This window comes from Macaca thibetana, chromosome X (assembly GCF_024542745.1).
Source record: "Macaca thibetana thibetana isolate TM-01 chromosome X, ASM2454274v1, whole genome shotgun sequence".
In the NCBI taxonomy this organism is placed as follows: domain Eukaryota; kingdom Metazoa; phylum Chordata; class Mammalia; order Primates; family Cercopithecidae; genus Macaca; species Macaca thibetana.
In genome coordinates, this window is record NC_065598.1 from 36,455,516 (window position 1) to 36,527,604 (window position 72,089).

Genomic DNA, 72,089 nt, shown 5'->3' on the forward strand with positions numbered 1-72,089 from the left:
GGAAACTTTCACATCATCTTCAAATAAGGGTGGTGCTAGCCATTAACAGCTAGGAGTGGACCACTTCTTCAGGCTCAGATAATTCAGGGAAATTTAGAAATATAAGAATTTTTAGATGTATTAACACAAATGTCTCTAGGTTAAAAGTTTTTACTTGTAATATTTAATGTTTTGTGTTGAATTACTGCCTGCATCACTACTCTTACACGCTGGAGCCACTACTAAGCAAAATAAAGGCTACTTAATAATATTAAACCCACTTATGCCTAGTGTTCCATCATTGGAACACTCAGCATGTGGGAATTATTTATATCTTACTGCTCAAGGTCATCGGCAAGGTCTGATTGCAAAAATTCAAAAAATTGCAACCTCAGGCATAAATAGGTTAAGTCAGTAATAACAGACTGGTCAATATCATTGGTCAGTAATAACAGACTGACCAATATTCATTCTTGTTGAAATGCCTTTTTCATTTTTGGCACCAAGGTTCTAATGTACTAATAAAAGATTGGAAAAGCTTCCCCTCTTTTGTATAGTATCACTGTTAATATTTTTTCTTAGATCTTTGGTAGAATTCAGGAATAAAACCATCTGGGGCTCGATAATATTGTTGTGGTAGCTGGGGCGATTTTAAATTACTGATGAGGAGATTTTAATTACAGATTCAATCTTTTTAAAAGGTACAGATTTGGGAGGTTTCTATTTATTCTTGTATAAGCTTTGGTAATTTGTTTTTCTCTACGATTTTTAAATTTGGTCTAAATTTTCAAATGCATTTCTAAAAAGAAGCTACTCACAATGTCTTTTTATATGTTTCACTGTCTTCAAGGTTTGTAGTGATGTCCTTGTTTATTTATGACATAGGTAATTTTACCTGCTTTCTCTTTATGATTATTAAATATGCTTAGGGTTTATTAATTTGTATCAGACTTTCCATAAGACCGACTTGTTTTATATTGTATGCTTGTTTTCTATTTAATCAGATTCTATCTCTTTAGTAATTCTGAAATAACAATTTTTCATTACTCTCCAATGTCTATTAAATAATACAATATTTGAGATAGAGTCCTACCTAGTTTGTAATATATTTAAATAACTGTGATAATGTAAGTTTTAATCTATAGTTCATGTGTTTTCAGGTATTCTAATTCTCTGTCTATGCAAGTGAGCAATCGTAGAAGAGTAAGCATCTATCATAAAGTCAGAAAATCTTCAGTTTGGGCTCCAGCTGAATTTTTAGTAGCTATATTAATACCGATAAATTAACGTATTTTAACCTCAGTTTTCTTGCCTGTGAAATGGAAATACAATATATTCATGTTAGGATTTTTGAGATAGTTAAGTGAGAGAATACATCTCAACTCAGACTTTTCTGGGTTCTTGGCAAATATTGGTTCCAATACATTATTTCTTGTTTTCTATTGTAGACATGAAAATTGAAGTGAAGTGAATGGTTCCTACAAGGTAATATTTAAGTCAATAATTAAATGAAAGTAGAATTCAGATTTTCGAACTCATTTTTAGCTAAAATATTCTTACTGAACTGTTACTTATGAAAGAAGAAAAAAGCAATTAGTAATTTTCTGGTTTTTCTCTGAACTTATCACATAGATGCTAGTTTTCACCTTTATATACTTCTTAGAAAACATACATACATTTTTCCTATTTATACATCATTATCCTTCCCATGGGCTTGACGTGTTACATTGAAGTGACATCTTAATATTTACTTCTTGATTTCAGTTATAAAATTATGATTTGTGAAGATCCATACCTTTAAGCAAAACTTGGCTGCCCTGCAAAAAAAATTAAATAATAGTCTCTGATATATAAATATCATCCAAACCAAGTTACAATTTTCTTTGGAAAAACGTAATATTTCCATTTTCTATATTAGTATGCCTCTCTCTTGGTTGCTAGGCATTGTTTTAGCAAGGAACCATTGTGATCCTGAGATAAATTAGAAAGATAGGGGAGGCATAATATCAGCCCTTTGCCAACTGGATTCTACATTTTGTGTTATGAATTCTATAAATGTCTAATTAAATTTTAAATTTCAACACAATATTAAAATATGTAAAAGTGGTAATAGAAACAAAATATGTTAACTCAAATTTTTATAATTAAATTGTAGTGTATTAGATCCTATTAAATCTTATGCTGACATATTAATTCTCCTTTTATATAACTATTATTTTATAACTGTTTTGACTATGATTTTTGAATTTGTAGTTTATTTTAATATAAAAAGGAAAGAATGCAAGAAAGAAAAGAAGAAAGGAAGGAAAGAAGGCAGGCAGGCAGGCAGGCATATAGTCCAGAGTAAAGCAAAGTAGCATGATTATATGGAACAGGATAGTCCCTTAAAGGAAAATAGAAAAGCACCAACCAGAAGAAGTAGGAATGGATGCTGAATATGGAAACATTGCTTACAGCTACTACACACGAGTAACACAGAAAAAAATGGACTTGGGGCTATATACATGGCTTCACAATCACTTTGGTCATCAATAAACCAGGACATTAAGAAGTGTTTGGAAAGATAATACACTTTGAGCAGTAGAGAAGGGGCAACTTTTCAAAATATTTTGCTTTGTGTTATCATCTTCATTATATATGCACTGCCTAAAAAGAGAGATATTAAATATCAGAAGTTGATCTAGAATAGCATTTCTGAAGAATTCTCAGTATATCAGTGCCTAATAAGCCCTATTAAGAGACACAGTGCTGGGGTCACATTACACACCAAATGGGAGGGGAGAGTTGGAGAATCACAAAAGCTTGGTGCCAGAGAAAGACATTGAAGCAAAAACTGCACAGATCGGCCTTCAATCCCTCAGCCTGGAATACATTTTTCATTTATCAATGAAAAAACTAAATTAAACCTATCTATAAAATTGTTAAGCTTCTGATGTAACCTTTATGTTATCATCTATTTTAATCGGTAATAGAGAAGATTATAGTGTTCTACTCTTTAAGGAGATACTTCATCACCAAATAAATACCTTATATCACCTATTAGAGGTAATAGGGCAATAAAAGAACATACTTAAAGATTAGAATCTAATATCCATAAAGGAGCTAGGGAAAATCCTACATTATATTTGAGTTTATGACAACTTTTCAAAATCTTTCACTTCGTGTTATCGTCTTTATTATATATGCATTGCCTAAAAAGAGAGATTTTAGGTCGGGCAGGGTGGCTCATGCCTGTAATCCCAGCACTTTGGGAGGCCAAGGCGGGTGGATCACGAGGTCGGGAGATCGAGACTATCCTGCCTAATACGGTGAAATCCCCTCTCCACTAAAAATACAAAATGTTACCCGGACGTGGTGGCACGCGGGAGGCTGAGGCAAGAGAATCACTTGAAACCAGGAGGCAGAGGTTGCAGTGAGCTGAGATCGGGCCACTGCACGCCAGCCTGGGGGACAGAGCAAGACTCCGACTCAAAAAAAAAAGAGAGAGAGAAAGAGAGAGACATCTTAAATATCAGAAGTTGATCTAGAATAGCATTTCTGAAGAATTCTCAATATATCAGTGATTGTATTTAGCAACAAAGGATATAGTTTCATAAGATTAGAGTTGTTCTCAAAATAATTTTACCCAACCCATTCAAATGAGTTGATAGAGATCCTGAGAGATAAAATGTCTTGGCCAAGGTCGTCCAAACAGCGTATCTCAGAGTTAGAAGGATAACCCACTGCTTTCCTCACACTTTAATGTCTCTGGTGTGTAAGTTTTCTACCTACATGTTTCAGGTTTCCTTACACACATGCACACACTCACACACACACACACACATCAGGAACAAAGGAACTAGCAAAACGAAGACATGTGTATATAATTGAAATCATTTACTTTGAATGATATAATTATTCGTATGAGTATATGACCATGAGCACATTAAGTTGACGTGGAGTTATAGCTATAAAAACAGATAGTACTAATAGGAGATGATATTAGATTTATAAGATGTAATTGCTCTAAAATCTTTATTGTTAGTACTAAGGACTGACAAATCAAGGACAGTGTATAGATGTTTAATACCTTATTTTCATCAAAATCTATAATTAAATCTGATGACTGCATCATGGACAATGTGGAAAAGGTGCTGACAGGAAGAATAACACATCCAGATAACCTACAGACTAAGCAGCCAGATTCCCCAAATCACTGGACCTATCTCAATCTGGAGGAATGGGAATTGTTCATTCAACTGCATTCACAAGTACTGCATATCCTTAAAATAGTTTTTAAAAGACAGCTTGATTCATAGTTACAAGATAAATTACAGGAAAGATATTTGTCAACAATTATCAAGGTTCTGAGATTTTACCCTACTTGCAAGCTAACAAGTTGGCCTACCACATTTTCATGGATTTTGGCAGAGATACAATATCCCTGGGTTAGAGACAAAGATCTTTATTATACACAGCGCAGCAGGCAGCATGAGCTTCATACTTACATTTGTTCTTCTTATCCTGCAAGTCCCATAGAATTGATATGGAGAGGTCCAGTCAATGCTGCTGCACATATGGTGGGCCTGTGTCACAGCTGAGGAGCCTTGCACTTGAAAAACCTGAATCCTTCATAGGGTACTGCTGATAAACATGCCCAATTTTTGCCTCAAGGGAGACGTTATCTTTGTAATCCTGGAGAGCTAACAAATTTATCTTCTGATCAAGGACTGAGAAACTATCTTTATCACACAAGTCTGTTCCTTCACACAGACATCCTTGAAAAGACAGTCCAGAACAAAAGCTCTCAGCACCTCTACTCAAAAGCCATGCAAAAATGTGAGAGATCAGTGGGAAATTATTTCTCAACAGCTGGTTGTATTATCAGCCATTCATGAACTTGCACAAATTGCTCCAAAAGTAATTTCCTCTAATTGAACACCTAACAAACTTTACTGGGACAGCAAATAGAATGTGGCAGCTGGCACTTGCTTTCAGGGGCAAGCATCTAAAAACCCAGAAAAGTTCAATTCTACCTGTTATCTCAAAATCCCACACAAATTTCCTTACAAACCATAAAAAACCTATGTGTTTTATATCTAAAAATTCCTCATTCTGCACTGGTAAGAAAAAGAAAATGAAGAAAAAGAAAAAAAAATTGTGATATAGTCATTTTATGAACTTCTGTTTGCTTTTATGAACTTCCTTCCAGAACTTTTTCTGGCTTCAGTGATGAAGCTGGGATGTGCCACACGAGCTCACACATTGGGCAGCTTTCGGGAGGAGGGAGGTATGTTGTTAACCCATTCTGCATGAGAGATCAGGCGGCACAGGGTCTGAAACCACTATACCAAATACCAATCTCATCAACCACTGTTACTTTTTACTGGGTTGCACCTTGGGTTTACCTAGTTAGAGTTTTTCCCAAGTTCATTTGAAGAAGGTGGTACAGGCAGTAACCTGATGGGCACAGAGCCTTCTCCAAATTGCAAAGAAATCAGACCCCAACCCTGTCAACAACAACCATATCTGCCTCAGTAAGACATTCAACAAATCCACAGTTGGAAGCAAATTCAGAGTTGGAAGTAAGTCTAAATATCCTTATGATAGTAGTTAATAAAGGAATATACAACCTATTTTCTGATTTCTTATGCAAAGGTTAGAATTCTTAATTATTTGCCCTCTATCTAAGGGGCAATTAGAATGTTTGACTCTGTCACTTTCCTACTTATTTATAGAGAATTCATACACAAAAAAGGCCATTTAATATTTGATGATATTTTTAACTCTTAAAAACTCTGTTACTATTATATTAACAAACAAGAAACGATAAATAGCGAGCAGGAATTTTCAAGCTTTTTTCTTTTATAGGTACATGCTTTGACTTCATATTTGTATATGTAGTCTTCAGAATCACAGTGACCTGTTTGCGAGAAATGAATGTTCTTCCTAACTCAAACCATGTTGCTTATAATGTTTTACACATGAAGATGGACTGTATATCATAGTTGCTGAGGAAAGACTAGAGCTAAACTTCATTCAATTTCGTTATGAACTTTCAGAATTTATGTGAATTCTTTGAAGCCTATGTCTTAACTCATTTGAAATTATTCATCTTTCAAATAAGTATTAACTCTTTCCCATGCTTTGTATTACCAATGTGTTGCAGAAGACAGAAATGGAGAAAGTTGGGAACTATGTTGTAAGTCTTTAGTCAAATGATAACATACTCAGGAATAGATTATTGGACTGAAGCATATTTCCTGCTTGATTCCGAACAACTTTTTTGTCTGTTTATTGCCCCTACTTACCAGGATAATCCAAGCTGCCAAATTGGATTTGGGCATGCGGCTTGGATTGACCAATGTCTTGTTGCCAACCCTAGATCTAAATATGCAACTCTAATGGGTTCTTTGCTGCATGCACACAAACAAGTCAATACACCCAGACAATGGTTGCAGCAGAGAAAGAGGTTTAATCACAGAATCACTGAATGAGAAGATGGGAGGAAACCTTAAATCCATGTCCCTGAGGAGTTTGGGGCTAAGGTGTTTAAGGGTTTTGTAATGGGCTAAAGTGTGGTGATCACTGATTGGTTGAAGAGTACAGGGTGAAGTCATGGGTCAGGGAAATGAAGAAGTTGTATTCTCATGCTGATCCGGTTCCTCTGTGGGGCTCTTCAAACTGGTTGTGAGAATTCTAGGCCTAATAAACATCTTAAGCAATCTTTAAACAAAAGCCTTATGATTCTAATGTCAGAGATTCTATCTCTAGGAACAATGGGGATGCAAATCAATTCTCCAAGCCTTATGACCCCAATGTCAGGAATCCTATCTATAGGAATAAATGTAAATGGTCCACATCTAGTGCTGCAGGACTTTTAGCAACAAGGAAGTGGACCAAACTGCAGCCTGATTAATGTTTAATTATAACTATATTTCTGTCCAGAACCCAGCATGCAATTCTTGTCCACCCAGTAGGAACAGTTCCAAATACATTTTGCAGCTAAACACATCGATGATTTTCTCTGTGTGAAAAAGATAAGGAAGTCTCTACGAAAGGGGACAAAGTCCTTTAGGGTAGCAATTAATGGACTCCTCAAAGTCTGTGTTAGAAATCCTGATTTATGGATACTCATAATTTATGGAAATGTCAACCTACTTTCCAAAAGATAACATGAGATAAATGCAAATTAAACTCAAATTCAAATTTCAATGATAACCTATTTGGAAAATTCTTGTGTGATAAACAAGTGTTTTGTTTTGTTTTGTTTTGCTTGTTTCTTCTGTCTTTTGTTTGAATGTATAACTTTAATAGCTGAACTAGTTTAAACTGGGATAGAAATGTGTTCACTCACCTTAGTAGAATTCAGTGCAAATGACTGATATTAGCTGTATTTTCTGTGCCAATAGACAAGTTTACCACTCATAATGTCTATCATTTAGTACTCTTTTTCTGAATATCCCTTTGTTATCACCTCAATTAAAAAGGAGAAAACGGGAAGTGCCATTTATCCATACAAACGCTTGCTTAAAAAGCTTTTTGAGGCATTTTGTTAGTGAGTTGATGATTTGCCCAATGTATCATGATTATTCCATGTAAGAATCCGGATCCTCTCATAGGTAAGGCTGCCTCTAAATCCTGTTCTCTTTCTGCTGTCCTCATATGCCAAACTTTTCTATCTTATTACATAAACTGTCTCTTCCCTTATTATGTTCAGCTGTGGTTTTTTTCTCAAAAAAGAAAAAGTCAAAAGAATATCTTTAAGACACATTGCTTTTGTGTTTGTCTTAAGCCATTTTGTGCTGCTATAGCAAAATATCTGAGAGTATATAATTCATCATGAACAAAAATTTATTTGAGACTTATGGTCCTGGAGGCTGCGGAGTACAGTATCAAAGTACTGGCATGTGGTGAGGGCCTTTATGCTGAGTCATCCCATGGCAGAAGGCGGGAGGTGGAAAAACAAGAGAGGGTGAGAGAGAGAGAGGGTGTTTAAACTCACAACCTGTAGCCTTTTTATAATCTGCATTAATTCATTTATGAGGGTGGAGGCCTCATGATCTAAATGCCTCCCATTAGAATACACTACCCAACACCTTTGTTTTGGGGATTGTGTTAGTGTGTCTGTATTGCTATTAGGTTGGTGCAAAAGTAATTGCGGTTTTTGCCATTAAAAGTAACAGCAAAAACCGCAATTACTTTTGCACAAACCTAATATAAAGACGTACTCAAGGCTGAGAGTAAGTTATTTAATTAAAAAAAGAGGTTTAACTGGCTAAGGTTTACGCAGGCTGTATAAAACAGATGGCACTGGTCTGGGCACAGTAGCTCATGCCTGCAATCCCTGCACTTTGGGAGGCTGGGGCTGGCGGATCACCTGAGGTCAGGAGTTCGAGACCAGCTTGGCCCACTCTACTAAAAATACAAAAATTAGCTGGGCATGCTGGTGGGTGCCTATAATCCCAGCTACCTGGGAGGCTGAGGCAGGAGAATCACTTGAGCCCAGGAGGTGGAGGTTGCAGTGAGCCAAGACCACGCCATTGCACTCCAGCTTGAGTGACTAGGGCAAAACACTGTCTCAAAAAAAAAAAAAAAAAAAAGCAGGGGGGATAGCACTGGCATCTGCTACTAGTGAGTCTTCCTCAGGAAGCTTACAATCATGGTGGAAGGTGAAGTGACAGCAAGTGATGTCACATGGTGAGAGAGTGAGCAAGAGAGAGAGGGAGGAAGTGCCACACTCTTTTAAGAAACCAGATCTCACGTGAACACAGAGCAAGAACTTATTACTGTGAGGAAGGCACCAAAATATTCATAAGGGATCTGCCCCAATGACTCAAATACCTCCTATCAGGCCCGAACTCCAACATTAGGGATTACATTTCAACATGATATTTAGAGGAAACAAACATCCAAAGCATATCAGGGGTTAAATTTCCAACATATGCTTTTTGTGGGACACATTCAAACCGTGGCCGCATTTTTTATTAATTACTTGACATATTTACATCAGCTCTTTACCCTATATCTTTTCCTCAAATTTATCTAGGATGTATAGTTTCAAACCTCAGTGTGCTCAAGTGATAAAAATGAAATGAAGCACTTATTGACTCTTTCCGAAGATCAAAAATGTAAAACTAAATGCATTTGCTTAAAACAGTGCACTAAAATGCTACAGCATAGGGGCAATAACCGGCCTGATGTCAGCAGAGAAAAAAAATGGAAAGGTACGATTTCTTTCAAGTTCAACTTTGATCTCCACTTATCAGCCCACCTTGCTGTACTCTATGCTTGTCTGTCAAATCAAGGGAGCAGAGGAGACATTAGGGAGAATCAATAGGTGTTACAGGGTGTTCCACACAGCACTTGGTGCTTAATTTACTGCAAAGTGAAATATTGACTGCAGGGCCAGAGGAGGATGGCAATATGTGGTTTAAATTAGATTCAAACACTTTTTAGCCCTCAGAATACTATTAATCAGGCTAATATTGAGTAAATATTTATTAAGCACCTACTGAGAAGAGGCCCTAGATGGTTACTGAGTTGACAAGATTAGTCCCCACCCTTGAAGATCTAATGATCTAGCAGAAGAGTAGCCAGAATAATAGGTATAAACACTGATGAGTCTTGTGATGAAAGCTTCTTTCTTTGTGCCCTGGGCTCACACAGTTGAGTTTTATAGATATACCAAGCAAAAAGGGGCAAATCCACGTTAGGAAAATAGTCACTAAATTTGGGGAGGAAATAAGAGTGGCTAATGTAGTCTCCTAAAGAGTTTTCCCTGAGTGTGGAACAGTTCTGATTTCCCTGATTGCCACTTTTATTCTAAAGCTGTGTGTTTCCTAAATTTGCTGCTAACCTAACAGTCACTTTTTGCCCATCCCGATCCACTGGATCAGAATCTGTATGAAATGCATCTGGGAAGCTCCATTATTACCAGGTGACTTTGGTGGTTTTATTGGGATGTTTACAAAACACTGCCGTAGCTCCTCCCTGCAACCCTGCCATTTGAGCTTATCTCTTTCATTGAGCAGCAGGTCTCAAAGTTTCGCTTGCAAAAAATCACCTGAATCTCTACTATTTCTACTTCAAGCCCCTTTAGTTTAATCGATCTTCTCACAGTTTAGAGGCATTCATGTTAACAGTGTTAAGGTTCTTGAGTCCTGTCTTCACAGGCATTAATTGAGTGGGCCTGCGGTGAAGCCCATTAATCCGTATTTTGACAGGCATGGTGGGGTAAGAGATTCTGATGAAGATGATCCTTAGAAGGTACTTTGAGAAATATTGGCTCAAATAGTCTTCACTCCTCTTGAAAAGAAACACATTACACTCTTGTAATGTGTGCAAAAGTAGTATTTAAGAATTGGATTTAATTCCAGGTTATAAATCTAGCAGAATAAAAACTATAGTGAGGACAGGAGTGTTTTTTTTTTTTTCTGTTCTGTTCAATGATGTGTGCCCAATACCTAAGAGAGTGGCTTTTACATAACAGATGCCCCCAAACTAGTTGTTGACTTGATGAATCAACTCAAGGCATAAGGACATTATGTCTGTTACTTTTGCATGCTCCCCATATCCTCTAATGAAGTGTTACAGACAGAAGGAATTTACAAACAAATTTGCAAATAGAGAGCAGGGTGGCAGTGATAGGAGTAGAAGTACCAACTCTGAAACACATTGGACCTTCAGGAAGAACAAAAGAGGGTCAATAAAGGAAAGCAACCACGGATAGCATCACTCCCAACTCCCGCTCTGCTGACCTTACTGGCTGTCTAAGGCTATCCTACCCTTGGTCACTGTATTGGTTTCCTAGGGATGCTGTAACAAAGTATCACAAACTGGGTGGCTTAAACAACACAATTATAGTGTCTTACAGTCAGGTAGGCTAGAACCGAGATTAAGGAGTTGGCAGGATTGCTTTCTTGTCAGAGTTATGAGGAAGAATCTGTTCTGTGCCTCTCTTTCTCTTGGCTTCTGGTGGTTTGCTGGCAATCTGCGGCATTCCTTAGCTTGTAGATTCATCACCCCAATCTCTGCCTTCATCTTTACATGGATTCTTCCTGTGTCTGTCTCTCTGTCTGATTTTCCTTTTTTAAAAAAATAAGGATGGTTGGGTGCGGTGGCTCACGCCTGTAATCCCAGCAATTTGTGAGGCCAAGGTGGGTGGATCACCTGAGGTCAGGAGTTCGAGACCAGCCTTGCCAACATGGCAAAACCCCATCTCTACTGAAAATACAAAAAATTAGCCTAGCGTGGTGGTGCTCACCTGTAATCCTGGCTACTTGGAAGGCTGAGACAGGCAGGAGAATCGCTTGAACATGGAACGGGGATGTTGCAGTGAGCCGAGATGGAGCCACTACACTCCAGCCTGGGCGACAGAGCAAGACTCCAACTCAAAAAAAAAAAAAAAAAAGGACACAATTATGTCAGATTAGAGTACACCTTAATGACTTCATGTTAACTTGAACATCTCCAAAGGCCCTATTTCCAAATAAGGCCACCTTCACAGGCATTTATTACTGATTTGCCCCCGAGGCTTTGTGTTGTCCACTTTGATGAGAGATTACAGTTTTAAAGCTACAGCATGGGAATGCCACAGGGTGAAGTGAGGTGAAGTGCTGATGAGGAAATAAACATAAATCAAGACTAGCTTTCTCCTTGCCTTGCTTTATTTTCTGAACTTTCCTTATGCAGGTGTAGATACATAATTTCATTTTGTCTTTCAACAGGAACGGGGGAGGTGGGGCGAACAGTGGCATCAAATGTGTTGGGGTCACTATCGCCGTCGCCTCTCAGTTCTTTTTTGGCTTTGCCTGGGATTCTGTGTCCCTTCATTCAGCCCTTGATTGTTCACTTGCTCCTGTGTTAGTGAAAGACAGACGCTGGATGTTAATGAAAAAAAAGTCATCCTGTGGTATGCAGCTCTTATGCATTCTGTAAGGGCTGCTGACTTCAAATGTTTCCAAGGCATTAGAAGTGTTTGCTGTGGAGACACCCACCATCTGTTCCTGCCTTCACTCCTGAGTGTGAGAATTGTTATGAGGACAATACAATGGCTCCTCCCAGCTGTTCCTGGATCTTGGTCTAAGTCCTTCGGGAGCTGATATTTTCAGGAACTAGGGTATAGAGATTGTTGAAATAGGATTTTGGTGGAATAAATGAAATACATAGCGATGTGTGTTACAATCACAAGAAATATCTTCCCCAATTATTAGGTGCCACGTGAGAGATGAGAGAGATTGACGGAATGCTATATATTAAACGAATCAGGCTCATGTAACTTTATTTTGATGCTTTCTGAATGTATTTGCTCTAAGATGGAACTGGTGTTGCTTCTAATGGATTTTCCACAACAGTTGCTCTTGGAATATGTAGGATGCCAACATATTTCCCTTTTTAGAAGATGAGTTCTGCACTGTGTGTGTGCCTCTTCAGGAAATAAAGAGCCTCCTGTCAAAACTTACTACAGCATTTCTTTTACATACATGAAAGGATGATTTTGGTGAAACTGGATTTGTAGGTGGCAAAAGGAACAGAGGTAGCTCCAGTTTTAAGAAAACATGCTTGGTCTGCTGTTATTTCACTTTTGATAGCTCCCTTGGGGACACCTCCTTATTTCAGAGCAGTTACACCATTTGTAGAGCACTTGATAATTTACCAGGCACCTTTACACATATGTTCTATTTTGAGCCACATAATAAACTTGAGACCCTGGATTTATTTTCTTCTTTTAAGCAAGCAAAAAGAGGCTTAAAGATTTTAAAGAAATTTTCTAAGACAACACTGCCAGCAAGTGGCAAAGCAGATGCCAAATATATCTTCCAAATCCTGTACTTTTCTTCCCATAAAAGTTTATGATTCTCACAATGAAAGGGGAATAACATCTTGCTTACTCTGCCATTTGGATCCCTAGATGAATCAGGAAGTGTCTCAGGTTGTTTGATTTAAAGGCAGTGGTTTTCAAGCTTGAGTCCTGAAAGCAGAAGCAGCAGCAACATCACCTGGGAGCTTGTTAGAAATGCAGCCTCTCAGGCCCACCTTAAACCTACTAAACCAGAAGACATTGGGGCAAGTTCCGGAAATCTCTTTTCACCTGTCTTCCAGGTGATTTTGATGGATAATATTGCTTGATAAGCTCTGACTTAGAGGAGACAGTCTCACACAGGTCCTGCATTCCTCCCTCCCATTAGCCCGGAAGGCAGCATTTAGTTTGAAAACACTTTCTGATGATAGGTAAGAAGCATTTTCTTGTCATTTAGTTGATTAAGAGGGTTTTTCTCTATGACAGAGAAACAGGGATAAATGCAATGAGTGAGTGGATGGGTGAGAAGAGTGAAGGGAAAATTATAGGCTGTGAGACTGTGTTATTTGGGGAGATTGTTGAGGACCTCACATCTTGGGACTTCTGTGTTGAGAAGATAGAGCAGGGAAGGAAATGCAGAAAGAACTGAATTCTAAATTTCCACTTCCTAATTATGTCCAAGACTAATTCTCTGACAATCATTTTTCCTGAAATGCCACTGGCTTTTAGAATTGATAATTCCATCCTATTGATTCAACCAATCAATCGATATATTCTGCTAAAATTACAAAGAATAGAAAAAATAGAGGGTAAGTCTTATAGTAGAAATCATAAATTTCAAGGAACCAGATCCCTGCTTTAACTCTGGAAGGCACCTGGCTAAAGTGGAAGTAAGACGTGCTTGCTGGATCTGAAGGCTACTGAGTGTGTCCAGGCCAGTTCCTAAGAGGTCTGCCAATGTAGAATTCAAAGAGACTCTGTGGGTTTGGAGTAACTAATAACAGAGTACAAAGCCAAAGTTAATTGCTCCCCATAAAACCCAAGGTACTCAGAGTGAACCTTCTTCATGGATGTTTTCCAGTCATCAGCATATTTCATTAGTATTTGCCATACAATGTAGTGGTAACCAAAACACTTACTGGGTAGAAATCATCAGGATCATCAATTCTGCTCATTTAAAAAATTAATAGAGAAATGCAATGTTTCTACACAGCAGTGAGAGTCCTTTTGCTGTTATTTTGGTCCACATTTTGATCAAAGTTGAAGTTTAGCTGCCAGGAAACTTTTCATCATATAACAAAGAACTCAAGCAAATTTACAAGAAAAAAAACAAACAACCCCATCAAAAAGTGGGCAAAGGATATGAACAGACACTTCTCAAAAGAAGACATTTATGCAGCCAACAGACACATGAAAAAATGATCATCATCACTGGCCATCAGAGAAATGCAAATCAAAACCACAATGAGATCCCATCTCACACCAGTTAGAATGGCCATCATTCAAAAGTCAGGAAACAACAGGTGCTGGAGAGAATGTGGAGAAATAGGAACACTTTTACACTGTTGGTGGGACTGTAAACTAGTTCAACCATTGTTGAAGACAGTGTGGCGATTCCTCAAGGATGAGAACTAGAAATACCATTTGACCCAGCCATCCCATTACTGGGTATATACCCAAAGGATTACAAATCATGCTGCTATAAAGACACATGCACACGTATGTTTATTGCGGCACTATTCACAATAGCAAAGACTTGGAACCAACCCAAATGTACATCAATGACAGACTGGATTAAGAAAATGTGGTACATATACACCATGGAATACTATGCAGTCATAGAGAAGGATGAGTTCATGTCCTTTGTAGGGACATAGATGAAGCTAGAAACCATCATTCTGAGCAAACTATTGCAAGGACAGAAAATCAAACACCACATGTTCTCACTCATAGGTGGGAATGGAACAATGAGAACACTTGGACACAGGGTGGGGAACATCACACACCAGGGCCTGTCATGGGGTAGGGGGAGAGGGGAGGGATAGCATTAGGAGATATATCTAATGTAAATGACGAGTTAATGGGTGCAGCACACCAACATGGCACATATATACATATGTAACAAACCTGCACGTTGTACACATATAACCTAGAACTTCAAGTATAATAAAAAAATGTTTTAAATAATTTAGCCAAATTAAAGTTGATATTTATAACTCATACATTTTCCTGCCATAGTAAAACACAATGCTTTCTTTTCAAATCTCTTGCAAAGATACATCAAGATTAATATCAACTAATGTAATTTCCTAACATATTCTGGGATTCTCTCTCTGAAAAGTACTGATGATTTATTGCATATTTACTAAACAATAAACCTTATGTCTGTCATGTTGTTGCTAAAACTATTTCCCCCCTGATAATTGTGTGAGAGGATAGAAGTATGATTACACTTCTTGTCAGAATTTCCTTGAAAAATGTTTTATGCAAAGGCAACCAAGCTCTTCAGCATAATTTATTCACAGGCCCACAGCCAATGTAGTGCTTAGGGGTATTGCTGGATGCCATTGTGCACTTAACCTCCCTGAAGATGAAAACCCCCTATGGTTGCTCACTCTCAAGACTCCAAGAGCCTCTCTCAGTTTGGAATAATGGCTCTCTGGTATTAAGTTTGTGTGTTTTGAGCTGTTCACACCTTACCTGTGCTTTGAGGTAATATCTTTCCCCTGGAGGCAATGCTGCTTTAATAGTGGAGTCATTCAGAAGAGTAAAGACGTATCCTTTTGTCCCAAGGCTTCCATTATTCATCATATTAAATGGAGAGCACAGAAGTATTCCTATTATATTTGACTACATGTGATAGTGGAATATCAGTTCAAACTCATCTCTACCATCTGCAAGAAATTGAGAGAATTAATTATAAGTAGTCATAATTTAAAGAACAGTTTGGACGTTCCTCAAAAAACTAAAGATTGAGCTACCGTATGATCCAGCCATCCAACTGCTGGGTATATACCCAAAAGAAAGGAAATCAGTACGTTGAAGACATATCTGCACTCCTACATCAACAATTAATTACTGAGCACATCTTGCATACATTTGATTTTTCTAGAAACTAAAACTTAGTGACACTTCAGTCAAAGAGGAGATATAGTTAAAGGCACTTCAAAGCAATTAAAGAATAATCTAGGATAGAAAATGCAGCTGCACTGCAAATCTTACATAATCAATTTAATGGGTAGAAAAGTGCAGCTCCTTTGTTTTCTTTATTTTGTGACTAATCTGGGTCCAAGCTCCACCACCTGCTTCTTCTGTGGTGGAACACACACACGTGCGCACACACACACACACACACGTACATAAACACATTTATTGTATATATGTGTATATGTGTGTGTATGTATATATGTGTACACATAATTTGTTTTAAACCTATCTGATTTAAATAAGTTATGCAGTCATTTTAGGTAATACTGTAAGCCCCATTTGAATTAAACTATTTCAGTCTTTCAGCTCCTTCTGCTCCTGGATTTTCTCCTTAAAACGGAATCCTGCCTAAGCATCTTCACAGAGGCAGAGTGGGTGTATTTTTGAGGTAATGCCCTCTTCCTCTCCTGATATATGGTGCGAATACCCACTTGGCAACAGCCCTTGGTGGAGATCAAGGAAGACGTTGAAATGAATTCAAGGTGCAATTTTCATTAATTACATTAGCATGGAGGATGAATTTAGAAGCACATTTGCTGAACTAGAAAAAGCCAAAGATGGTACCCAAAAATGCTATGAACCTAATTCCAGGATTCCAGGCTACAATGACCAGAATAATACGTCTCTTTTCCCTACAACAAAAGAACCAAACCATGAACTAAACAGCGTGCTCTCTTCTCCTATCTTCTTTCATCTTCTCTCTGTTCTAAATTTATTCAAAGTTTACACCTCCTGACGTCCAATTCAAAAATAGATAGCGGGAAACTAGAAGAGATTGTTTGCATCCAAATATGTTTGATTGCCTAAGAAACAGCAGCGTGAACAGGTACAGACTTTTTTTCTTTTTTTAAAAAAAAGGCATGGGATGTAGTGCACACTGCAGAGTGTAATATTTCATGTACTTCACTCTTCAAAAAAAGAATTGCATCTGCATTACTTTCTACTGTATAGGAACCTGAAATTTAAAGCAGGAGATGACCCAGACTCTCTTGAGCATAGTCTCACTAAGTGTCTTATTTCTCTCACCAAGTATGCCACTTCTGAACATTCCACATTGACCCTGGTGGCATGCATCTCAACCTGATGTTCAGGTTTAAGGTCTCAGAAAGCTTACATTATTAACATCAACATTCAGTTCACTTTGACTGAGTGTGAAGTTGTGGGAACCTGTCTTAAATATTAATGAAAAGGACATTCAAGGAGAAAAACTCAGAGTTCCAAAAACCAAATAAATATAGATTATAATGGGAAAGTTGTAATAAAAATAAAGATTAAGCCTGAAAAGAGTTGGCTAAACTGTAAAAGTATGGAACAGATATAAGTTAAATCAATTTTCATATATTGATTATTTCAGAATTTAAAGGAGAAATAAAACCATGTAAAATACATGTTTTATTTTTCTTAATTTCCATTTATCTAAAAAATAGAATGATAAATAAAATTTCTCTGATAATAAATACATTGAGTTTATATTATAAGATACTGAAGGAATTTCTTAACTGCACATCTACGCATGTATGGAAATTTTATACTAGAATATACTGTAAGTGAAATAAAGTTCTAGTTTCTAGTTGGATGCTGTGGTTAGCTATATATATTACTTTAATCAAGTTGCTTTTCCCCTCTGAGCTAGCTCTAGTGTGGTCATGTGGGAATGGGCTAGCTATCATTACAAATCTCCAATGAGATGGCTTTACTTCTTCATATATGTGAATGATTCTTGTAGTATATATTTTTTCTCAAGTATATGAAAGAAGTTCGTATAGACTTCAAAAGGGCAATCGGGAAATTAAAAAGTTGGCAGTCTGCATCCTAAAATTTTATTTAAAGGGAATTTCTGGACAAGAATCACAGTTCTGAAAAGGTAGGACAATTGTTAGCAAGCCATGAATCTTTCCATTATCTTTATATCTTTCTTATGAGTAGTTATTTAATTGAATTAGGGTAGAGTATATACACAGTAAAATGTTCTAATATGAAATGTAGAGACCAGCCTCATGTTTTTGATATTCACCCTTATTGTTACTAAGAACTGAAAAAAAAGAAAAACAGAAAAACCTCCTAGCATGTAATTATCCAACCAAACTTTGGCACTAAGAGACTTGACAAGGTCTAGCATGGCTTCTAGCAGCCTACGACTGCGTCCCTAGGGTGACCTTTGTCCCCCTTAAATACCTGCCTGATAAAAATCAATGCTGCCAGGAGAATTTAGGTCTTTTCAGTCAAAATAATTATGAAAGTTCAGAAGACACTGGGTTCTGTCCCCTATTGCCATAGTTATTACTGAATAAAATTTGTCTTTACTGCTTTCCCTAGTATCCATCTTTGTTTATCTTTGACGTTATATAAAGCAATATTTTTATGTTGCCGAATAGAATTTCACAGGCCTCTCAACCCCTCTTAGAGCAGTTTCTTTAGAAAGCTTGCATTTAGTTTGAGACCAGCCTGACCAACGTGGAGAAACCCCGTCTCTATTGAAAATACCCCCCCAAAAATTAAAACATAGCTGGGCATGATGGCGCATGCCTGTAATCCCAGCTACTCAGGAGGCTGAAGCAGGAGAATAGCTTGAACCCGGGAGGCGGAGGTTGCAGTGAGCCAAGATTACGCCATTGCACTCCATCCTGGGCAACAAAAGTGAAATTCCGTCTCAAAAAACAAACAAAAAAAAAAAAAAAAAAGAAAGAAAAGGAAAAAAAGAAACCTGGCATTTATAAATTCTTTCTCTAACCCTTTGAGATATGAATCTTTCAGTGTCCAATACTATCCCTTCAAAAGCTGAAAGCTATCTTTTTGAAGGGCAAACCTTCAAGGAGACAACTCTGTCACTCTTGATAACAGTTCTCATGGGAGGATAAGGTCCTAACTTTAGTGGGTGCCTTACTCCAATTTGTACTACTGCCTCCTGTCATCCAAATAGGAGAAACTTGTTTCTCTTCCGGAGAAGCACCAATTAGCACACCAGATAGCTTAGTCACAAGGACCAAACTCCACCTTAACACCCTTCAATGCTTTTCTTTTAGTACACTCCTGCTTTTTGTTTCAGTAGAGTTCAGGTGATACTAGGTTCCTTCCCTATTGCCATAGTAATTACTGAATAAAATATGTCTTTACTGCTTTCCCTAGTATCTAGCTTTGTTTATCTTTGACATTATGTAAAGCAATATTTTTATATTGCTTAATAGAATGTCATTAAAATAATATGCCACCCTTTATTCATTCCACTTTTAATTAGCTTTTAACTAAACCTCTTTATAAAACAGTTTTATACTGGACTAAGGCAATGTAGTTATGCACAACTATTAGATTGCTTTGGTAAATATTGGTAACAGCCAATAGTTAGATATAGAATAAGCTGTCTAACTCCTCCCCCCGGGACCTCAGAACCAAATGGTATGTTACAAGTCATGGATAATATTCTGCTCCACGTGCCACATTCATAGAAAGGTTGGCATAATTTTGTTCTTCTATGCATTTCAATAAATGTTTTGCCTGAAATCTCTATGTAAGGCAAATGTGACACTATTTCAGAATCCTCAAAAAGTGACTGAACACATGAATCAGACATAATCCTGTACTTAGGGTACCACTCTAAACGGTACAGAATCTGGGTTTCTCCAGTCCCCCTGTCCTGATTCGTGCAAAGGCAGAAATATAGACAATATTCTGGCAAATCCACACGTAATTAACAGCAGTCTAGTAAGCAATTACAATTATTCCTTACATTATACTAATTAGCAAACCATCTGGAGATGATCAGAAATAAAGTTAGTTGAAGGACACTTCTGGAGCCTGAATTTCAGAATAAACACTCTGGATGTTAACTAAGTAGGCCCTTTTGTGTATACTCTTGATTAGCGACCTCAAATGTCCACTAATGATATTCAGAGGGTAGACTGAAAAACAGCACACACATATCATATATATATATATCCCAATCCATATTTTAAAGAAAATTGTATATAATATTAAGAATTTTATTTCAAACACTCAAGTCCAACTTGCTCAAACAGAACTAATCCCTATGTTAAAGAGTTAGCCTAAGGAGGCTGCTCTCCTTGACAGATTGGAGGATACCCATGGCTGTTCATTTGACTGACTCTGTCCTAGCTTCTCAGCCCTGGGCCATCTGTGAGGTTTAACTCTCTTTAAAGAATCAAAATTTGGGGGAAAGAGAGCAAAATTTCATCGCTTATTATAGCATACCGTTGAACTCAAGCCCCTGACAGTTAACTGAAAAGAATGAGAACGTTTCTTTTACTCATTAGCTATTGTCACAAGACATATTGTCAAAAAATTTTTATTTCACCAAATCTGAAGTTGGATAGTGCCGTTCACACACCTGGGGGTCAGATGATCTAGGCTGGGCTTGGCTGACTCAACTGTATGCCACATGCCTCATTTGGGACTGAGGCTGAATGTGCAACACCTGGTGAAAACTCTTCTCATAGTGACGCCTGAGGTGGAAAAGGGCAAGCAGAAAAATGTGGGGCCTTTAAGGCCTAGAATTGGAACTCAGCTCTTGGTCAATTTTACCGACAGGCAATAGACCAAAGCAACTCAGCGGGCCAAGCCAAAGTCAAGGGCCTTGGAGAGGCAGTGGGCCCTTGATGAAGCCACTGCAGGGAGGTAGATGAATGGAGGGCTGCAGCACTTAAGCCTGTCATTCAGCATATCAGGCTCCCCACAAACCAAAACATAGTCATACCCCTCACTGAATTAAATATTTCCCTTGTCATTATACCTATCAAAGCAGTATTCACAAAATGATACTAACTCCATGTAGTTAGTGTCAGAATTGTATTGCAGTACATCCACTTGGGGGTCTAAAGAGCACAGGGGATTTACAGCTTTATCCTGGATATAGACAATGAAAAAAGTCTATATTATTATGCAAAATTTATGTATGTAAATAACTCCATTAGCATTAGCAACATCACATGTATAGTAAGATTTATATACTTTTCTGTCTCATATTCAGGAGCAGGGCTACTTTTTATTTATTTATTTTTTATTATTGTACTTGAAGTTCTAGGGTACATGTGCACAACATGCAGGTTTGTTACATATGTATATATGTGCCATGTTGGTGTGCTGCACCCATTAACTCGTCATTTACCTTAGGTATATCTCCTAATGCTATCCCTCCCCCTTACCCCTACCCCATGACAGGCCCTGGTGTGTGATGTTCCCCACACTGTGTCCAAGTGTTCTCATTGTTCCATTCCCACCTATGAGTGAGAACATGTGGTGTTTGGTTTTCTGTCCTTGCAATAGTTTGCTCAGAATGATGGTTTCTAGCTTCATTTATGTCCCTACAGAGGACATGAACTCATCCTTTTTTATGGCTGCATAGTATTCCATGATGTATATGTACCACATTTTCTTAATCCAGTCTGTCATTGATGGACCTTTGGGTTGGTTCCAAGTCTTTGCTATTGTGAATAGTGCCACAATAAATATACGTGTGTATGTGTCTTTATAGCAGCATGATTTATAATCCTTTGGGTATATCCCCAGTAATGGAATGGCTGGGTCAAATGGTATTTCTAGTTCTAGATCCTTGAGGAATCGTCACACTGTCTTCCACAATGGTTGAACTAGTTTACAGTCCCACCAACAGTGTAAAAGTGTTCCTATTTCTCCACATCCTCTCCAGCACCTGTTGTTTCCTGATTTTTTAATGATCACCATTCTAACTGGTATGAGATGGGATCTCATTATGGTTTTGATTTGCATTTCTCTGATGGCCAGTGATGATGAGCATTTTTTCATGTGTCTGTTGGCTGCATAAATGACTTCTTGAAGCACATCCCTTTCTTCCTATTAGGAAACTAAAATTCCTTTGACAAAATTTCCAAAGAAACTCACTTTCCACCTCAATTCTATGTAGTAGCTGATGGCTATAGTTCTTGAGTGCTCAGACATTTCATGCTTAGATGCTAATTTGTTCCATCATAAATCAATTTAAGGTAGACACAGTTAATAAGGAAAACTAGTAAACCTTTCAAACATCTGTCAAGACTCTACTACCTGATACGTGTGGCCTCCAGCTAGTTGAGCATCGCCACATTATCAAGGACAGCATCATGAAGTGAAGGTGTAGATAAGGTACCTAGTGAAAAAACGCTGATGAGATAAAAGCTTATGGGTTTGATGTCTTCAGTAGTCTGCATTAGGGGCCACTTGTGGGCCTAATGAATTGTACTACATTAAACAAATCATGAAGTTTTACCAAGCTTGAAAAGCGATTTTTACATGATTTATAAGAAATGAAAGCAAAGCTGTACCAAAAGGAGTGTGCTACTGATGAAACTCAAAACAGCAACTTTTGATGAACTTAACATAGTTAAGTCTATCCCTGTAATAGAACATGGCTTGTTTCAGGTAAAAGGATACACATCATCCTGGGAGTTTTGCCAAATACAGAGAAATTTTTCTATTTGGCAAACAAAGATTTTCAAAGTGTTCTTGCTTTTTAAAGAAACATTTCCTAAACCAATTTTCCTAAGAATGTCTTCTAAGAGAGTATGAAAAAAAAAAAATACTCCGTGTCTTTATAGACTCTGGGGTGTCAGAAAGTGGAACAGGTGATAGAGATCCATGTAATCTCAGCATTCTTAAAGTTGAAGAAAATGAAATAGAATTTGAATAACCTGATTAACGTCATCATTAACTTGGTGGCAGAGTCAGAAGCAACAGCTGAAACAGGGAATATTCATTCACTGAGCCCTTACTATGTGCTGGCTGTGACCCTATGTGTTTCACATGTATTAACTTCTATAGATGACAAAAACCCTATAAGACAGGTATTATAATTACACCCATAGTATAAATGAGGAAACAGAAGCAGAGTAGTTTGCCAAAGTTTACATTACATGTGAGTGGCACAGCCAAGTTTCACGCCAGACAGTTTGGTTCTAGATCTTATGCTCTGAAAAATTACAACATCCTGCCAGCTCGTTTTATTTCCTACTTTTATTTGTGGAGTTGGTACATTAATTTTTAATCAGAGGTATTGAGATATAATCTGCATACAATGAAATACACCATTTTGTTAACTTTTAAGTTCAGGGGTCCATGTGCAGGATATATGCAGGTTTATTACATAGGTAAATGTGTGTCATGGGGATTTGTTGTACAGATTATTTCATCACCCAGTTATTAAGCCTAGTATCCAGTAGCCATTTTTCCTGCTCCTCTCCCTCCTCTCACCTTCTACCCTCTGATAAGACCCAGTGTACGTCATTCCCCTCTATGTGTCCATGTGTTCTCATCATTTAGCTACCACTTATAAGTGAGAACACACCATATTTGGTTTTCTGTTTCTGCATTAGTTTGCTAAGGATAATAACCTCTAGTTCATCCGTGTCCCTGAAAAGGACATGATCTCATTCTTTTTTTATGGCTGCATAGTATGCCATAGTGTTTATGTACCACATTTTCTTTATCCAGTCTATCATTGTTGGATATTTAAGTTGATTCCTTGTTTTTGCTATTGTAAATCCTGCTGCAATGAACATATGCGTGCATGTGTCTTTATAACAGAACAACTTATATTCTTTTGGGTATATACCCAGTAATGGGATTGCTGGCTTGAATGGTATTTCTTTCTTTAGGTCTTTCAGGAATTGTCACACTGTCTTCCTCAATGGTTGAACTAATTTACATTCCTACCAACAGCGTACAAGTGTTCGCTTTTCCCCACAACCTCACTAGTATCTGTTATTCTTTGACTTTTTAATAATAGCCATTCTGACAAGTGTGAGATAGTATCCCATTGTGCTTTTGATTTGCATTTCTGTAATGATCAGTGATGTGGAGTTATTTTTTAATATGATTGTTGCCTGCACGAATGTCTTCTTTTGAGAAGTGTCTGTTCATGTCCTTTGCCCACTTTTTAATGAGGTTGTTTGCTTTTTCTTTTAAATTAGTTTAAGTCCCTTATAGATGCTGGATATTAGACCTTTGTCCAATACATAGTTTGCAAATATTTTCTCCCATTCTGTAGCCTGTCTGTTTACTCTGTTGATAGTTTATTTTTCTGTGTAGAAGCTCTTTAGCTATTAGATTCCACTTGTCAGTTTTTGCTTTTGTTGCGATTTCTTTTCTCATTTTCATCATGAAATCTTTGTCTCTGCCTACATCCTGAATGCTATTGCTTAGGTCGTCTTTCAGGATTCTATTAGGTTTGGGTTTTACATTTAAGTCTAAAGACAAAAACCACATGACTATCCCAACACATTCAGAAAAAGTTTCAATAAAATTCAACATCCCTTCGTCTTAAAAACTCTCAATAAGGTAGGTGTTGAAGGAACATACCTCAAAATAATAAGAACCATATATGACCAATTCACAGCCAACATCATACTGAATAGGCAAATGCTGGACACATTCCCCTTGAAAGCTAGCATGAGACAAAGATACCCTCTCTCACCATTCCTATTCAGCATAGTATTGGAGGTTCTGGCTGGGGCAATCAGGCAAGAGAAAGAAATAAAAGGCATTCAAATAGGAAGACAGGAAATCAAACTGTCCCTATTTGCAGATGACATGATGCTATATCTAGAAACCCCATTGTCTCAGCTCAAAAGATTGTTAAACTGATAAGCAACTTCAGCAAAGTCTCAGGATACAAAATTGATGTGCAAAAATCTCTAGCGTTCCTATACACCAACAATAGTCAAGCTGAAAGCAAAATCACTAATGAACTCTCATTCACAATTGCCACAAAAAGAATAAAATACCCAGGACAACAGCTAACAAAGGAAGTGAAAGATTTCTACAAGGAGATCTACAAACCACTCCTCAAAGAAATAAGAAATGATGCAAACAAATGGAAAAATATTGCATCCTCATGGATAAGTGGAATCAATATCATGAAAATGGCTATACTGTCCAAAGCAATTTACAGATTCAATGCTATTCCCAGCAAACTACCATTGACATTTTTCACAGAACTAGAGAGAACTATTTCAAAATTCATGCAGAACTAAAAAAAATAGTCCAAATAGCTAAGGCAATCCTAAGCAAAAAGACTAAGGCTGGCGGCATCGTGTTAACTGTCTTCAAACTATACTACAAGGCTACAGTAATCAAAGCAGCATGGTACTGGTACAAGTACAGACACAGACCAGTGGAACAGAGTAGAGAACCCAGAAATAAGACCACACACCTACAACTATCTGATCTTCAACAAACCTGACAAAAACAAGCATGGGGAAAGGCTTACCTTTTCAATAAATGGTCATGAGATAACTGACTAGCTTTATGCAGAAAATTGAAACTGGACCCCTTCCTTTCACCATATACAATAATTAACTCAAGATGTATTAAAAACTTCAATGTAAAACCTCAAACTATGTAAACATCAAATTTAAATGTGCAATTCTAATAATTTTGACAAATATAATACAGTAGTTGTGTAATTACCACCACAATGAAGACAATAAACATTATTATTACTCCCCCCAAGTTATTTTGTGCCTCATCTCAGTCAATCCCCTCACTCTATCCCGGCCACTGGTAATTGATGATTTGTTATTTGTGTGTTTGCATTTCTAAGCATTTTATGTAAACAAAATAATAAATTATATATTTATTTGGGTCTGTCTTCTTTTGATTAATATAATGTTTTCAAGATCCATCCATGTTGTATCAGTAGTACCCTGCCTGTTATTGCTTAGTAGTATACCTTTGTATAGATGAGTCACAATTTTTTTATTCATTTGCCAGTTTTTGGGCATTTGGGTTGTTACTAGGTTTTTACTATTAGGAATAAAGCTGTTATGAATACTTGTGTAAAATTTTTGCATGAACATGTGTTTCCCTTTCTCTTACAGAAATACCTACAAGTCAGATTGCTGAGTTACTTGATAAGTATATTCTTTACTTTCTAAGACAGTGCCAAAGTGTTTTGAAAATAGCTATGCCATTTTGTATTTGCAGCAAAAACATACAGAAGTTTCTATTGCTGACAGGTGGTACTTAAATTTTAGCCATTCTGGTGGATATGTAGTGGCATCTACTATGATTTAAATGTGCATTTCATTAATGATCAATTACATTGAGCATCTTTTCATGTACTTATTGAAATTTTGTATCTTTTGTTTTATGAGATACCTGTTGAAATTTTTATTCACTTTTGAATCAGGATGCTTGTCTTTCAATTATTGAGTGCTTTTGAAAACAAATCAATTTCAGGAAAACTATTTTCAAGTAATATTTTTTTCTGAGTAGGCGTTTGTTGTTGTTGTTGTTGTTGTTGTTGCTGCTGCTGTTGAGACGGAGTCTAGCTCTGTCGCCCAGGCTGGAGTGCAGTGGCGCGATCTCGGCTTACTGCAAGCTCCACCTCCCGGGTTCACATCATTCTCCTGCCTCAGTCTCCGGAGTAGCTGGGACTACAGGTGCCCGCAACCACGCCCGGCTAATTTTTTGTATTTTTAGTAGAGACTGGGTTTCACCATGTTAGCTAAAATGGTCCATCTCCTGACCTCGTGATCCGCCCCCCTCGGCCTCCCAAAGTGCTGGGATTACAGGCGTGAGCCACCGTGCCTGGCCTCTGAGTAGGTTTTTAGTAGATGCCCACTATCAGTTTGAGGAAGTTCTCTTCTACTCTGCTTGCAGAATTTTTTTAAATCACGAATCACTGTTATACTTCTGTCAATCTTTTCTGAATCTATTTAGAAAATCATATATTTTACTTATACCCTGTTAGTATGTCAAAATGTCAAAATCCTTTGATTGATTTTCAAATGTTAAAACAACATTGAATTTCTAATATATACCTCACTTCATCATGATTTATTATTACTTTTGTATCTTCCTGGACTCACTAGATTTTTGCATAAATGTTCATGAGGCAAATTGATTTTTGGTTTAGTTTTTTTTCCTTTAATATAATTGTCTTGTTCTGAGATCAGAGAAATGCTTTCTTCATAAAGTGAGTAAAGAAGGCTTTGCTTATGTTCTATTTTCTAGAATTTATGCAGAATTGTTATTACTTTTATCTTAAATGTTCAGTAGAATTTACCAGTGAAGCTATCTGGGCCTGCAGTTTGCTTTTCAGAGTTTACTATGAATCCAATTTTTTTTTTTTTGAAAATGTAATAATTAATTTTGCAGCTTTGACTTAAATATTCCTTTATAAATCAGAAAATCATATATCAAATGAGAAAATCAGAGGTATACAACCAGGTCAGAATATGAGTCATTTCAAACAAATCTATTAATGAAAAAGACAAGAATGCTGATGGAACACAAAGTTTCTCATTTAACCTAAATGTAAAGCTTCTATTTCAGCTATTTTATAACATTAACTTGTTCTAAAGAAAATTGTTCATTAAATAGAAGTGTCTGATTTTTCTATTGTTATATGTTAGTTTTTTAAAAATAAACTTCATTGGTTATAATTTGCATGCCGTAAAAAGAACTCATTTTAACTATACAGTTTGGTGATTTTTGACAAATGTACATACCCATTTAACGACTACAACAATCAAGATATATAATATTTCCATTACCACAAAAGTTCATCCATGATCCCTTTGTAGTTAATCTACAAACTTTGGCCTCATATAACTCTAATCTACTTTCTGTCAATATTGTTTAGTTTTTTCTCTTCCAAAATTTCACTGTAACTTCCATTTATGTGAAATTTTGGAAGAGAATCCAATATTTTAATATATGAAGTCCTTTTCAAATCATCTATTTCTTCTGGAGTGAGCTTTGGTAGATGGGTCTTTCAAGGAATTTTTCCATTTCAGTCATGTTTACAAATCTTTAGACATGAAGTTGTTTATAATATCCTATTTTTATTCTTTTAATGACTACAGTATCTGGAGTGATCATCTCGCTTTATCGTTGACACCGGTAATTTTTTCTTCTCTTTATATTTGAGTCAATTTAGCATGATATTTTAATCAATTTATAAAGGTTTTCAAATATCATATTTTGTTTTCATTAATCTTTCTGTATTATATGTTACTTTTCTGTTTTGTTTGTTTCAGCTCCTCCTTTTATCATTCTTTTCTTCTCCTTATTTTCATTTTATACTATTCATCTTTCCCAGTCTTTTAAGGTGGAAACCTAGATAATTGAATCAAGCCCCTTTTTTCTAGTATAAATATTTAAAATTATAATTTCCCTCTAAGCATGTCTTTCACTGTAACCCACAAATTTCAATATGTGGTGTATTCACTTTCATCTTTTCAAAATACCGTTTCATTTTTATTGTGATTTATTCTTTTGCAAATGGGTAATTTAGAACTGTAGCATTTAATTTATAATTATTTGTGGATTTCCTATGTATCTTTCTGCTACTGATTTTTTGTATAACTTTTTTGGTAAGATAACATACTTTGTATTATTTCAATCCTTTTACAATCATTAAGATTTGTTTTATTGCATAGCATGTGGTCTAACTTTGTTGTGCTGTGATTGGATAGCGTGTTCTGTATCTGTCAATTTGGTCAAGCTAGTTGGCCATTTTATTCAAGTCTTATATATCCTGCACTATTAGCTATTGTACCATCAACTGCCAGGAATGTTATAGTCTTCAACTATTACCATAGATTTCCCAATTTCCCTTTTCATTTCTATTAGTTTTCGTTTCATGTGTTTTGAAGCTCTCCAATCAGGTGCATAAATATTTAAGATTGTTATATCTTAATAAAATGACTTGATTTTTAATATAATACCTATCTTTACCCCTGGTAATCTGTGTTCTAAAGTCAATTTGGTCTTACAATCACATAGCCACTGCAACTTCCTTTTGATGCTGATACAGCTTCCTATTTTCATGTTTTTCATACTTTTACATTTAACCTGTCTTTACATACGATTTAATGTTCAGAAGCACAATAAGACAACTATAATTAACAATAACACTATACATTTTGAAATAACTGAAAGACTGAAATTAGAATGTTCATAACAGAAATAAATAATAAATGCTTGAGGTAATAGGAAAATACAAGGGTTTTTTTAGACAGCATATAGTTGGTGAAATATATTGTTAAAATTTCTGCTATAATCATTCAGTTATATTTTAAATAGACTAAAATGAGAAAACAATCTTTTATGTTAACCACATTTACCATTTCTGATGTTCTCCTTTACTTCGTTTAGAACCAAATTACTATCAGTTATTTTTTCCTTTAGAAGCATTTGTTTTAATAATTTTCATAGCTCTAGCCTGGTGGTAAAAAGTGTCTCAGCTTTTGTGTAAAAATGTATTTATTATATGTTTGTTTTCAAAAGACATTTTTATTGGATAAATAATCCTATATTGACTTTTTTTTTTCTTTCTTCAGTACTTCTGAGGTACATAGTTAATGGAAAGTATGCTCTCATACTTATCTTTGTTTCTCTGTACATAATGTGAATTTCTCCTCTACCTTTAACTTTTTTCGTTTATACTGAGTCAACAATATGATTGTAATGTGGAGTAGTGTAAGTGTGTATATGCACATTTGTGTGTGTGTGTTTTCAGTTTATTCTGCTTGAGATTTATTGATCTTGGAAATATGGTTTTATTGTTTACATTAAATTTCAAAATTTTTGGCCATTATTTTTTCAGATATCCTTTCCCCTCTTTTCGGGACATCAATTTCAGGGACATTCATTTTCCATTACTTATTATTCAGTCTTAATTCTCTCTGTATTTTATTTTTGATTGTTTGTATTGCTAAGTATTTAAATTAACATCCCTTTTCTTCTCTAGCATCTAAAATGTAGTTAGTTCCATACACTTATTTTTCTTTTTCATATATTGTACTATCATCACTGACAGTTCCGTCTGTGTCATATAAATCTTCCACTTTTCTCCTCATCAGGTTCAGGTTTTTGTCTATATTATTGAGCATACGGTACATAATTATAAAAGCAATTTTAAGGTCCTTTTTGGTCAATTCCATCATCTCCATAATTCATGGGTCTATTTTTTATTGAATGATTATTTCTTCTGGCTATAGGTAATATTTTTTGCTCCTTTCCTGGCAATTTTTGATTGAATGCTAGCCTTTGTTAATTTTACTCTGTTGTGTTCTGGATATTGTATTTCTTTAAATAGTATTGAATTTGTTCTGTCACAGTGAAATTTGGATTCAACTTAATCCTTTCAAGGGCTGGTATTAAGCTTTGTTAAGGCAAGTTCAGAAAAATATTTATTTTAAGGATATTTAGCATTACTATTATGGTGATAATTTTCTGAAAACTCCATTGGATACTCCATGGATTATGAATTCTCTATTCTGGCCAGAGGGATGCAAACTATCCATAGCCTTCTGTGAGATCCTATAATTTTTTGGGTTACTGCTTTCCAATGATTCTGTCTTCATCCTTCTGGAAATTCTCCCTACATATACACAGATCAGCATTCCACCAAATATTCAAGGGGAACTCTGCAAAGTTCAAGGGATGAGTTAACCACCATAGAAAACATGGTTTTGCTTCTTCCTCTTTGGTAGTCTGCTACTGAAATTCTAGCCAGCTCAGCCCCTCTGAACTCACATTTCTGTCTTCTTAACTCAGTGAGATCACTGGAGCCTATTTTAGACCTCTCACTTGTCCTTCACATCACCTATAAACTTCCTATAGGCTAGTTGAAGAAGTCATAGAGCTCACTTTATTTCTATCTTTCTCTCATAGATCCCAATTTTGTACTGCCCATTGACCAATATCTGAAAACACTTGTTTGATATATTTTCTCTAGCTTTCCAGCAATTTAGACTGGGATGACAGTTTCCATGATAATTAATCCACTCATCAGATAATTCTAGTAGCAATGTTCCATATGTTATGTTGTAAACTATGTTTATTTTAATTCCTTACTTACTGTATCACTTTGAAGAGAATGCTAAACTTTAATAAGCCATTTCTGGGACTAGCCACTGGAATAGCAGGGAAGTTCATCCTTATTAAACTGTATAGAATTTTGTTAATATTTGAAGTTCCCAATAAAATCTTGAGTCTAAATCCTGGGTCTTCAGCAAGTTAATAATTATATTTACTCTTAAGTTTCTCATTTTTGAAATAGGCATAAAAATAATGCTTACTTTATAGAACTATTGTGAAAACTAAATAAGATAATATATATAGAGAACTTAACTCAATGCCTAGAATGTTTGGTGCTCAATAAAGAATAGCTTTAGTTTCTATTTATGTAATTTAATGAAATGGATACACAGTAGCTTAGTATGTATAGAGAATATTATAAGAAGAAACATTTAAAGTTTATCATACTGACTCATAATTTTTGGTTATATTATTTCTTGTAGTATGCAACCTAACTATGAGTAAGTCTATTGTTTTATTCCCATGAGGATACCTTTCAACAAACATTTATTCAAAACTTACTATATATGAAACACACTAGTAGGCACGTGGGATAGGCAAATACTGATAATAAATAGGCTATGACATTAAATACCTTACAATCTAACAGTCAACCCTACAATAAAAGTCCTCCTTCATTCACACGAGCATCTAAACTACCTTAAACTGGTCTGGAATAAGATCTCTAATATAATTATTCTTTAAAATATTTAAAATTGTATGGTGTTTTTATTTTCACCTGAATTGTTATTTCTCCTTTTCTACTATCTTTGGATTTGTTTCTCTCCAGGACTATTGTGGCATCCAAAAAGAGGGCTCTATCCTTCCTGCCTATGCGTCTTTGTGCATATTCAAGCTGCCCCTTGCCTCATAGCCTACAGTTTGCCCGTCCCCATTATATAGTGAATATATATTTTACTATAATTTTAAAGAATCTCTGTTCTTTTCATTTGAATTCCTAAATTAAGTTTTTTGCCAATTCCTGCCAAAATTCATTAAAGAAAAATATCTGAGGAAGTCTGTGACAGTTCAAATAGCATATGGTATAGTGACCTAGCTTTTGGTAATAACCCACCCTTATGAGGTGGTACTTAAAACCCATGATGGAGGGAGAAGAGCTAAATAGGCACCATGTTTCTACAGAACAGAAATATGAGCCACTAAACACTAAAGCTGAAGACAAAACACATGTGAAAGCAAACAGGATGAGCACATTATGCTTCTAGTTGACCAAGAACCAATTCCCCAGAGAAACTTCTTACAAAAGTTAGAGAGTGCTTTGTCCGTGTGCTGATTTCCTCTGTCATGCATTCAAGTCCATCCACACTCAGTCCCACTTCCCTGAGATTTGCAAGTTGTTACAGAGGAATTCCTATGTCTTAACGTGTAACAGTATTAATGCATTTGTGTGATGTATTTGTGTGTTTTTCTATGTCTAAAAGGACGTGTTGACCATAACATAACACATGTTGGGAACTAATATGGTGCTTCTGATGTTTAATCACACTTTGACCGCAATTACATATTTTACATATTTGCTACTGTTTTTACTGAATTTGGTCTTACTTTGTCATGCTTTCCTGTACATGGAGCCTGCTCATGAGGCATAGTTCTTCCGTTTTATTCCTTATGACCTAGTGTTCAATGTAATCCTGAAAACTCCACCCTCTGTGACTCCTCACAACATATTCTGACTTCTACACAGACCCCCTGGATACCTTGCATGTTATACACCTTTGGCTTTTATGAATTCGAAATTGCACTGATGCTGTTCTTATAAGAGTATCCCTCTCTGTGTGTTATTTTACCACAGATTTATTCTTTGTAGTCCTGGCTCACAAGATCTTGCATGTCCCTTTCTTCCTAGTTAAACTATTTGTCTATACATTCATAAGAAGACATGCTTAGCATCGAAGATCACCTGCCACTTATAAAATAAAATCCTGACATTCAGTGTAATTATAACATGATTTATTTATGGCAGCAGGTTATTGTCGTCTACTAGCACTATAATGCTATTGCTATACTACTTCTATCATAGTGTGCTCAAAACTGAATGATTGTTTTGAACGTGTCCATAGACTTCCTCGTCTCTGCTTTCCTTTGCTTCAAATGCCCAACCCAGACATCTCTTCATTTACAAAAATGAACCTCATTTATTTCAGTTTTTGCTGTCTCCCTATTCTGGTCCAGGGCACTCTATGGTTTTTAAAATCATGAATACATATATTATTCAAGAAATTAAAGTACAAAGACTGAAACAAAAATAGAATTTCATAGTGTCCTGTATTTTATTTTTAGCATCACTGCCTATAAACACGGAGATATTTCTCATAGCGTGTACCAGTGAAACCATCCTCACAGGGTTAACAAGAATTCTGGACAGAAGCATAGTTATAATTAAGCAGTAATCAAGCTACACTTTGACCTGCTTTCTTGTTGCTAAAAGTTACATAGCACTAGATACTGACCATTTGCATCCTTATTGTTCCTATAGATAAGATTTCTGACATTAGGAGTATGAGAGTGTTTAAGAAGTAATTTGCATTCCCATTGTTTCTATAGACAGGAATCCTGACATTAGAATCATAAGGCTTTTGCTTAAGAATTGCTTAAGATTTTATTCAAGATCCTGAAACAGTTGATGCCAACCAGTTTGAAGTTCCTCACCAAAGAACAGAATCAGCATGAGTATAATTTCTTTATCTCCCTGTTTCATGACTTTACCCTGCACTCTTCAACCAGTCAAGGATTTCCACATTTTGGCACACTCCAAAACTCTAATAACTCTAGCTCCAAACTCTTCAAGAAAATGGCTTTGTGGATTCCTTCCATTTCTTCGTTCAGTGGTCCTAAAATAAACCTCTTTCTCTGTAGCAACCCAGTGTCTCAGAGCATTGATGTGCTGTAGGCATCAGGCAACAGACCTATTATAGTTACACCAGCTTTTACCTAAAGAAGGAAGTCTTACATTTTCCAGACAATCCTGAATCCCTGATATGTCATTGCTCAGTCATTTATAAGTGGCATGACATTAAATGAAGTACCGTGCTTTACAGCGTACACTGTCCCTAGAAAGATGTATTTGAGGGATAATCACTGTCATTACTTTGCCTGGGACAAAAATTGGGGGCCAATATATGAAACAAGAGGGCACATCTCTCCCACATCTATTTTTGGAGACATGCAACTTAAAAGAACAACCAAATGGAATTCTTAAACTTTTTAAACCAGAAGATTTATTATTATCATTCATTTTCCCTTAGAGAAGATACGCAATATGTCTTCTGAGGAAAGGGCTCTGTGATTTGTCCTACTTTGCTTATGTAAGGCAGAAAAAATATCTTTTCCTCACTCATCCCAGGTTTATGTTTGAGGCCTCTGTAAGAAAAGACATATTGGCCCAGCGCTGTGGCTCATGCCCGTAATCCCAGCAGTTTGGGAGGCCGAGGCAGGCAGATTGCTTGAGCCCAGGAGTTTAAGACCAGTCCGGGCAACATGCCTGTACCCCATCTCTAGAAAAAATACAAAAAATTAACCGGTGATGGTGGTACTTGCTTGTGGTTCCAGCTATTTGGGAGGGTGGAGTGGGAGAATCACCTGAGTCCAGGAAATGGAGGTTGCAGTGAGCTGTGATCACGCCACTGCACTACAGCCTGGGCAACCGAGTGAGACTCTGTCTCAAAAAAAAAAAAAAGATTAACAGGAGAAAAGCAACAATATTATTTTACACAAGTTTTACATGATACAGGAAACTTCATAAGCAAAGGAAAATCCATAGAAATGGTTAAATTTGTTTATCTTTAAAAAGATTGAACAAATAGGATTAGACAAGGCTATGATCTAATGATAATAAACTGGGGAAAACTTGGCAAATAAGGCTTGTTTTTCTCAGATTGTCCTTGGCGTGTCTGTGTCTTTGGCTCCTTTCCTTCAGGTACAGGTAGAGCACTTCTCAAATGAAAGTTTTATTATCTTTTTCAGGGTAAAACAGCAGAGAAAGTTGCGAGTGACCTTTCTTCTGCCATTTTTTTTTAAATGCCAAGGGTCATATTTTGGGGTAAAAGGTCCTGAACCTCATCATTTAACATTCAGGACATGTTTTCAGGAAAAGGGAAAAATTTAACATACTATTGGGTATAGGTTTTAGGATTCATTTGGGACTTTCTGCAGGATTGCTTATGACACCATTCATTTAGATCGTGGTTAAATGCCATGTTCTTCTCAAAGCTCTTCTTATTACTTAATAGAGAAGTGATACCACCCTTATTTCAACTCATATCAAAAGGGTTCTTGTAGTACATGACATTCTGTAATGTTCACTCCTTGAAGACAAAACATGTTGCTTATTTCATTGTCACTCCAATATCAGCCAAAACAATGATTTAAACATATTAAGTACTTAAAATTGTGACTTTGGAGTTACAAAATCCTGACTCTGAAACCTGACTGTATTATTTATTATCAGGATACCTATTGTTTCCTCCCCCAACAAGTATTAATGCAGCATCATGCAATGTCAAATTAAAAAGATTAAATGAAATAATGTGAGTGGCTCATAGTCTAGCATATATTAAATGCCCAGCAAAAGTCAGTTTTTTTCTTTCTCAGTTACTGAAAAATTATATCAGCTGATAGCATTTTAATCAGAAGCACTGAATTAATTTACTGTCCCTTTGTTAAAAAGGAACCCAAATACTATTCCCTTCTCTTTGTCCTCCTAAAAGAAAGACCTGTTTTTAGCCACAGTGAACATTTACATATGGGCATTGTGACATTTCATTATTAAAAAGGGAGTCTCCAAGATTTTAGTATGTCAATGCATACATTAAAAAAGAAGAAGTATCTTAAATTAATAAACTACCTTTATACAGTAAGAACCTACAAAAAGAAGAACAAGCTAATTTTTAGTATTGTGAGAGTACAGTCGGTATGAACAGAAACCCATGTCTTCAATTCTGACATGCTAGAGCTAAGTACTAGCCTCTAAGAACACAAAGAAGTTTATTGAATCACGAAACACTTTCACCTTCTTTTGTGTCAGACTCTCATTCATCCTTCAATTCTTTGATAAGTAGCCCTTTCTTCCTAAAAGCCTCCTGTGTTGGTTATTCTTTTTGCTATGCACTAATCCCTAACTCCACCCCACCTTGGCCAATTCTCCACCCTTCTGCCCTGCTCTGGGTCCTGGTTAGCTGACCCACTGAGATTGAATAACCTGGGCTCCCTTGCCTCAAGGGTTTGGCCAATGAAATAAAGTCAGAGGAAAAAGGGAACAGGATGTTTCCTCTCAAGCTCCCTTCCTGCTCTGGGTAATATCTAGTGAATACCTTCTAACTCCAACTTTTACGACAATTAGTAACACTGTTTTCCCTCTTTTTCCTTTCAGACACAAGGGTGGGGGATAATAGTCTCCTGTTCTCTATAGTATCTGCAGTATTTATTGATTCCCTTAATCCCACCTACATCTCTGTAAATGATCCCTTTCTTCAAGGTTTTTATGCCACCTGAGTTGTATTTTATTTCTTGCTAATATTTTGACTGTACACCTTCCCTAAGTTTTTAGATTAGGTTAGTTGCTCCTACTGTGAACCTACATCTCACCCTGTACTTCTACATTGCAGCATTTATGATATATTATTGCAGTTATTAATTTAAACTCTTGATCTTTTCTTCCAGACTTTGTGAAGAGAGGTACACATTCTATATTACGCACTATTTTGTTAGCCAGTTCTCCCCACAAAGTTTAGCATCAGAAAGTAGAAACTGAGAGTTAACAGATGAGTAATTAGTAGGTGGCATAATTATTTCTCTTCAAAATATTTCATAACATAATAAAGATAAGCTCTGGAGGGTGACAATATTTCATCAAAAATAGCTCTATGACAGATCATCAAAGAAAGACCCATGACCCAATTCTTTATTCATGATGCCAGAGAATCAGATCCCTTCTGTCCTGGTTTAGACTCTGGACTGCAAGATAACTCAGGTCTTTTAGCTCTTTCAAAATATTTATAAACTAAAAAATTATTTCCTTGTATAAAATACTTCCAGCCCTGTTAGAGTTGGAGAGCTGACATTGATAAAACACTGGTCAAGTTAATGAATTGAATATTATGATTAGGTGTCTACCAGTATGCAGACCTGTGTGAAGCTCTGTGGTATGATAGAGTATGGACTACTGACGTTGTTGTCTGTTTTTGACCTATATGCTACTAAAAGCCTCATATTATAGGCATGAATCATTTCCTCTGGAAGCCACATTTAAGAGCCCTCCTGGGTTTCCACTATCTCTTAATTTGTACATGAGGAAAATTTGAGGCCTTTCAGAAACCACCTTTGAAAGTCGGGAATATTTTGCCTTTTCAATGGAATATTCTGTTCTGCCTTCTATAATAAAGCTGTGTCTTATTTGCCTTTCAGGGCATGGGATGGTGTTTGGCACCATAGTAGAAACAGGAAAAATTCATAAAATAAATGAAATAAAGAAAAAGTTAAGCAGTAAATACCAGACTTGCCTAACTCAGTCCCCAGAAGCATGTACTTCTTTACAGAGAAAGTAAATGGACATAAAGAAAGGAGCATCCAAATGATGAGGCATATTCCCTGGGAGACAATATATGTCATTCTAAAATACAGAGGTACGTGCAAACCCTCCAGTTGCAGATGCACTGCTCTTTAAAATTATACATTGCATGAATTTGAACAACAGTACTTAAAAATGAATGTAGAAATGGCTAGAGCAGCAAAACATAGTTGCTGAACTTTAAGAGGCAGAATATTTATATGATAAAGACTAAAGCTTCTGCTATGAGTATATCATTTCTGAAAGCCAGAGAAAGTAGTCTTACACGAAGGAGGGTAAGAGGTAGAATTTGAAGACTTTTGTTAACAAAAAGGAGGATGCAAAATCAAGGCAATGAAGTAAGAAGATCCATAATAAATTTGGTTTTGAGTTACTTTAGTCACTGTCGGTAACCACATCCATGATGCATTTATTTTGCATTTATTTGCAAATTCCTATAAATCTATAAGTGCATTAAGTGATGTTGATCATCAAAATATAGCTCAATCTATTCCTTTACTTGCATACCTTTACTCTAATCCCCTTTTGTTGTCTTCATAAACTTGTAAGTAATAAGTCATGTTGGGGATTATTAAGTAGAAAGATATGAAATAGGTGTACTAAGCCAAAATCAAAATCATGGTATTAATTTTCTAACTTCAGAAACTAGGCAACTATAACTTTAAAAATTAATGCCCTATGGATAGTTATCATCCCCATATGGATGATTACTCCCTTTCAGAATGACCACTGATTTGAGGAAAGCCTGGGGCAAGTGTTGGTGATGGTCAAGTCCTTCTTTTTACACTTCCTGTTCTGTAAAAACTAATATACCTTTACTCAGTACTTTTTTTCTTGCCTCAAAGACCTCCTGAATATTTTCCAGATACAAAAATTCCTTCTTCCTTCACTGATTCCATGGCAGTGAAGTAATGATTTTTCCTCCCAATAGCTCACGCTTCTGAAAAGCAGTAATGATGAACACTTTACACTATTGGTGAAATTTGTTTGTTGATGAGTGTAGGCCCTGATGTCGACCTTTAGAATTTCAGTTCTCTGTTTCATCATAAGCAAATTCCATATGCATTTTATTAAACACCCAATTTGTCTCCACATTCGACTAACTAATACAACATACAAATATTGTGTAAACCTCTCTGGTGCTAGAAAAATGCTATCTTATGGAAGTGGTAACTTGATTTGAAATAGTAATTTCATCCTTAAAGAATGTAAAGCTTCTCCACTGTTCAAACAAGGCTGTGGTGAGATGGACAGAAATACAGGAGTGGAAAAGCTTATCAGAGTCTCAGCAGAATCTTAAAAACATCTCAGCTGAAAACATTGCTGGAGTGAAAGGAAAGCAGAAGTACAGGGACTAGAACGAGATCATAGTGGGTAAGGGCAGAAATTCACTTTCTTGGGGAAGTGAAATTCACTTTGCAGGAAGAGGTGAAATCTGCCTGCAAATTAAAAAAAAAAATGTGATTTGAGTTAAGCTTTGTAGAAAGTGATTCTGAAATAGCTGTTACATGGGAGATCCACTGGAAGCAAGGAGACTAAGTTGGAAGCTATTACCAAGACTAAGGAAAGATATGTTATCATGAACCAAATATTACTATGTGGTCAAAATCCAAAGAATCTACCCAGGATGGGAGAAATCAGTGATTGCCAGAGGTCCTGGGGTTCAGCTCTAGAGGAGGGAGAGTCACTGCACAGGTAATTAGCATAGATGTTCAAGTACTGAAGTTTCTAGCAGGCAATGGAGGACCTGCCAGGCTTGAGGAAAAAGAAATGACTAAGTTATAACAATGCTAGTCAGGAATCTATGTTCAAGGTCTTATTTCATTGAATACTAACACTCAACACATCATACAAAGATGACAGCCAATAAATGTTGTTGATGAGCATGACTAAGTTAAAGTTCAAAAGTTTCCATTTTTAGATTGAGAGTGTCAAAAGTAAGAATGATAAGAGAAATTTTAAAAATTGGAAAACTTCATATGGAAGAAAGGAAAAATGTTACCTTGGAATAAGTAAATTTTATGTTTCAGTATTAACAAAGAATGGCATAATTTATATCATATAGTTTTTTTTAATTTTCAAATTATCCTGATTAGTCAAATTTGGACTTCTGGTTGAGAAAAATAAGGCTTCTTAGAAATAAATTAAACTTAAGATGAGCCATAAAAATTAGATTACTATTACTCTTACACATACAATAAAATAATTATACTGAAATTACTATTAGCCAAAGAGAAACTAGGTAAGATATGATAGAAATATAATGGGGCTAGAAAGAGTAAATGAAAGTATTAAACCACGTCCTAATAGGATAACGTGAGCAGTTATGTTTCCTGGAATTTTACTAATAATTTTTGGAAGAAATATTTCTAGTGTTAACTGTTCATTTTAGGATTATATAATCTTCCTCCATTACCTTAAACTTTTGTCAAAGTCTGTTACAAGCAGGAGCCTTTTTAAACTAGCACTTTGGAGGAATGAAAGGAAATTGATGATGTCCAGCATGGGATAAACTAGGTCAAGAAGAAAAGAGCAATTGGAAAAACAGCTGAAAATGCTGCAGAAACAATGCATAGAAGCAAGAGAGACCAAAGGAAGTATGGTTATCTGCAAGGGAACTCTTGGAGATATTAGGGATGCATGGCATAAAGCTGATTCACTGTACACTGGCTACCAACCTGTGTGAGTCTGGTGAGACAGAATATACTCACAACGAGTTACATTATGTAGATTTATTACTTACAGATAGACATCAAGAGACAGAAGAAATTTTGGATCCATTTTGTGAGCTGGTACCTCAAGGCTCAAGAAAGCTCCCAGGGGAGGATGCTCTTTACTGTGCATGTTCTGCTTGCACCATGGCTGAGGGACCTGAAAAAACAGTCCACCATGGGTTATATACCTCTGGGACTGCATAACTCACTTGGCAATGATTTGAAGGGCATTCTGCTTCAAGGGGACAGAGAAGCAAAGCCTAGGCTGTCCCTGGAAGTTCCTTTCTACCTCAAGAAATTACATTCCCTAGGAGGGACACAAACAAGGCCTAGGATGTTTTGGGCAGTTTCTCCCTATTTCAGGATACTGAACTCTCGGCACATTCTACAGTTATTCTTGAGAACTGCAGGCATGAAGAGGAGAAATGGGTCAGTCTAAGGCCACCCAGAAAATGGTCCTGGACATGTTACTTCCCTCAGTAACTGGGATGAGGACCTGAGCCATTGTGTTTGGCTATGAAAGGAAAGCATGAAGGTGACCATACCAAGCTGGAGACTTTGGAGGATACAGCAGACACTTGGGGTACACTTAGATCGGCATTATACAGAAAGAAAATAATTCAAAATTTCCCTTTTAACCAAAGTGAAAATAGACACAGAAAAGTCAAGAGTTTTCTGAATTCACCAAGCTGATGCTAGAGTCAGGTTTCCAAATGCTTATTTTATGGTGTTTTTTGCTACAAAATTCTCATTCTATATCTAAAAGAAAATTTGGAAAACATGCATCAATGTTATAATTTCTAAAATAAGTAAACCCTGATTATTATTTTACTTTATCAAAATGTTTAATTCACTACTCATTCTGACTCTCAATGACTTTTTTCCACATGTGGCTGTGTGTTAAAGCTTAAAAACCAAAACAAGCAAACAAAATGCATGTGATCTAATAATAGAATTTCAGAGAAGCTCTAAATGTATTAATTAAAAATACAGTGTTTCCCTTACAAAATGTACAACGTCAACCATAAAACGAAGATGTACACCTATCGAATACAGAAAAAAATATATACCTTGTCAACCATATGACAGCTCCTGAATGAGGTAATTTTCTATGAATCTACTACTTTAAGAAGTCATGCAATTCTTAAGCAAGATAGCCAACTAGATGCAGCCAGGAAGACCTTCTGTCATCGAGAAAACTGATGATAAAGAAGACTAGCACACACTAAGCAGATTGTCAGAAGGAAGGCAATGAGACTGGATAGAGGAGGGACACAGACTCTGGGTTGAAGAGGGTGGTAGCTGGGAGCCCTACGTGGGGTTGCCAAGCACCAGGACTTGTTCCTGGCCTTCAGCAGCTTTTGGTGAATGAGTGAGTTAAGTAGATGCAGTGTGGCCCACTCTTGGCACAGGTCTCCATAATTCTACCTGCAGTAGACCCCACTACCTCCATAGACACTTGGGCTGGCTGTGTGGAGAGTTGGCAGGGACAGGACTCCAGCCTGCATGGATCCCAGAGTGTTTGGCATGATAATGGCTAAAGTGGAGCACTGCCAGGAATGCCTGTCTCCCAAAGCTTGTTATGCGCCTTTAGGTGGCTTTGGTCTTTGTTGACTCTTGGATTTGACAGAGCTATGTTGCCCATGGGACAGAGCCAGATTGATCTGAGTGGCACCAGTTTTCCATTCTCCCCCAGGGTCCCTGCCTAGCTGCACCCACTTGCAGTGAAGCTTCAAATGCCCAACCAGGGCATAACCCAGCAGCCACTGCCATATAGCTCTTTTTTCAGAAGACCCCACCTAATCCTGAGTTTTGCAGATAGGCCCCTGCCAGCATGCATCTGACCACAGCCACCCACTGCCACTTTGCTGGCACACATGTGTAGATCTTGCCACCACCACCCTACTGCCACAAGCATGTGAATGGACCCTACTGCCACTGGAGCATTCATACAAGCATGGACCCTGCTGACACCACCTCAATGAGCACCTTTGCCAACAACTCCCATAGGAGTGTTGTTGCCAGAAGACCAGGAACATTTCAGCCCATCTAGTGCAGGATGTGCTTAACCTTGAGGAGTCTAAGAACACAGCCATGGGCCTGGTACCAGGACCCCAGGGTTAGGGCATACAGCCAGGATTGCTGAGCTGAGCCTTATTCCCCTGAAATCATCCAGACATGAAGCCAGTTGTCTCAACTCAACTTACACCACAGTAAAACCCTCAAGAACATCAAGGAATATGGAAACAAAAAGCCACATCCAAAGGACAGCAACATCAAAGATTAAAGGAACATCAGCTCACACAGATAAGAAAGAGGCAATGCAAGACCTCTAGCAACTCTAAAAGCCAAAGTGCCTTCTTACCTCCAAATAACCACACTAGTTTCTCAGCAGTGGCCCAACTGAAATCACTGAAATGACAGACATAGAATTCAGAATCTGAGTGGCAATAAAGATCATTGAGATTCAGGAGAAAAGTAAAACCCAATCCAAGGAATTTAGTAAAATGATTCAAGAGTTGAAAGACAAAATAGCCATATTAATAAGGAGCCCGATCAGGCTAACAGCAGAATGTTCAGTAGAAACACTACAAACCAGAAGAGACTTGGGATATATATTTGGCATCCTTAAAGAAAAGAAATGCCAACCAGTATTTTCATATCCAACCAAACTAAGCTTCATAAGTGAAGGAGAAATAAAATCCCTTTCAGATAAGCAAATGCTAAGGGAATTTGTTACCATCACACCTGCCTTTCAACAGGTCCTTAAGAGAATGCTAAACATGGAAACAAAAGACCATTACCAGCCACAATAAAAATTCACTTAGGTACAAAGTGTATTGACACAATAAAGCAAATAAACAATCAAGTCTACATAACAACCAACTAACAACATGATGACAGGATCAAATATGCACATATCAATATTAACTTTGAACATAAATGGGCTAAACGCCCCACTTAGGCACAGAGTGGCAAGACGGATAAAGAAGCAAGACCAAATGGTATACTATCTTCAAGAGACCCATCTCACATGCAAGGACATCCACAGGCTGAAAGTAAAGGAATGCAGACAAAGCTACCAAGCAAACAGAAAACAGGAGTTGCTATTCTAATTTCAGGCAAAATAGATTTTAAACCAACAAAGATCAAAAAAGACAAAGAACAGCATTACATAATGGTAAGGGGCTCAATTCAACAAGAAGACATAACTATCCTAAATATATATGCACCCAACACATGAACACCCAGATTTATAAAATAAGTACTTAGACACCTATGAAGAGGATTCGATAATTACACAGTAATAGTGGGAGAGTTTAACACCTCACTGACAATATTAGAGAAATCATTGAGGCACAAAACTAACAAGGATATTTGGGACTTAAACTCGACACTTGAAGAGATGGACCTAATAGACATCTACAGAACATTCCACCCAAGAAAAACAGAATATACTTTCTTCCTACCTGTACATTGCACATACTCTAAAATCAACCACATGCTCAGCCATAAAGTAACTCTTTATGTAAAAAAATCAAAGAAACTGAAATCATACCAAACATATTCTCAGTCCAAAGTGCAATAAAAGTAGATATCGGTTCCAAGAACGTCTCTCAAAACAATTTCCTCCTGGGTGACTTTTGAGGAAACAATGAAACCAAAGCAGAAATCAAGAAATTATTTAAATGAATGAAAACAAAGATACAACAGACCAGAATCTCTGGGACACAGCTAAAGCAATGTTAAGAGGAAAATGTACAGCACTAAATGCACACATCAAAAAGTTAGAAAGATCTCAAATTAGCAACCTAACATCACACCACGTGGAACTAGAGAAACAAGAGCAAATCAACCCCAAAGACAGTAGAAGAAAAATAATCAAAATCGGAGCTGAACTGAATGACATGGAGTTGTGAAAAATGATACAAAAGATCAATGAAACCAAAAGTTTGTTCTTTGAAAGAATGAATAGCATTGATAGACTACTAAATATACTAATTTACAAAAAATCCAAATAAACGAAATCAGAGTGACAGAGGAAATTGCCACCGACCCCACAAAAATACCCCCCCCCACAAAAAACCCTCAGAGAATTACAATCACCTCTCTGCACACAAACTAGAAAATCTAGCAAAATTGATGAAATCCTAGAAACATACAACCTTTCTTTTCTTTTCTTTTCTTTTCTTTTTTTTTTTTTTTTTTTTGAGACAGAGTCTCGCTCTGTCACCCAGGATGGCGTGATCTCTGCTCACTGCAACCTCCACCTCTCTGGTTCAAGTGATTCTGCTGCCTCAGCCTCCCAAGTAGCTGAAACTACAGGCAGCCACCACCACACCAGGCTAATTTTTGTATTTTTAGTATAGACGGGATTTCGCCATGTTTGCCAGGCTGGTCTCAAACTCCTGACCTCAGGTGATCTGCCCGCCTAGGCCTCCCAAAGTACTGGGGTTACAGGTGTGAGCCACTGTGCCCAGCTGAAACATAGAACCTTAAAAGTGCCTTAGTGCCTAATTTCCTACCATTCTCCATCCTAGATTAAAAAACTGATTATACTGTAATAATACCAATATCTATAAAGGGGGTTTCTTTTATTCATATTAAAACTAACCAACTCTTTTAAAACCTAACAGAAAACTTGTCTAGTTTCCTAGTTTTCTTGTAATTTGGGTAGAAAAAATGCTTCTTAGAGGATCCATTTTAGCACAGAATTGATTTCATTTATATCTTCAAATGATTAGAGCAATATTGTGTGCTATGTGTCTAGTCTTTCACTGGTTACTATGGGGGAAATTTCAGGTGACACTAATGAATCTTTCAAGTTTCAGGAAGCTGAACAGGGATACAACCAACTGGTGAAGTATCCTGGAAATAACGAATAGAGAGACCATACTATCAGAAAAAAAGACAAATTGTTGTTACTGTCATTAAACATAGGGCTTTTTAAAAAGCCCCCTTTTTATTGCATACAAATATCTAATTTATCTTGTGTACTTTCAAAAAGAAGGACATTTTTAACAAAATTTGCTTTGGAACTACAGAATTGAGACAGAAGGGCTGTTATCAACATATAATCGTTATTGGCGCTATATAATTCAAGATATGTAAAGATTTGGCAGGAGAATTTGGGGGATCTTCCAAAAGTAATTGTGTAGTATTTCTGAACACAGAAAGGAAGTGTTTTGGATGGCATTAGATTCCAACACGTTTCTCAAGCAGTTAAGTGCACTGAGGATTCCATCTGTGGTTTTTGTCCACCATTAGCTTCTCTTCAACATCTGTCTGTGGATCAGAGAGGGAAATGTGGGCCACAAGTTGGGCAAAAATGGACCAGGGAGTTTTTATTCTTTCGATTATTGTGGTTATTATTGTTGGGTCAAATTTCAAATTATTTTCGTTGATAGGGAGAAAATAATTTTGCTTGCTTGGGTTTCTCGGCTTATAGGTGGAAATTTAAAATATGGGCTTAACAAATCCTTGCAGAAATCTGGACATTCTCCTCTCTACTCATCTTTTATACAGCAGTGCAACAGAGATATTGGAATCTCGTAGCTACTAAGATTCTGTGAACATAATTCACAGAATGCTTCCCTGAGGGGATGTCCACTCAAGTGACAGTTTATGTCTCTTTCTCTTCAACATCTGTAACTCATTTATGAGGATAAATCAGTATTGTGGACTAAGTATGCTCCAGGTGCTTCTTTTACTGAAGTGGCTAATGTATTAAAGCAAGACCACCTTCCTAGCAAGAGAACAACCATTTGTGTTTTTGTTTTTGTCTATTTTCGGTCTGGGATATATAAGTTGGCATGTGCCTCTGCTAGAGGAGGCAGGTACTGAGTTTTAGCTTCTGGATACATGTGTTTTCAATAATTCTGTAAAGGTAATTCTGTAATCCTCTCTGGCTTGAGGGTTTTGCACAATTTTTCTAACGACAAATTGAAATTTTAAATATATTTGAGACCCGTTGCATTGTTGATTGTTGTGGACATTTTATTGCCAAAGAATGCTCCTGAGCGAAGAGACATATATTTGTTTAATTTCTAATCTCATGTTCATTGGGCTTTACTCGACAATACTCAAAAGATTTCTCAATGACCCCCAAACTTTTCCTTTTTAAAAAACCAATTCTGTAATTTTTCCTTTTACTGCTTCTTATATTATTCTGTATTAACTCCCTTGCTGTTTTCATATTTTCTGATCTTGATCTTGTATTTGGACCAGTAACACCCATATCTCTTCCAACTTTCTTAGGAAAATATCTAGGTTCTTTTTTGGAACAAGAAGCTTATATAATTCTGTGTGAGGAACTCTTTAAGAGAAAGGATATAATATTATCATAATCCACCAGAGCCTTAGAAGAGGCCTGTGCAAATGAAGAGTTCCAAAGATTGAGCTTAATTAGCTTCATGGTAAATCTGCCCTCAACTGTTCATTTATCCCAGACCTGATTATCCTTTCCATTGAGTTCTTATTATATATTCATTAGAGGGCAACTAACAGAGCTTATGCTGTAAGCATAAGCTTAACATTTATTCAGCACACCATTTTCACTTTCTACAAGGAAACCAGTTGTGCAAAGAAGCAGCAGTGGACTTGGCAGAAATTCTGAGACTTAATTCTTAACTATGTAAATCTGTCTATGGATAAAATTGGAGCTAGATAGGATTATAAACTAGGCAGGCAATGCAACCTTCACTTTGAGCAATGCAACTTTTACTTTAAAAGAGAGGGAGCAGAAGAAAGGCATGGATGGAGCTGACAAACAGCAAAGCGGTATATTTCTTATTGTGAAAAAGAATACTTAAATTTAAAGGAATTTCGGAAGCTGTTGACAATAGTGAGCTAACAGATATATTAAATTTTTGGTATAATTAGTTGATGTTCAATGTGTCTATTCATACTACTGGAGAAACAGTGCGAATTGATAGACTTCAGCCTTTGAAATTAAATAGACCTCAATATAAACCCTGGCTCTGACACTTAATAGCTGTGAGATTCTAATATCTCTGTTGCACTGCTGTACAAAGTATGAATAGGAGAATGTCCAGCTTGCTGTAAGGGTTTGTTATGATGTGTGTGTGTGTGTACATATATGATACTGAATGATCAGCAGTTATAGCATTATTAGTATGAAACAATCAATGTGTGTGTATATATACCTGTATACACATATATGATGGGTATATAATATGTACATATAAATGATGTAATGGGCATTAAATAAAAATTATAGATTAAATGTTTATAAATATCCGTATTTAAGACAGAACAATAAACCTGTCAAATGATTTCCAGTGTAATGTACTTTATTATTATTATTATTAGGAGAGTGTCTTGCTCTGTCACCCAGACTGGAGTGTAGTAGTGTGATCTTGGCTCACTGTAGCCTCCACCTCCCTGGCTCAAGCAATCCTCTGACCTCAGCCTCCATCTGGGCCTACAGGTATGAGCTATCACTCCTGGATAACCTTTGTATTTTTTTTAGACAAGATTTAGCCATGTTTTCCAGGTGCATCTCATGCTCCTGGGCTCAAGTGATCCGCCTGCCTCATCCTCCCAAAGTGCTGAGATTACAAGCGTGAACCACCACACCCAGCCAGTCTTCTATTTGTTTAAAAAATTTCATTAAATATTTTGCTTTTATTATAATTGTAGCAATAATTTTATGGATTAATGAATGCATTTTTCTTTTATTTTTGCATTGCAGCTTGAATCAAGGAGCCACATCCCCTTACCTGCCTCTCTCTCAAAGTTGCATTCTAGCAACTGTAATTTCAACTAACGTTCTTATTAAATAATTTGTTTTAGGGACAAAAATTAATCAAAGTGCTAATGGCTTTTCCATTCTCATAAACATTACTCTGTTAAAGTTATGAACCATCTTGAGTTCTGAGTTATAAGAATAAAGTGAGTTGGGGTGTCTGAGATTTTAAAAGATTATTTATTGGAATTCTAGATAGTGCTCGTATTTGATAGCACCAGTATTTGAAAAGAAAGATAAATCTACATAATTATTAAGGAGTAAGTTGGAAAACCCATATCAGAAATCCGGTATCACTAAGAGCCTAGTTCGTTGATTTTCACACTTCATCTTGGGGTTTATAGTGAGATGTGAAATCAATTTCTAAGTCCTGATTAGCATCTTAAAATGGAATGGAATTAAGCAGAATAGAACAAAACAGAATAAAAAGTAGGAACAGTGCGTTAAATGAGCAGTTCTACAGAATATTATCTCCCCATCCCTGATCATTCACTAAAGAGATAATGTATTAAGCAAGAGCATAAAACTGGACAATTCTAAGTAATAAACTAGCCCTCTGACATATTGTAAAGTTTATTTAATTCTATTAAAATAAATGTACATATATAATATTGTTTTCTAATTGAGCAATACTTTACACAAAACAAAGTGAAAATATTTTAATTATACAGTTCAATAAGTTTTCACAAATATATGCATCCATTTAACAACTACCTCTATTAAGATAAAGGTTTCCGTCATTTCGGAATGTTCCCCTGTACCTCTATCTAGACAGTCCTTGAACCCATGTAGATACACTCACTGTTTATATTTGTCAACATCCTTTAGTGTTTCCCCTTAAGCTACTTCATGTGAATGGAAACATTAAAATTTGTACGTCTTTGAGCCTGGGTTCTTTTACTCAACATGCTTTTGAAGCATTTTTCACATTGATTTGAATATTACAGGTTCATCATTTTTATTTCTTTTCACTAGTGAATTGAATACACATACTAAATATTTATAATACTGATAAATATTTGGATTGTCTCTATGTTTTGGCAACTATGAGAAAAACTGTGGTAAATATTTTTACACACATCTTAGAAAGAATATATGTTCTATTTTTGGTTAAATACCTATTAATAGAATCACTGATTCACAGGATAAGGTACATAGTAACTTTATTTTTTTAAAACTCCCAAACTGTTTTCCAAAGTGGAGGTATCCTTTTACATTCTTCCCCAGCAATGTTTTTATCAGTCTACAATTCAGCTAAAAAAGTGTGAAATAGTAAATCTTACTGATTTTAATCTGAGTTTTCTTACTATTGACTTTTGAGAACCTTTCAGTTGCTAAATGACCATCTCTATATCTTATTTAGAGAAATGGTGACTGGAAACCATTGCCCATATCAGATGTTTGTTATTCTTGTCATAGGAGTTATTTATATGTTATGCTTATAAGTTCTTTGTCTTGTGAAATAAAATATTTTCCCCAGTTTTGGCTTGCTTTTTAATTTCCTTAACAATATTTTTAATAAACAGAGCTTTTAAGTACTTTTAATAAAATACAGACTATTTTCTCTTATGATCAGTGGCTTCTGCATCCTAAGAACTTTTTGCTAATTTCAAGGTCGTGAGCGTATTCTCCTCTGTTTTTTCAAGAAGGTTTATGATTATAGCTTGTGTATTTAGATTTGTGATTCAACACAAATATAGTTCTATATGACGAAAGAAGCAGTATGGGTTTATTTTTCTTACGGGGTATCCAATTGCTTTAGCACCATTTGTTGAAAAGATTATATTTTCCCTCGTTGAATTGTTTGGCATTGTTGTCAAAAATTAATTGACCATAACTGTAAAGATATACTTCTGGACTCTCAATTCTGTATTTTATTGACTTGTATGTTTATTCTTAAGCTAGTATCACATTGTCTTTATTATGCTAGCTTTACAGTAAGTCATGAAATCAAGTCTTCCATATTTAAACTGGTCATTCAAGATTGGTTGATTATATTTCTTTTGTATTTCCACATACATTTTAGAATCAGCTTGTAAATTAGTGTCCCCCAAAAGCAGTTAGCCAATGTTTTTATTAGAATTGTGTTGAGTCCATAGGTTCATTTGATAAGAACGGGCATCTTAATATTGAATCTTCCAATCCATTAACGTGGTATGTCGCTTATTTACATTTTGTTGCTTTCAGTGTAGAGGTCTTGTGCACTTTTGTTAATTTTATTTCTATGACTTTCATGTTTTGCTGCTGATAAAAATGCTATTGTTTCAACTTTTGGTTTTGCTAGTATATGAAAATAAATTTTTTTGATATTGAGTATATATCCTCTGACTGTGCCAAATTCACTCATTAGTTCTAGATTCCTTAATATTTTCTCTCCCCATAATTATGTCATTTGTAAATAAAGATTGTCTTACAATTATTTACCCCCAAGGTAATTTAACTCTTTTATTATACTTTAAGTTCTAGGATACATGTGCAGAATGTGCAGATTTGTTACACAGGTATACACGTGCCGTGGTGGTTTGCTGCACCCATCAATCCGTTATCTACATTAGATATTTCTCCTAATGCTATCCCTCCCCTTAGTTCTTAAAGAGTTTAATAAAATTTATCGGTGAAGCCATAGCATCCTAGGAGTTTCTTTGCTGGGAGACTGTTTTTATGGCTTTGATCTCATTATTTGTTATTGGTCTGTTCAGGTTTTGGATTTCTTCATAGTTCAATCTTAGTATATTGTATATGTCTAAGAATGCATTCATTTCTTGGAGGTTTTCCAATTCGTTGACATAGAGTTTCTCATAGGAGCCTCTAATGAGCCTTTGAATTTGTGTTATTGGTTGTAACGTCTCCTTATTCATCTCTGACTTTATGCATTTGGGTCTTCCCTCTCTTTTACTTAGTCTGACTAAAAGTTTGTTAATTTTGATTATTTTTTCAAAATTCCAGCTTTTGTCTTCATTAATCATTTTTATTGTTTTCTTCATTTCAATTTCATTTATTTCTGCTGTCATCTTTATTATTTCTTATCTACTACTAATTCTGGATTTGGTTTGCGTTTGCTTTTCTATTTCTTTAGGATACGTTGTTAGGTTGCTCACTTGATGTTTTTCCTTTTTTTCGTTTTGGGCACATATAGCTGTTAACTTCCCTCTTAGTACTGCTTTTGCTGTATCCCATAGGTTTTAATATTTTGTGCTCCATTATCATTTGTTCCAAAAAATTTTTCCATTTTCTTCCTAATCTTTTCATTGACTAACTGGTTATTCAGGAACACATTGTTTAATTTTCATGTGTTTATACAGTTTCCAATATTCCTCTTGTTTATTTCTAGCTTCATTCTATTGCGGTCAGAAAAGATACTTGGTGTTTTAAATTTTTTTAATGTTTTAAAACTTGCTTTGTGGCTTTAAATATAGTCTATCCTTTAGAATGATCCACGTGCTGAAGATAAGAATTTGCATTCTGCAGCCAGTCAAAGAAATGTTCCATAAATATCAATTATGTCCATATTGTCTATAGTGCAGATTAAACCCGATGTTTCTTTGTTGATTTTCTCTCTGGATGATATGTCCAATGCTGAAAGTTGAGTGTTGAAGTTTCTGGCTATTATTGTATTGGGATCTATCTCTTTCTTTAGCTCTAATATTTGCTTTGTATACCTGGGTGTTCCAGTGTCAGGTGCATATATATTTTTACAATAGTTATAGCCTCTGGCTAAATTGACCCCTTTATCTTATATAGTGACCTTCTTTGTCTCTTGTTATAGTTTTTGTCTTGAAATCTATTTTGTCTGATATAAATATAGTGAAACTTGCTCTTTTTTATTTCCATTAGCATGGAATATACATATAATTTTATTTTGATGGGTACATAGAAGATGTATATATTTATGGAGTACATGAGATGTTTTGATAGAGGCATGCAATGTGAAATAAGCATGCCATAGAGAAAGGGGTATCACGGAAAAAGGGATGGCTACATCTCCTCGAGAATCTATCCTTTGAGTTACAAACAATCTGATATAGTTTGCTTCTGTGTTCCCACTCAAATCTCATGTCAAATTGTAATTCCCAGTGTTGGGGGAGGGACCTGGTGGGAGGTAATTGGATCACGGCAGCGGATTTCCCCCTTGCTGTTCTCGTGATATTGAGTCAGTTCTCACAAGATCTGGTTGTTTAAAAGTATGTAGCACTTCCACCTTTGGTCTTTCTTTCCTGCTCCACCATGGTAAGATGTGCTTGCTTTTCCTTCGCCCTTCTGCCATGATTGTAAATTTCCCGAGGCCTCCCAGCCATGCCTTCTGTACAGCCTGTGAAACTGTGAGGAAACTAAGCCTCTTTCCTTTATAAATTACCCAGTGTCAGGTAATTCTTCATAACAGTGTGAGAATGAACCAACACATAATTCAATTATACTCTTTATTTTTAAATTTACAATTAAATTATTACTGGCTGTAGTCACCCTGTTGTGCTATCAAATAGTAGTTCTTATTCGTTATTTGTTTTTGTACCCATTAACCATCCTCCACCTCCCCCCAGCTCCCCACTGCCCTTCCTAGCCTCTAGTAACCATCCTTCCACTCTCTATGTACATGAGTGCAATTGTTTTGATTTTTGATCCCCAAAATAAGTGAGAACATGTAATGTTTGTCTTCTGTGCCTAGCTTATTTCACTTAACAAAATAATCTCCACTTCCATCCATGTTGTTGCAAATGTTTCATCCGATCATTTTCAGTCTATGTGTGTCTTTATAGATGAAATGTGTTCCTTGTAGGCAACAGATTATTGGGTCTTGTTTTTTTGTATCCATTTAGCCACCCTATGTCTTTTGATTGGAAAGTTCATTTCATTGACATTTGATGTTATTATTGATAAGTAAGGACTTACTTCTGCCATTTTGTTATTTGTTTTATGGATGTTTTCTGGTCTTCTCTTCCTTTCTTTCCTTCCTGTCTTCCTTTTAGTAAAGATGATTTTCTCTGATTATATGAATTAGCTTCTTTTAATTTTTTGTGTATCCATTGTATGTTTATTAGTTTGAGGTTATCACAGGCTTGCAAATAACATCCTATAACCTATTATTTAAAACTGATGACAACTTAACACTGATTGCATATACAAACAAACAAGCAAAAAGAAAACAAATAAAAACTCTATAACTTTGTCTCCCTGCTTTTTAAGTTTTTGTTTTTTTCTATTTGTATCTTATTGTGCTGTCTCTGTCATGACAAATTGTTTTAGTTATTTTTGATCAGTTCATTTTTTGTCTTTCTTCTTAAGATAAGAGCCATTTACACATCACAATTTTGGTATGATAATATTTTGTGTCTTTTTTCTGCATGCTTACTATTACCAGTGAGTTATGGACCTCCAGATTATTTCTTATTGCTTATTAGCAATTTTTCATTCATACTGAAAAACTCCTTTTCGCATTTCTTGTAAGACAGATCTAATGTTGATAAAATCTCTCAGCTTTTGTTTGTCTGGGAAGTATTTATTTCTCTTTTATATTTGAAGGATATTTTTTTACCAGATATACTTTTCTAGGGTAAAAGTTGTTCTGCTTCCACACTTTAAATATGACATGCTACTCTCTCCTGGACTATATGGTTTCTACTGAATAGTTTTCTTGCAGACATATTGGAGCTTCTTTGTGTGTTACTTGTTTCCTTTCTATTGCTGCTTTTAGAATCCTTCCTTATGCTTACCCTTTGGGGGGTTTCAGTGTTGAATGCCTTGAGATGGTCTTCTTTTGGTTTTATCTTCTTGGTTTTGCATATCTTTGTTGTACTTGGATATTGACATCTTTCTCTAGATTTAGGAAGTTCTGTGTTATTATCCCAACAAATAAACTTTCTACTCCTGTCTCTTTCTACCTCCTGTTTAAGGCCAATAACTCTTAGATTTGCCCTTTTGAAGCTATTTTCTAGATCTTTTAGGCATGCTTCTTTGTTTTCTATTCTTTTTTCTTTTGTCTCCTCTGACTATATTTTTAAATAGCCTGTCTTTAAGCTCACTAATTATTTCTTCTGCATGATCAATTCTGCTATGAAAAGACCAATGCATTTTTCAGTATGTCAGTGGCATTTTTCAGCTCCAGAATTTCTGCTTGACTATTTTTAGTTATTTTAATTTCTTTGTTAAATTTATCTGATAGAATTCTAAATTTCTTCTCTGTGTTATCTTGAATTCCTTTGAGTTTCTCAACACAGATATGTTGAATTATCTGTTAGAAAGATCACATATATCTGTTTCTCTGGGATTGAACTCTGGTGTCTTATTTAGTTCGTTTGGTGGTTTCCTGTTTTCCTGGATGGTCTTGATATTTGTGGATGGTCTTGATATTTGTGGATGTTCATCAGTTTCCAGCCATTGAAGTGTTAGATGTTTATTGTAGTCTTCACAATCTGAGCTTATTTGTATGCATCCTCACTAGGAAGGTTTTCCAGGTATTCAATGGGACTTTGGTGTTATAATCCAATTTTTTTTTCATTGTAGTCTTATCTACATTACCCCAAGCCCAATAACACTGTAGTCCTTGCAGACTTATAGTTGTACCACCTTGGTGGTCTTGGATAAGATTTGGGATAATTCTCTGGATTATCTGTTAGAGACACTTGTTCTGTTCCCTTAACTTATTCCAAACAAATGGAGTCTTTCTCTGTGCTGAGCTACCTAGTGCTGGCGAAGGAGTGACACAAGTACGGCTGTGTCTACCACTACTGGGACTGTGCTGGGTCAGACCTGAAGCCAGCAGAGCACTGGGTCTTGTCAAAGGCTGTTATAACCACTAGCTGGTTACTACCTATGTTCACTCAAGGTTGTAACACTCTACAATCAGCAGATCATGAAGCCAGCCAGTCTTATGTCCTCCCCTTCAGGGTGGAAAGTTTCCTGGGGCCCTGGGTTGGTACAGAGATGCCATTTGGGAGCCAGAGATCCGAGTAGAAAATCCCCAAAATCCATCTGGTGCTCTTTTCCACAGTGGCTAATCTGGAACTGAAACCAGAAGACATGGCTCTTCCCATTCTTCCCTCCCCTTTCCTCAGGCAAAGGAGTCTCTTCTTGTGTCCACCATCACCACAGGCCTATGGGGGAATACCGACAGCGTACCCATGATGTTCATTTAAAGTCAAATGTCTTCCAGTGTGCTAGTGGTGAATTCTGCCAGGCCTGGGACTCACCTTTCAGGACAACTGACTCCCCTCTTTCCCAGGGTATGTCCAAAAATTCCATCCAAGATCCAAAGCCTGGAACTGGGGACTCCTAGAGACCACTTGGTGCTCTTCCTCACTTTGTCCAAGCTCGTACCTAAGTTGCAAGACAAAGTCCCCTTTATTCTCCCCTCTTCTTTTCTTTTTTTTTTTTTTTTTTTTTTTTTTTTTGAGAAGGAGTCTCGCTCTGTCACCCAGGCTGGAGTGCGGTGGCCCGATCTCTGCTCACTGCAAGCTCCGCCTCCTGGGTTTACACCATTCTCCTGGCTCAGCCTCCCGAGTAGCTGGGACTACAGGTGCCCACCACCTCGCCTGGCTAGTTTTTTGTATTTTTTTAGTAGAGACGGGGTTTCACCGTGTTAGCCAGGATGGTCTCGATCTCCTGACCTCGTGATCCGCCCATCTCGGCCTCCCAAAGTGCTGGGATTACAGGCTTGAGCCACCGCGCCCGGCCCCCTCTTCTTTTCTCAAGCAGAAAAAGGTCTTTCCTTAAGGCCACCACAGCTGTGAATATGCTGGGTCACACCTAAATGCAGCATGACTCAGAGTTTCACCCAAGGCCCAAGGCATAGATTACCTCCTTATAGTTGCTGATTATTCACGGCTCAAGTTCTCTTAAGTCAGCAGGTGCTGAACCCTGTCAAGACTGGGTCTTTCCCTTCAAGACAGTGCATTGCATTCTAGGGTGAATCTAGAAATGTCATCTGGGAGCTAGGGCTTGGAATGAGGCCTCAAGACTCTGCCCAGTGCCCTAACGTACTATGGCTGAGCTGGTATTTAAGTTGCAAAACAAAGTCATCTTTCCTCTTTGCTCTCCTCTTCTGGAGTGTAAAGTTGGGATTTCTTTTGTTATTGTAGGCTGTGTTGCCTGGGGTTGTGGGAGGGGGGAGCAAGCACTCGCTTATCTGCCCAGGCTGATATCTCACTGGGTTATGTGCCCCCTAAATCCACTGGCTCTGAGCCCAGTACGGTACTAGGACTTGCCTAGAAGTTGCAGACCTTGTGGCCTAGGCAGCCTTTCTAGTTTATTTAGAGCCCTAGAGTACATTAGCCTGCAATGACAAGGCTGCTGAAACTCAAGTTCCAACTGCTGGGATAGATAATTCTCCTCTGGCTGGGGCTAGTCTATATGCTCCCTCCATGGGTACTGCTGAGTTCTGCCCTGTGTCCCCATAATCACTGTGCTCTCCCTCCCCCAACTCACAGATTCTTTCTCTGTGCCACATGGGCCACTGCCAGAGGATTGGGGAGCAGTGTTGTTAGCAATTCAAACTGTCTCTTCTACCCTCTTCAGTGTCTCTTTTAGTGATATGAAGTTGTTAAAACCAGGTACTATGATTGCTCACCTGATTTATGAAGGTGGTTTTTGTATAGATAGTTTTCAAATTTGGTTTTCCTGCAGGGAGAATAACTGATGGAGACTTCTATTCAATTATTCTTCTCCTGCCCCCTCCAATTTTATTCTTTTTTGTGGCTGAATTGTATTCCATTGTGTATATATACCACATTTCCTTTATCCATTCATCAGTTGCTGAACATTTAGGTTGATTTCATATTTTTACTACTGTAAATAGTGCTTCAATAAACATATGAGTTCAGATTTCCCTTTCATGTATTGATTTATTTCCCTTTGGTTAGATACCCAGTAGTGAAATTGCTGGACCAAATGATAATTCTATTTTTAGTTTTTGGAGAAATCTCCAGCTGTTTTCCATAGTGGCTGTACTAGTTTACATTCTCACCAACAATGTATAAGGGTTCCCTTTTCTCTGCATTCTCACCAACATCTATATTTTTTTCTTTTTGATAATACCCATTCTGACTGGGGTAAGATGATATCTCATTGTAGTTTTGATTTGCATTTCTCTGATGATTACTGATTTTGAGAATTTTTTCATATATCTGTTGACCATTTGTATATCTTCTTTTGAGAAATGTCTATTCATGTTCTTTGACCACGTTTTAATGGAATTACTTGGTATTTCCTATTGAGTTGTTTGAGGTCTTTGTATATTCTGGAAAATAGTCCCCTATCAGATGAATCATTTGCAAATATTTTCTCCCATTCAACAGGTTGTCTTCAATCTGCTGATTATTTCTTTTAGCATTCAGAAGGTTTTTAGTTTAATTAAACACATTTATCTATTTCGGTTTGTGTTGCATGTGCTTTTGAGATCTTGTCATACATTATTTGCCTAGACAACACCCAGGAGAGTTTTCTCTAGGTTTTCTTCCAATATTTTAAAAGTTTTGGACCTTACCTTTATGTCTTTGATCTATTTTTACTTGATTTTTATATATGATGAGAAATAAGGGTCACATTTTATTCTGCATGTGGTGATCCAATTTCACAAGTACCATTTCTTAAATAGAATGCCCTTTTCCAAATATAAGTTCTTATCAGCTTTGTGAAAGATCAATTGTCTATAAATATGTGCTTTATGTCTGGATTCTCTATTCTGTTCCATTAGTTTGGTCCATTGGTCTATGTGTCTATTTTTATACCAATACCATGTTCTTTTGGTTCCTACAGCCTTGTAATACATTTTGAAATCAGGTAACATGATGCCTCCAGATTTGTTCTTTTTGGTCAGGATTCCTTTGAATTTTTTGCTCTTTTTTTCTGTATAAATTTTAGGATTTTTTTTTCTAACTCTGTAAAATAATGTGGTATTGGTATTTGTATGGGATTTCATTGAATCTTTAGATTGTTTTGGGCAATGTCACAATTTTAATATTAATTATTCTGATCCATGAGTATGGGATGTTTTTCCATTTGTTTGTGCGATCCTCAATTTCTATCATCAGCATTTTTTGATTTATCTTGTAGAGATCTTTCAGCTTCTTGTTGAAATACATTCCTAGGTATTTTTTTGTGTGTGCGGTCATTGTAAATGCAATTGCCTTCTTGATTTCTTTCTTGGCTGGATCATTATTGATGTATGAAAATGCTACTAATTTCTGTATATTGATTTTGTATCCAGAAACTTTACTGAATTCATTTATAAATCAAATAGTTTTTTGGTAGAGTCTTTAGGTTTTCCTAGATATAAGACCATGTTAGCAAAGAGGGACAAGTTGACTTTTACTTTTACAATTTAGAGGTTTTTTTATTTCTTTCAATTGCCTGATTGCTCTAAGACTTCCAGTAGTATGTTGATTAGGAGTGGTGAAAGTGGGCATCTTTGTCTTGTTCCAGAAGAAGAAAGGCCTTCAACTTTTCCCCCTTCAGTATGCTGTTAGTTGTGTGTTTGCCATATATGACCTTTGTTATTTTGATATATATTTCTTCTTTGCTTAGTTTGTTGAGAGTTTTTATCATGAAGTGATGTTGAATTTTATCAAATGTTTTTCTGCATCTACTGAGATGATCATATGGTTTTTGTTTATATCATCTTCAATTGCTTTCATCAATGTTTTGTCGCTTTTCATGCAGAGGTCTTCCACCTCCTTGATTAAATGTATTACTAGGTATTTTGGGTTTTTTTGTAGCTATTGTAAATAGAATGTCCTTCTTAATTTCATCATAAGCTAGTTATTTGTTCATATATAAACTATTGGTTTTGGTATGTTGATTTTCTATCCTGCAACTTTACTGAATTTGTTTACCAGTTCTAAGAGTTTTTGGTAGAGTCTTAAGACTATATATATAAAACATCATCTGCAAACTGGGACAATTTGATTATCTGCTTTCTAATTGAATGTCCTTTGTTTCTTTCTTTTGTATAATGGCTCTGGCTGCAACTTCCAGTTCTGTGATGAATAAGAGTGGTGAGAGTAGGCATCTTTGTCTTGTTCCAGGTCTTAGAGGAGAAGCTTTCAGCTTTTCCCTGTTCAATATGATGTTAACTATGGGCTTGACACATATGGAAAGCTTTTTACTTTGTTGAGATACTTTTCTTCTATACCTAATTTATCATGAAGGATTGTTAAATTTTATCAGATTTTTTTCTCCATATATTGAAATGATCATATGGTTTTTGTCTTTCATTCCGTCGATGTGCTGCATCAAGTTTATTGATTTGCATATGCTGAACAATCCTTGCATTCCAGGGATGAATCCCACTTGATTATGGTGTATTTGCTAACTGTCATAACAGCTTTGAGTATGGACATAAGCTGGAAGTGGAGAACCTATTTCTTAAATGTTCCTAACAGGTTCATAGATGCTGATCCTTCATAGAGCCTGCAGTGAATGCAGTAGTATGCCATCTATTCCTATCCTTCAGGATTGAGATACTCACATCCATGGCTGTCAGGAGTGACTGTAGCTACAAACATATGAGTCCTTTCTCCAAAATTTCCTTCAGCCACAGGAAAACCTCTCATCCAAGGTCATTCCCCCTCCCCAGTGGCAACACACATCCAGTGGATGGTCATTGCAGGGATATGCAGGTAAGTCTCGTTCCCTCAATTTGAGATATCCTTGAAGGCAATGGTAGCTTGGGCACTCTGTATGGGATCAGTCAAGGCCTCTGTTGCAAGAGCATCATAGTTCAGCCTTTTTTTCTCTGCTTTATATCCTGCTTCCTTCATTCCTTACAGATATTATGCTTGAGAACATTCTTGGCATGCAAAAATCCACCTCAAAGTCTGTTTCCCAGAGAATCAAGTCTCGATAGTTGGTGCCATGACTGATCTCAAGAAGATGTGAAAATAAGACTTGGCAGTGGATCACCTGCCGGTCAGCTGGCAATGAAGACTACTTCACTAGTGGTACTTGGAGTACTGATAGCTTCTGACACAATGTAGCAGCATGACTGTTGCAATCTTATCAACAGTAAAAAGAGATAAAATGGTGGAAGGGTATGTACTACAACACAGATCCCCAAACCCCAGGACTTGGACCAGTACCGGTCTGTGGCCAGTTACACACCAGTTTGCACAGCAGGAGGTGAGCGATCGACAAGAGAGCATTACTGCCTGAGCTCAGCCTCCTATCAGATCAGTGGCAGTATTAGATTCTCGTAGGAACATGAACCCTATTGTGTAGTGTGCATGCAAAGGATTTAGGCTGTTCTCTTCTTTTGATAATCTAACTAATTCCTGATGTAATGCCTGATGATCTGAAGTGGAACAGTTTCATCCTGAAACCATCCCCACCATTCCTCCTACCCCTTCTGTCATCCAGTCAGTCTGTGGAAAAATTATCTTCCACGAAATTTGTCCCTGGTCCAAAATGATTGGGGACTTCCATACTAGAAATCAGATTTTGAGAAGTTCTGCAGAAGTAATAATTATATCAGCACTATGAAACTAGATGGTTGTTAACCAATGCACTGGTGAAAATCAAAGACAAGCTGAGTAAGGATCACCAATTTAAGGTAGCAACTGAGTACTTCTTTACCAACATATGAATATACTCTCACTCTTACAAAAAACCCTGAGAATCACATAAGAACATAATTAGGAGTAGCAGAACACAAGAAAAGGCTAAATTCTCAACCAGCAAATCTGCTATACTAGTATCCAGATGGGAAGGAGTAAGAGCCTGAGACTTGAGATGGGAACAATCTAGGTTAATTTACTTGACATTCTTGAGTCTACAGATTTCCCTAAACTTTTTGGGCTTGCAGACGTGAATTCTCTCAGCAAATTCTCATTGCCACCTTGTGCCCCTACTTTCTGCCTTGCTTTTAACATAAGGCGTTTTCAGGATATATTCCAACTCCTTTTTAATCTCAAGCAAACAACTAAGTCTCAGTCAAAACCTAATTCAGCAGGAAGAGTGCTGGATGTGCTAATAGAGCAAAGAAACTATTATATAAAAAAGTCTTAGGACCTAGTAAACATTTTCCAGAAGAAACTGGGAGAGTACCCATGACTGTAGAATGGTACACTATATAAGGCTGGGAGATCCACCAGCAGGCTATATTCCATTAGAAAATTCATTGGATACTCCATTTGCTAAGTGCTGAGACATATGTTGGTGCAAATGGATATCAAGTGACCATGTATCCATAATTGGTTAAATTATACTGCTTCTGTCAGACCCACCAAGTCGTAAGGCTAAGCAGGTCTAGGAGCATTCTACAATAAATGGAAGTGGTGCATGAAGGATTGGGCATGAGCAGAGATGAATACACAAGTAAACTGCCCAACAAGGTGGCCTATCTTCCACTGTTTTATGAGCATCTCTTCCTCATTTCATACTGATGGCAGCATACAAGAGGCCCCTTATGACTAGCTATTACAAGAAGAGTCAGGGAGAGTAAAGTTTATAGATGAGTGTATAGGGGAACTTATTTTCTATATTCAACAAAGAAAATGTTTGTGACCTAATGTGTGGGGCTTTTTCTCACATAAATCAATTCACCAACTTTCCAGACACTAACTGGCATCCTATAGTTTAATTTAATTCTGACACTATCTATGCAAAGATAGCATCAGATCTCACAGGTTAAGGGCTCACTCCCACAAGACCACCTCCATTTCAAGTGCCAATCACAAGTTCAGGTTGTTACTTGTGCTTCTGATTGACCAGCTATTAATCACAGGTTCCCATGACTCCCTCCTTGGGTTGAATCATTTGCTAAAATAGCATACATAACTCAGAAAAACAGTTTACTTACCAGATTACAGGCCTATTGTAAAAGGATACAACTCAGGAACAGCCACCTGGAAGAGATACACAGAGCAATTTATGTGGGAAGGGACATGGATGTTCCATGACCTCTCCAGGTACCCTACCCTCCCAGCATTTCCACATGTTCAGCAACCAGAAAGCTCTCTTAACCTCTTCCTTGAGAGGTTTTATGGAGGCTTAATTATTTAAGCATGACTAGTAAAATCATTGGCCATTGGTAATCAGCTCAACCTCCAGCCCCTCTATCCTGCCTAAAGGTTGGGTGGTGGGGCTGAAAATTCCAGCCCTCTTGTAACATGGTTGATTCCCCTGGCAACCAGCTCCTGTATTGAGGTTACCCAGGAACCCAGCCACCAGTTATCTCATGGGCATACAAAAAGATACTTACCCCCAAGGGGTTTAGAAGCTTCTATGCCAGGAAACTGGACAAAAATGAACTATATATTTTTTATTATAAATTGCAACAAAAAACTACTGCAGCCCTACAGTCCCGTTTCATGGTGGTCTTGAACATCAATGATCATGAGAAATCCTCCAAATAGGCAGTCCTTCAAAAGATGCAGCTGGTCTTCTTTTATTATTAGGAAAGAAATAGCCGGAGATAAGAATATAGCATCTCATCTCAGTGGCAGTGGCAGATGGCTTGACAGGTTGATCAGTGTCCTGTCCAATCACTAATTGGAAGATTCGTGACAAAGAAGACTGGGCGAGAGGCATGTGGATGGAGCTATGGAAATAAACATAAAAGGTAAAGGTTTTAGTATCATAAATTAATGATTACTTGAGACTATGCGCCATGTGAGATACACTTAACAACCAGTTATTCTAAATGATTTTACTAGTTAGCAACTGCCATTCTCTAATATCCAGTGTCTGTAGCTGGCAAAGTGAAGACACAGAGTAACCAGAGTAGAAGAATAGAGAATATCCCTGGAACCAACAGCATGCACTCCAACATATCAGGCTGGCCTTGCCACTGCATCTGCCAGATGTCCAACCTGCCATCAACAAAGGCCAACACTGAGCCCCAGTACATCATCATACTTTGAGAAAACCAGCCAACTGCATGGTGGCAAGGTGATTACATTGGACCCCTTCCAGCTTGGAAAGGGCAGTAATTCATTGTGACTGAATTCACATATATTCCAGGTATGAGATTTTTCTTCCTACCTAAATGGCACAAGCCAGGACCACTATTCAAGGGAATACACACACATACAGGATCTTACAAAGCCTCACATTGTACCAAGAGATCAACCTTATATTAAAGGAGATGAGGCAGTCAGCAAATGGCCATGACTTCCTCCAAATATTACCTTATACTGCATCACCAAAAAGTTGTTGGTTTGATATAGAAATAGAAAAGATTTTAAAGGTGCAGCTCAAGTACTAATTTGAATACAATAGCCTGTGATGGTGGAGTGCCTTTGCCACTATATACAACACAAATTTATTAGCATTTTATGGTACTGTGACGACAATACATAGAATGCATGGGTATAGAAACCAAGGTGGGGGTAGTAAAAATAATGTTTTACCATCATTTCCAAGGGCTCATTTGGAATATCTGCACTTCCCATCCTAATAATTTTAAGTTCTTCAGGGCTGGATATCCTAGATATCAGAGGAGAATGTTTCTATCAGGGAACACAGCAAAAAGAGTCCCATTAAACTTCAAAGCTGTGACTGCTTCCCAGATGTTTCAGGCCTTTTGTACCAAGAAAGGAGCAGGCAAGGAACAGGCAGTATCCTGGCAGGGCAAATGGACCCTGATCATCATGAGCAAGTAAGGCTAAGGTTGTACAAAGGAAGGAAGAATACATTTCGTTCCAAGATGATCCACTAGATGTCTCCTCATATTCTGAAGCTTAATTCTAACGGCAAATGGGCAAGTAAGTGGACAGTCATGGCCTATGGAATATATAGAATATCACACAGCAAATTTAGAGAAGGTATCAGTCCATTTAAAATGTTAATAGATTATTGTTGTCCAGAATCTGTCATTAGTCCTGTAAGTGCAAAAGTGGTTACATCAGCAAACTGAGTGTGTATCCACCAGTTAGGAGTCAACTCCTATTAACAAAGTGTATTGATCTGGGGCCCAGCAGGAAACAGGTACCACATTCAAATGAGGTGACTAAAAATAATTGTATGAAGAAGCAGTTTATAAATGTGTAAGCTGGTTTAAGAGATTGCAACAAGAGATGATAGAGAATCCCTGGGATAGTTACAACTGAAAACCACTACTACTGGTAGGCCTTAAAAGACAAGGGGTTGAGTGGTTGTCAGAACATGAACAGACCTGTAGCTAAAGACCAGGATTCCTCTATTATGAACTTTGGCTTTAGAAAGAAAACACAGCCAATACCAATGTGGAGCCTAGCAGGATGAACAAGGGAAAAATAAATTTTTGCCCTGTTTATTCTTTCTCTCTTTGGTTTAATAATAGCCTTACTGAAATATTGTTTTCATGCCATAAACTTCACTCTTTGAAAGTATACAATTTAGTGGCTTTTAGTATATTCACAGAATTGTGCATCTGTCATCACTATTTAATTTTAGAACATTTTCATCACCCCCAAAAGAAGTACCATACCCCTTCTCCCCTCCCTCCAGAACCTGACAAACACTAATCTACATTCTGCTTCTATTTATTTTCCTATTCTGAACATTTAATATAAATATAGCCATACAATATGTGGTCTTTCTTTGACTTTCTTTTTTCACTCAGTGTAATTTTTCAAGGTTCATAAATGTTGTACAACATATATAGACTTCATTCCATTTATTCAAAGAAAATTTCATTGTATAGCTACACCACTGTTTGTTTATCCATTCATTAGTTAATGAACATATGGATTATTTCTACTTTTGGCTACTATCAATAACCCTGCTATGAAAATTCATGTAAAACTTTTTGTATGTAGGTATTTTTACATTTCTTTTAGGTACATCACAATAGCGTATATGAGAATTCTAGTTACTCCACATTCTTGTCGAACCTGTTATTGTCTATCTTTTTTATGGTAGCCATCATAAGTGGGTATAAAGTAATATTTCATTGTGATTTTGATTTGAATTTGCTTAATAACTTGTATTTTAGTGTTATTTTGTGTACATATTGGCCATTTGTATACCCTTTTCATTTTTATTTAATTTACGTAGGCAAATAGTAGGTGTATATATTTATGGGGTATATTAGTTGTTTTGATACAGGCATTTGATGTGAAATAAGCACATCATGGAGAAGGGAGTATCCATCCCCTCAAGCATTGATCCTTTGAGTTACAAACAATCCAATTATACGCTTTACGTTATTTTAAAATGTAAAATTATTTTCTTATTCACTATAGTCTCCTCGTTGTGCTATCAAATAATAGATCTACTCATTTTTTCTAACTATCTTTTGTACCCATTAACCATACCCATGTTCCCCCAATCCCTCCAAAACCCTTCCCAGCCACTGGTAACCATCCTTCTACTCTATGTCCTGGATTTCAAATGTTTTGATTTTTAGATCCCAGAAATAAGTGAGAACAGGCAATATTTGTAGCAGTATTTCTGTGCCTGGCTTATTTCACTTAACCTAATGATCCACTTGGGGGCATAATGATCATAACAGTGAGTCTAGCCCTGGGTTGGTCTAGAAATGTCATCTGGGAGCTAGGGCCTGGAATGGGGACTTCAGGACTCTCGTTGGTGTTTTACGTTACTGTGGCTGAGCTGGTATCCAAATTGCAAGACAAAGTCCTATTTACTCTTCCCTCTCTTCTGGGGCTGTGAGCTGTGCTGCCTGGAGTTGGGGGAGGGGTGATGTCGATGCTCCCTCGGCCACCCCGGCTAGTGTCCCACAGGATTGTGTGCATCCCAAGTCCACTGGCTTCAGGCCCAGCACAACACCAGGACTTGCCCAGGAATTGCAGTCATTGTGACCTATATTGCCTTTCAAGTTTATTTAGGACCCTAAAGTTATTTCGTTTGCGTTACTGGGGCTACCTGGAGCTCAGATTCCGACTGCTGGGATGGACAATTCTCCTCTGGCTAGGGTTGGTTGGTCTAAATACAACCTCTTTGGGGGCCAGCTGAATTCTTACCTGTGTTGCTTTACACTGTGATAGGGCAGCACTGAATTTAAATGCAACGTCCCACAATTGCTTTGCTTTTCCTCCCAAAGCACACAGATTCTTTTTCTCCATTTTATGTGGCCTCTGCAGGGGATGGGGAGGGGTGGTGTATGCACTGTCTTTTCTACCCTCTTCGGTGCCTTTTGCACTGTGATTGCTCACCTGAAATCGTTTCTTATGAAAGTGTTTTCTTGTGTGGATAGATGAATTTGTTGTTCCAGGGGTGGCGGAGGGCAATTGCTGGAGGCTTTTATTTGACCATCTTGCTCAGTGTCCTTCAGTATTTTATTGCTTTTATGTTATTGTAAGAGAAATCATTTTCTTACTTTCAGTTTCTGTTTATTAATAATTTATAGATTGCTTTTAGTATTTTCATGTTATATTCTATAACCATGCTGAACTCATTAGTTCATATATATATATATACACACACACATACACATAATCATTTTAACTGCAAAAGTAGAGATAGTTGTACTTACTTATTTCCTGTCTGGTTGTCTATTATTTCATTTTTTCCTCTATTTGCTCACAGAACTCTCAGGACAATGTTAACTAGAAGTGGTAAGAACAGATATTCATTTATTGTTTCTGAACTCAGGGAGGAAATATCTAATCTTTCACCATTGAGCATCAAATTAGCTGTGGATTTTTGTTGTTGTTGAGGCTCTTTGTCAGCTTTAGGAATTTCTCTCTATTCCTAGTGTGCTGAATTTTAGGTTTTTTAATCAAGAAATATACTGGATTATGTCAAATGTGCTTCTGTGTCTGTTGACATAATCATGTGGTTATTGAATTTATTCTATTAATATGGTACAACATACTAACAGAGTCTTGAATGTTAAATCAACCTTGCATTCACAGTTAATTGACATTTGACCATAGAGAATAACCCTTTTTATGTGGCTAGATTCAGTTTCCTAGTATTTTGTTGAGGATTTTTGCATCTATATTTACAAGTAATAATTGGTCAATAGTTTTCTTTTCTTGGAATATTGTAGTTGAGTTTTCGCATCAGAGTAATATTACCCTAATATAATAAATTTGAAAGTGTTTCCTCCTCTTCCATTTTTTTGGGAAAAGTTTGTGTAAAGGATTGGTACTTATTTCATTTTAAATGTTTGAAAAAAAAATGGCAGTGAGGTCATATGGGCCTCTCATACTTATGATGTGTGTGTGTGTGTGTGTGTGTGTGTGTGTGTGTGTGTAGTAAGAACACATAAAATCTACTCTCAGCAATTTTCAGGTATACAATACATTGTTATTTACTATAGTCATCATATTGTACAATAGATCTACTGAACTTAATCCTACTATCTACCTATCTACCCAAAATTTTGTAGTCTTTGGCAAACATTTTACCATTTTACCCCCACCCTTTCGACTCCTGGTAACCACTATTCCATTCTCTGCTTCTTTGAGTTTGACTTTTTTAGATAAGTGAAATCATTTGGTATTTTTCTTTCTGTGCCTAGTTTATTTCACTTAATGTAATATCATCCAGGTTCTTCCATGCCATTGCCAATAACAAGATTTGTTTCTTTTTTGAGGCTGAATAGTATTTCATTCTATGTCTATACCATATTTTCATCATCTATTCATTTGTTGATGAACACTTATGTTGATTCCATATGTTGGCTAGTGTGAATAATGCTGCAATAAATAAGACAGTGCAGATATTTCTGTAGCATACTAATTTTCTTTCCCTTGTATATATACCCATAGTGAAAATGATGGATCACACATTAGTCCTATTTTTAAACTCTGAGGAACTTTTATACTATTTTCTTTATGGCTCTACTAATTTGCATTTCCACCAACTATTTACAAGGATTTCTTTTTCTCCACATTCTCAACAACAGATGTTACCTTTCATCTTTTTTTTCTCATTTATAATTTACCGAGCCACACTAGAATTTAAATTAGCACATCAATTTTTAAAATACTATTTTAAAATAAAAATATGCCAGGAAGTTGGTACAAAATTCTTTGTTTATTTTATTGAATATATATTTTTAAATGTATGGATACATTGTAGTTCATATTTATGGGGCACCTGTGATATTTTGATACAAGCATACAATGTGTAATGATCAAATCTATAGCCATTCTAACAAGTGTGTGGTGGCATCACACTGTGGTTTCAATTTACATTGCCCTGATGATTAGTAGTGTTGAATACTTTTTCATATACTTCTTGGCTATTTGTATGTAGTCTTACCAAATTGGAGATACCTCTCTTTTTTAAACTTTGTTTTCTTTACCTTTAAGTAATTTTTCACTCACTGGTTTTATGATTAAACTCTCAGATAACTAATTCTCCTTATTTGAATGTTATTGGGGTAAGATAATTGCATATGTGTTTTGTGTATTAAATACATTAGGCTGATAATATAAGGCTTTTTGTACTCAAGAAGATCCCGAAATTTGCTATGAAGATGAGAATTGTAATGTGTTCATTGAACCGGACTTAAGAAATCTGTCTGGACTACAGAAATAAGAATTTTCATATAACACAACTGAGTGTGATTTTTCAGAAAACTTAACACACATAGAGATTTAATAAAACATTATTCTATCTGTATCATAGTTACCCATAGATATATCACTTTCAAAATCTACAAATGATTAATACAAGAAAACTAATTGCTTGCATTAAAGTAAAGTTATAAAATAATTTTTATAAGTCAACTTAGGCTAAGTTTTGCTACCATAACTTTCAACTGAAAAATTTCAGAGTTATACCACAATAAAGTATATTTCTCACTCACTTTATATATCTATTGTAGGTCAGATATGACTTTATTCAAGAGCCAGACCATAACCCCTGTCTAACATACTGATAGTCTCATGGCTGATAAAAACATATAAATAGCAAGATACATTCTGGCCATAAACTTCTCTCCTTAGATGTGACCCAATTCATGTCTACTTACAAGTCATAAAGTCAAGCCTATATCCAAGACACAGAAGAATGTACTATTCTACTGAGAGAGTTATCATAGGAAGAAAAGGTGAAGTAAAGTGTGGTAAATATGTTAAACAATAAAGCAGTATGCTGTACCTTCGTATCTCCTACCTTGGAAACCAGTTATGTGTCTTTTCATCTTTGCATCTCTAGCACCTGCTACTTTCTTTGCATCAAATCTTATCTGCATGCATTATTAATTCATGTGAATTAACTCAATGTTCTATAAAAATTTCAAGACAATTAAGGTTCTCGTGGAGGAATGTAGAGAAAAAGAGTTGACATAGACCAGAAGTGAATTGAGGAAAGGAGTACTGCTGCTCATGCCAAATAAAATACTATTTCTCTGTTATTTCCCCTTTAAGAAAGACAAAATTTTTAAGATTGATAGATTATGAGCTACATACCAAGCCTCTATTAATTTGCTCAAAGAAAGTACAACTCCAACAATAATTAAGTTTACCAAAAATTATTATTTTTCACAAAAATGTTTATCTAATGCTTAATTTAAAAAGATCACATATTAACAGGTCATTATCATCACTTTTCCTTCCACAGAGGTAGAAGTAATACATTTTAAGGGACATCAGAAAGGAACAGATGAAATAGCCAAAGGAAACAAGTTACCTAATCAGGCAGCCAAGTCAGGGGCATGAAAGCCTCAGGGTCTCAACACACTTGAAGCCCCTCTAATCTGGGAAGGCTCCATAAGATCAATTAAGCTTCAGTATTACCCTGCAGAGATAGAATGGGGCATCTCTCAAGGGTACACTTTCCAGTCCTCAGGATGGCTACAGTTAGAAGATGGCAAGATCCACTTGCCAGCCTCCAGCCAATGGAAAGTCCTTAAGATCCTTCACCAACTGTTTTTCTTGGGAAAGTAGAAAACTTATCAGATCATTTTCAGGAGAGAACTTATTAAAAACAGTCAAACAGGTTGTTAATGCTTGTGAAGTCTGTCTCTAAAAATAAACCCCTCAAGAGGCAGCTCCTTTCTTCTCAAACCCAAAGGATGCAAAGCTATCCAGGGGAGGACTGGCGGACAGACTTCACCCACATGCCAAAGACAAAGGGCAACCAATACCTCCCGGTATGGGTAGATACTTTCACTAACTGAGTAGAAGTATTTCCATGCTGTACAGAAAAGGTATCTGAGGTAAGAAAAATGTTAGTTAATGAAATGACTACCTGCTGTGATCTACCTAAGTACCTCCAAAGTGACAATGGCCCTTGTTTAAGGTAGCTGTCACACAAGGGGTCTCAAAGGCACTAGGCATACAGTATCATCTCCTTTGTGCTTGCAGACCTCAGTCCTCAGGAAAGGTAGAGAAGACAAATAATATTATCAAAAGACACCTCAGAACACTGTCCCAGGAAACTCACCTTCCTTGGATCACTCTTTTTCTTAAGGCTTTACTGCAGGTAGGAAATACCCCTTCAAAGTTAGGTCTGAGCCCTTTAGAAATGCTTTATGGATGGCCTTTCCTTAACAATGATTTTCTGTTAGACCAGGAAACTCCTGAGTTGGTTAAGCATGTAAACTCTCTAGCTCACTTCCAACAGGAATTAAAACAACTAGCAGAAGCCCATCCCCAAGAAATGGGACCACCTTTATTTAACCCAGGAGATTTGGTATTGGTGAAAGCTCTCTGTTCCCTAAGCCCAAGATGGGAAGAGCCTTATACTGTTCTACTTTCAACCTCCTTGCTGGTAAGTTACAGGTATCAACTCGTGAATACATCACACTGGAGTCAAAGCCTGGAAAGCAGAGGGAGCAACCCCGGACAGCCTAGAGGAATGTCCTGGATATCAGTAAGGAAAAATAGGAGATCAGAAGTTGAAAATCATAAAATATAAGTAAATGGGTGAGGGCTACTCATCCTAATCAGTCCCATCCCTACTTTAGCAGATACTTTCAGTCATTTCTACTTTTCCTCTCAAAATTTGCCACAAGGTATTAGAACATTTTTGACGCATAATTGCAGGGAGATTTTGATTATCCATGGGATTACATTTGTGACTTCATAGCACCCCAAAAGGAAATTCTATACCTTGGCAAGTAAAATTTTAGATAGAAATTATTTACTATGCCACACTTGTGGGAATTGTTATACTTACTCTACTATTTGCAGTAGGGCTATATATTCTAGCACCTCCAGAATGTAATATTGGACAAAGACTCTCAATTGCTATAGTATTTTGCCTAATTATTATTCTTATAGCAAGGATTATAATTACAGACAAGAAATAAACATGAAAGTTGTACTATCACTGAGTCTGTTAGGACTTTTTATTGGGTTTGGTAATATGTCACACCCTTCAGCTCCTACAATATCACCCATGTACCTTAGCTATGTAAAGAAGGTTATAAACAAAAGATATTTTAGATAAGAAAGGATTTTGTGTGGTAAATTCTTGTCCTTAAGAATATAACTGGCTGTTTTAAAAGAGGGATGTTTAGTACAAGTCAGAACATTTAAGCATATGGTAAATGGTCTGTGTAAGTTGTGAAAGGATTAATAATTACAGGAAAGATTTAGCCAAAGTTAATATTAAAGTTACTCTAGTCACCCAATCCAATGCCACTTAATCTAAGAAAAATATTGCTTCTTTTTTTTTTTTTTAAATTTATTTATTATTATTATACTTTAAGTTGTAGGGTACATGTGCATAACGTGCAGGTTTGTTACATATGTATACTTGTGCCATGTTGCTGTGCTGCACCCATCAACTCGTCATTTACATCAGGTATAACTCCCAATGCAATCCCTCCCCCCTCCCCTCTCCCCATGATAGGCCCCTGTGTGTGATGTTCCCCTTCCTGAGTCCAAGTGATCTCATTGTTCAGTTCCCACCTATGAGTGAGAACATGCGGTGTTTGGTTTTCTGTTCTTGTGATAGTTTGCTAAGAATGATGGTTTCCAGCTGCATCCATGTCCCTACAAAGGACGCAAACTCATCCTTTTTGATGGCTGCATAGTATTCCATGGTGTATATGTGCCACATTTTCTTAATCCAATCTGTCACTGATGGACATTTGGGTTGATTCCAAGTCTTTGCTATTGTGAATAGTGCTGCAATAAACATACGTGTGCATGTGTCTTTATAGCAGCATAATTTATAATCCTTTGGGTATATACCCAGTAATGGGATGGCTGGGTCATATGGTACATCTAGTTCTAGATCCTTGAGGAATCGCCATACTGTTTTCCATAATGGTTGAACTAGTTTACAATCCCACCAACAGTGTAAAAGTGTTCCTATTTCTCCACATCCTCTCCAGCACCTGTTGTTTCCTGACTTTTTAATGATCGCCATTCTAACTGG